The 57,379-nt window shown below is 51.0% G+C and overlaps 1 protein-coding gene across 5 annotated transcripts; it reads left to right on the forward strand.

Annotated features, from left to right (window-relative positions):
• The first annotated feature begins 1,475 nt into the window (after positions 1-1,475).
• Positions 1,476-28,624, forward strand: ARHGEF37 (Rho guanine nucleotide exchange factor 37). 5 transcript variants are annotated; one of them, XM_054038554.1, is made up of 13 exons: positions 1,476-1,555; positions 13,783-14,000; positions 15,122-15,245; positions 16,103-16,250; positions 18,514-18,713; positions 20,312-20,442; positions 21,240-21,344; positions 23,636-23,743; positions 24,591-24,920; positions 25,665-25,793; positions 26,250-26,445; positions 27,232-27,404; positions 28,156-28,624. In XM_054038554.1, exons 2-13 carry the CDS (start codon positions 13,797-13,799, stop codon positions 28,387-28,389), a joined length of 2,082 nt encoding a protein of 693 aa, XP_053894529.1. In that variant the 5' UTR covers positions 1,476-1,555; positions 13,783-13,796; the 3' UTR covers positions 28,390-28,624. The 5 variants fall into 5 exon arrangements, with proteins under 5 accessions (XP_053894529.1, XP_053894527.1, XP_053894528.1 ...); XM_054038552.1 differs by lacking the exon at positions 1,476-1,555 and adding an exon at positions 4,280-4,521 and having other exon boundaries at positions 13,714-14,000; XM_054038553.1 differs by lacking the exon at positions 1,476-1,555 and adding an exon at positions 4,280-4,521.
• The last annotated feature ends 28,755 nt before the right edge of the window (positions 28,625-57,379 follow it).

The following is a 57,379-nucleotide window of genomic DNA, read 5'->3' on the forward strand; positions in this document are numbered from 1 at the left end:
TTTTAATATTTATCTGAAAAGCCTTACAGGTTAGGCTTTGAACAGTTCAGCTGGCTCATGTGCCCTGCTCTGTATAATCAGAAATGACTTACCAGAGTAGCAGCAAAATGCTAAGGTGACAAGCACAGGGGAACTGTCGGCATCATGGCTGAGTTGCTTGTTTTATTCTGTATTGAGTCTTAAACTGTGCAATACCCAATGCCCTCTCTTTAGAGCACTCCTGGATATATGCTGGGCAGCCTGCCTATGTTCATCCCAGGGTCCTTTATGGCCGTGAGTGTGACATATTTGCCCAACTAAGCTGCAAATATCCCTCCCTCTTCGTATGCTATTATTGCAATGCCGATTTTGGTCCACAGCCCAGTGATGTCAATGGAAGCTTTTCCGCTGCCTTCTCTGGGCTTTGGCTCAGACCTTTATTGAGATGGCCAAGCAAGGGGTGCTGCAGGCAGGAGCCGAGCTCGCCAGCCGCTTTTATGCTTTTTTGAAAATATTTCCACTTAGGGTGACCAGACAGCAAGTGTGTAAAATTGGGACGGGGGGTGGGGGGTAATAGCTTCTATATAAGAAAAAGCCTCAAATATCGGGACTGTCCCTATAAAATCGGGACATCTGGTCACCCTGTTTCCACTGGAAATTTCACTGAGCCCCTTTCTCAGGAAACACACACAGAGAAAGGGAAACTTGAAACAACAACAGAAGCAGTAAAGGGAGCTGGCCATGCAAGCCAAAGCCATGAAGTGAGTCAAGGCAGTGTGAGCGAGGAAGGGAGTACAGCTACCATTTTAACATTGCTGCTTGTTCTGATCAACATTCTGGTTCTCGCTCAGCCAAAAAATTAGCAAGGAAAGAATAACACCAATAGCAGCTAGTTCAGGCTTCACACCTTGTGGAGTCCAGGGCCTCTCTGCAAAGCCACACAGAGGCGAAGATGGTCGTGGACACTATTTCCCCCCCGGGAACTTGGAGTTTGGAGTCCCACCAAACTCTCTGTACATAGTCCACCAAAATGGTGGTAGGCCCTGGAAGTGTTGGCTCTAGAAAATCTAGCTGTGTGCAGCTTGGCTTGGGGATGACTAGGGTGGGGCACATATGATAACAGTCCACAAATATTTGAAAGGTGGAAACAGCACACAGGAAGGGAACCACTTAGTTTGGTACGAAGGGAGGGGAAAAATTCACTTAAATATCAAGAAAAATTGGCAGTGAGATGTATTAGGTGGCAAAAGCGACTCCCAAGAGAATAGCAGAAGCCACGTTACTTGGGATTTTTTTTTTTTTTTTTTGAAAACTGGACTGCACAAAGCATTGGCAAATGTACAAGAGGAAACAATCGTGCATTGACCCCCAGTAGGCGGAGTGAGTGACTGCGTGCCTTTCTTTCTCTTCTGTCTATGGCTCCATTATTCCATTCAGTGGTGGGAGAAGTATTGAAAGAAGAAACTGCTGCCTGTCTAAGGCCCTGGGTTCCATTCTCCAATCCAGCCTGTTACACAATAAACTGTGAGGTACAAGATTTTGACAGAAGCGATGACAAAACCAGAGCTACAGCAATGTAAGCAACACAGCACTGATGGGAAATCACTTCACTATCTGACACTGTTTATCCCACACAGTGGCCCGGGCCAAAATAGGGGGCAGGTGAAAAAAGCTGCCAAAGGACACAAAGGCTGGCAGGAAACAGCCCAGGCACCTCAGCAAAGCCAGCCCAAAGGTGCAAGTGAGGGAGACTGCAGCGCCACTGACATTTCCTCCTGTCAGCAGCAATCTAGCGGGGTTAGTTTTGCATATTTATCTCTTAGGACAGTTGAGTGAAGATTGTATTTATTGTGTCCTTCTTTTCCTTTATTTACTCTGAGCGGCTTGAACTGTTGCCACCACCTGTCCCATTACATCTGGGATCATCCTGATTTTGTGGGGTTGGTTCCGCGTCTGGCTAAACTCACTGGAATGGGTAAAAGGGGGCCCAGGATAACTTTTGGGGCCCTTGCAACAAGGCAAAGCAACACTGTGAGTGCCCTGGCATCATGACACTACTTTGCTTACAGAAGAAACTCTCCAAAGAGGGCAGCTCCACTGCCCCTAACGGGGCCTTGCCTGTAGCGGGGAGGAGCACAGGTTGCAGGATGGAAGATTTGGAGGAGGAATCTGGAAGTCAGTGTGTTTGCACAAGGCTTGAGTTGCAAATAGTTCTCTTAATATAGAGCTAGTGTAGGATTAGAGACATGGAGTCCTCTCAGGTTATTATCCAGCATGCAGGATGCTGCCCACACAATGTGGGGTTTCACTGGATAAGTGCAAACCGGTGGTTAGTCACTTGCACAGAATATATCAGATCATAGTAGATACAGGTAGAAAAGGTCTGTTAAGTCACCTAGTCCTGCATTTGCATGGCCACAGAACAGTTACCCAATACAAGAAACTGCAGATAGTAGAGTGATGGTTAGACATTATTGTTTCTGGTTATGGTTGAGTATAGAGGTCTGCCCACAAGAGTGAGTCAGAGAATCACTGGGAATCTGTCCTGACCTGCAGACCCTGCCTGCTATTCCACCCTCCCATTTCTGCTGAGGCCCCTCACTCCTGACCCACAGCAATCCCAGCTATTCTAGTCTTGTGCTTCCCCACCCCACTCTGTTGAGGCCGTTCAGATCTGATCTGCAGCATCTCTTCCTCTTACATCCACGGGGTCTCATTAAGTTGGGGTCAGAACCACACAGGGACTCCAGAGCTGAATACTCCTCCTGAATTGTGGAGGGGCTTGGATCTTGATCCAGATCTGAAGTTTCTGATTCAGATGCACTTGTGGCGAGAACCTGTGTGTCGTTCTCCACATGTCACCTTGTGGACACAGGATTGGCCTCGCATGCCAGCTGAGTTCAAGCTGCCACAGTCATTTCACTAAGGCTAGATTTAGCTGAGGGAGGGATTGTTTGTAAATCAGATGCTGCTTTGTGGATGATTTTCTATACCTTGATACCACAAAGATGTGAGAGCCTAATAAGCCAAAATTAAACATTGAGAAACCATCCGGTGGAATGATTTGTGTAACTACTGTACTTCCTCAAATGGCTTTATCTTCTGTTTTAAGTCAGGGTTATTATGGTAAGAAACCCAGTGCTTGGACGCAGTTCCAGAGGAGGTATGCACCAGGATCCAGTGTCTGTGCCTGTGGGTTTCTTTAGAGAAACCGGTTTGTTCTGTGGCTGTCAGACCGGACTCTCTGCTTGTTGTTGAAAAACAAGTGATGTAGCCAATGCGGGGAGTGGAATCGGTGTGTGTTTGTGGCTGGAATACTGTGGAGAGAGACTTCACTAGAGCCAGCTTATTAAAGCAACTTTAAGGGCTACTGATTAGAGTTGAGGGGCTAACCTGTATTAGAGCTGAGTGACAGGGCCATAAAGAGATGCTGAATAAGCTGGGCCCTGAGAGATGGATCATGTATTTCTTCCAGGCAAGGGCTGTATGCAGCATCCCTGCAGGGCCCTCCGGGCTCCTTCCCCCGCTGGGCTGAGAAAGTCACACAGAGACCTTTAGGTGCAGTGCCCACCTGGTGTTTTTATTTACAGGCTGTGCTCCCAGGACCTTTCCACCATACAAGTAGTCCCCTTCTTGCGGTCCACGGGCTTCTCTCTCTCTACTTCCCCTCACTGCCTTTCCGCTATTGCAGCTTTCCTCTTTCCAGCTTCCCCCTCCCGGGGGCTCTTATCCAGCCCCAGCCTGATGAGGCTTCCCCAGTCAGGGCCAGGTGGGCTACCCAGCTCCAATTCACCTCCCTGAATTGGAGCTGGAATGCCAGAGGGTTGGCTAAGCAGTTTTCTGTCACAACACCAAAGGGCACAGAGTTGATGCGCAACAAATAAACAATCAGAGGCGAGGTGAGCACTAAATGATAGATCGTGTTTTGAGCTGTAAAGATACCACAGCGATGGGCACAGCATTAGAGAAAGAGAGAGAGAGAGAGAGCCCTGTGACCTGTCAGAGCCACAACGGGGCTGCATTGGGCCAAAGCTTGGCAATTGCCTTTGGGGGTCAGCTAATTTTTGTACCCCATAATATTTTGCCCAGACCATTTCCCACTCCCTGACCCACCAGTTCTGCCTGTGTTATTTCCACTCCCCATCTCCCTATCAGGTTTGGTTGGCTTTCCAGGCAGTAAGCAACCTGCTTTCATCCAGCAATCTCCTCAGCTGGCTGGCTGCCAGAGCAGTTTCTGCCATGGCTGTGTCTGCCTGCGCAGGGACAATGTAGCTGGCTCAGCTGATCTGACTCTCTTGGACTCTCTCTCCCTGTCCCTCACTGCTGCCAACAGCCTGGGGAGAGCATGATCATGACCGAGAGGAGCTGGACCCTGCTCCGAAACACGCACACACAGCCGAGTGGGCTGGTCCCTCCTGCCCTTGCAGACTGTGCCACTGCAGCACACAGCCAGTTTATCATTAACTTCCACAGAGGCAGCCTAAGCAGCAGCCCAGCCTGCACCGGGGAAGCTCCCAGAGGCCAGTCCTGACTCACTGGCAGGTAAGGACGACAAAATCGGAAATGACAATTGCTTTGCTGTCACTGGAGTTATGCGCAGACAGGTGGTGGGGCCTTGAAAACGTCTGTGGTGCGTTAGCAGAGTGCGGGCAGTGTGCCCTCTGCTCAGCAGCTGCTGTCTTCTGTGCAGGAGGGTTGTGTAACCACGTCGGAGATCATGTACCTTCCAAGGCCTGCCTCCTTACGGGACGAGATCAGGTGCCCATTGGAGAGGGAGGAATGCAGGCACCTGGGAGGAGGGCTGGAGTTTCAGGTTTAGAGCCAGCCCATCTGTGTCACCACAGCTGAGTCATACCAGCAGCAATGATAACACTTTGAGCTTCTATAGCAGCTTTCACCAAAGTGCTGTGCAGGTAGGTCAATAATGTGTTACCCCACTTTACAGACAGGGAAACTGAAGCACAGAGCAGCGAAGTGACTTGCCCAAAGTCACACAGCTGATCAGTGGTGGAGCTGGGGATGTCTCCTGACTCACAGTCTCCTGCTTTGACCACTAGATGGGCTGGCAGCCAATGAGACTGAACAAAGACAAGCTCTGGTGAGAGGCAAGAGGAGTGTCAAAGCCACATGCTCCGGTTTATTCCCGAGACAAAGCTGTGATTTTTAAAGGCATTCTGATTCAGACCATTGATTGGCAGCTGTCAGTCAGGCTTTTGTAGCCCAGTTAGAAATATTTCACCTGAACCATTCGTTCTGCCCCCTTCATAGATTAGGAAGCTGCAGGGTATTGTGTTCTAGTCACAATTTCACTTCTTTCCCTCCTTTTTGGCTGGGGCCCTGGAAGCAGGTTCTCATGTTTAAGTTGGGGGAGGGAGTTTGCACAGATTTGGAAGAAGCCCTAGCAAGAATGAGCTAATCACTCCCTCCTGCAGGCTGCATTTCCCCCCAACCAGCACCATGCAGGACTAGGACCTCTGGAAATGAAAGCTGTCCAAAGGAGAGGCATTGTGGGTGGCAGGACCGATCCCTATGGAATATTCTTTAGGGAGTTGTCCAGTCACTTTTGAATGATTCCAGGGAGGGGCCTTAACAGGTTATAGTGCAGGTGCTTATAATGTGGTTACTGTTGGGATTATTATGGTTTGTTGAGCAGTGACAATGCACTCAGTGACATGGATTACCCTCAGAGTCCCCTGCTTGGAGTGCCTGGGATTGCCATCACTTGGAGTTTGTAAGAGGACACTGGAGAAGGCACTGAAAGGGTGTGGTAGGGGACAGCTCTTCATTGGCAGGGGGGTGGACTGGGTGAGCTACTATGGTACAATTCTGGGAACCTGTGCTAAGTGCTTTCCAAACATACAAGCAACTTCAGTCTCTTCTGAAGGAAGCTTCCAGTGAGACACAGTTCAGACATGTCTGATGCACAGGTGATGACAGTAGCAGCCTGAGGTGGTGCAGGAATCTAGGTCATTGCCGGGAGACTGTGTGGGAGAAGTGTGATTAAGGAGGGGTGGGAAGACGAGGAAGGGTGTATGATATATGGGCAGATGGAGACAGCTCCAAGCTTGCAGGGTTGCTGGAGAGCCAGGTAGTTGGGAGGCCAGGTATGGCAGCTACCGCTCCAGGTGAAAATTCTACCACCTGGCACAGTGGGGTGAGAGTCACCCATAGAATATAGCCGCAATAAATCACTCCAGGGCATGGCCACAGGGTCTAATATCATAACGTTCCTCCTGCCACAGACACTGCCCTCCCCAAGGCATATCCGGTGGTATCGACCCACGTGTGATACGCCGATGTCATCCCTGAGAGCTTGCCTTCCACTGGCTGAGTCTGGCAGATGCTTCTGTGACTGGACACTGGTGTGAATGAGAACATGGGCAAGGGCTCTCAATCGTCATGAAAGAAAATCCCAGAAGTATAGTGCTGCAAAACTGGCCATGTCCGTTAAGTGTGGGGCGGCTACCTTCTCCTAAAGCATCACAGACAGACAGACATAGATGGGCCGTTCACTACTGAAACTCTGCCAGTCAGATGTGGAAACATTTGAAACACTATGTGCTACAGAGAGTGATGCAGTGCAATCCCATGAGTAGGCTGTAAGCCAGCTCAGAATTCTAGTCCAGTGTCTGTAGAACCTCTCTTTGGATCAGTACCTCCGGGCAAGAAGAGCGCAGATGTTAGTATCACTGCTGACTGATGGGCTCTGGAGAACAGAGGAGAGAGGTAAGCCAGTCCACAGAAGGACTGGACAACCAAACATCTCTCATTCGTCAGAGAACGCACACCAGAAGGCTTTTCTGACAGCTGGACTTTCCTTGGGGAGGCTGCCACATAGAACTGCTGTCTCAAACGGATGGAGAAAGCTCTACGTTGTGGTAGCTTAACCCTTAAACCACTAGGGTTTTCCAGGCTGCTCTTCTAGGGGGACACACGGGAGGATGTGTTTATGTGTCCGTAGTCCACAAAGGGCTATTAATAATTGAGATGAGGATGATATTTGCACCCCAAGATCTCTAAAGGGGGAGCAGTAGTATTATCTTCATTTTATAGATGGGGAAACTGAGTCACAGTGTGGCAGAGTGACTCACCTGAGGTCACACAGTGAGTCAGTAGCAGAAGCAGGAATAAAACAAGCTCAGGAGGTTAAATTATTCATCGGGGATTGAGGGTGGGGCAGACAGATCAGAGAGCAGCACCGAGCGATGACTATCGAGTGAGGCTAGCATGGGACCAAACACCCACTAGTATATTGTACCCCAAAGCAGGATACTCACCCCCGTAGGTGCTGTTACTAGATGTGTGGGGGGTGCTGCAGCACCCCCTAGCTCGAAGTGGTTTCCATTATATAGAAGGTTTACACTTTGGTTCAATGGCTCTCAGCACTCCCACGATACAAATTGTTCCAGCGCCCCTGGGCCAGTTCAGTTTTAGGGATCACCATATTTAGGGTGAGGTGGTAATTCAGCCCCTAGCCAGGCTGGTGAGGACCTTGGTGCAGGAGGGGCTGGTTTCACCTTCCTTTGGAGCCCCAAGCAGAGATCAGTTTATTAGAATCAGGCAGGTTAATTTCCTGGGGTCCCAGTGGGAGCTTGGGGCATTGGTGGACATGTTTCCTCTGGTGTTTCTATTCCTATGGCAGCTGTGCTGCAGGGAGAGACTGGCAAGGGGAAAGATGTTGAAACCTGGTTAGACAGATGAGCTCAAGCAACAAACTGCAGCCAAACCTTAGGGAGCATGACTGAGACCCGGTGAGATACACAAGATAAAACGCATACTTGAAAACAGGTGGGATGAAAGGAATGTGGCGCTAGCAATCGTTCAGGTTTAACTCTTGGTCTTTTCTCTTCCAAATACGGGCTTTGAGCAAGGGCAGAATTCTTTTAAAGCAATTGGGTGGGATTTTAAGTGGCAACAAACTATCTAAATAATTTTGCTTTGGATCTACTATCGGTTGGTTGGCTTGAGAGCACACCCAATAAGAGCATTACATTTCAGTAGCAATCAGTTTCCATTGCACCTCGCTTATCCTGCCATCTGCACTGGCCCTTGTTTTTCACTTCAGCCTCCTATTTTACATCACCTAGCACGCATCTCTCCCTTTGGGGCCAGTGCTTTAATCATTGCTTCAGAGGTCTTAGGCATTTTAGTGAAGGCAAGCTGTAGAGGAGCTGTTTACCCATTCAAGGCTTCCCTCCCTGTAGTGATTTCGCATGTATTGCTTTGCCAGTTCCAGAGCTGTGTCTTCCCCTCTCTACTTCAAAATGAGCAACATACAGAATCCAGGAAGGAAACTATGGCCTTGGCTACACTTGCGAGTTACAGTGCTGTAAAGGCTCCCCCAGCGCTGTAACTCACTCCCCGTCCACAATGGCAAGGCATTTGCAGCGCTGTATCTCCGTGGTTGCGGCACTGCATGTACTCCACCTCTCTGAGAGGAATAGCGAGTATTGCGCTGCCGCTGCAGCGCTGCAGCGCCAGTGTGGCCGCTCAATGCGCTGTGAATGGCCTCCAGAATTATTCGGCAGTATCCCACAATGCCTGTTCTAGCCACTCTGGTCATCAGTTCAAACTCTACTGCCCTGGCCTCAGGTAACCAACCATGTGACCGACCCTTTACATTCCCAGGGAATTGTAAAAATCCCCTTCCTGTTTGCTCAGCCCGGCGTGGTGTGGAGTGCTATCAGCGAATCTTTCCAGGTGACCATGCCTCCACGCGCCAAGCGAGCCCCAGCATGGAGCAATGGCGAGTTGCTGGACCTCATCAGTGTTTGGGGGGAGGAAGCTGTCCAGTCCCAGCTGCACTCCAGCCGTAGGAATTACGATACCTTCGGGAAGGTATCAAAGGACATGATGGAAAGGGGCCATGACCGGGACGCCCTGCAGTGCAGGATTAAAGTGAAGGAGCTGCAGAGTGCCTACCACAAAGCTATTGGGAAACGGCCGCTCGGGTGCTCCCCCCGTGACCTGCCGATTCTACAAACAGCTGGATGCGATACTTGGGGTTAACCCCACCTCCACTCCGAGCACCACCATGGACACTTCAGAGCCGGTGTGGGGAGACGGGGGAGAAGGAAGAGGAGGAGGAGGAGGAAAACGGGAGTGATGGTGGTGGGCCGGATGGAAACACCCCAGAATCCCTGGAGCCATGCAGCCAGGAGCTCTTCTTGAGCCAGGAGGAAGGTAGCCAGTCGCAGCGGCCGGTACTTGGTGGAGGACAAACAGAAGAGCAGGTTCCCGGTAAGCGGTTTTTTTTTCGGGAAGGAATTTTTTCGGTGTGGGCTCTTTGGGAGAGGAGGGTTAGCCATGCATGCCTAGATGTGGAATAGTGCATTGATGTGGTTTATCACATCGCGGTAATCGGCCTCGGTAATCTCCTCAAATGTCTCATCCAGAACGTGTGCAATACGCTTGCGCAGGTTTATCGGGAGAGCCACCGTGGTCCTTGTCCCAGCCAGGCTAACGTGTCCGCGCCACTGTGCTGCGAGGGGCGGGGGGACCATTGCTGCACACAGGCAAGCTGCATATGGGCCAGGGCGGAAGCTGCATTGCAGTAGAAGACCCTCCCTTGCTTCCCAGGTCACCCTCAGCAGCGAGATATCGTCCAGGACGAACTCCTGTGGAAAATGTTGGGACAGTGTTCAGTGTAGGTTCCCCCTGAAGCTGTTGGCTCTCCCTAAGGCACAGAAACCCAGAAGACAGTGCAGCCCTGAAACAATCAGTCCCCCTCACTCACCATTTTGAGGCTCCCGTGGGATATGTGTGCTCTGTTTCGGATGGGAAAATTATGCTATTGTGTAGACCCTGTGTGTTTTCTACTCCTTAAGTGCGGGGGGAATCATTACTCTGTCTGGTATAAACAATGCTGCCCCTGTTAAATGTTGCATTTTGCCTATACAGCTGCATCAGCCTTGAGACCTCAGCCATCCCTCTTATCGCCTGCTCAGAGACTGCAAAGACTCAGGAAGAAACGGCGAAAAAGCAAAGAAGACATGCTGCAAGAAGTGATGTGGCAATCTATTAAAGAGAATGAGAAAGCACAGGACTGGAGGGAGAGAGAAAGCAGGATCCGCCAGGAAAACGCAGCGCACCGGCGGCAAAGCACCGCGCACCGGCAGCAAAGCACTGATAGGCCCATAAGCATCCTGGAGCGCCAAGCAGATGCTATCCAGGAGCTGGTAGCCATGCAGAAAGAGGAGCAGTACCGCAAATGCAAACGCCACCCCCCCTACAGCCCTTGTCCCAAAACTCTTTCCGTTGTGCCCCACTGTCACCTCCAACCCACTTTCCCCAACTTCCATGTTCTTCACGCTACCCACTGCCTCCAACACCAGTATCTTCACCACCCAACCCTGAAAACCATGACCCTTACCCTCTGCACTCAACCCCCATCACCATGCAGTATAGCTGTCCTGAAGTGCAGCACTGACTGCACAGCACACCAGACAGGACATACGCGAATCTGTGATTGTACCGTTCCCCACTCCACCCCCTTGTTTCTTTTCAATAAATGGATTCTTTGGCTTTGAAAACATTCTTTATTATTGCATAAAGTAAAAGCCTCCTTAGCCCAGGAAATAAACAGGCACTGCAAGTCTGCTTGTCTGCTTAGCAGACACTGATTCCTAAAGATTGGAACTACTGCACTTCACTCCTGTGCAGGGCACCAGATATCACTGCTGGTTTTCAGCCTCAAATTGCTCCCTCAAGGCATCCCTAATCCTTGCAGCCCCGTGCTAGGCCCCTGTAATAGCCCTGCTCTCTGGCTGTGCAAATTCAGCCTCCAGGTGTTGAACCTCAGAGGTCCATGCCTGAGTGAAGCTTTCAGCCTTCCCTTCACAAATATTATGGAGGGCACAGCACGCAGATATAACCGTGGGGATGCTGTTTTCGGCCAAGTCCAGCTTCCCGTACAGAGATCGCCAGCGGCCCTTTAAACGACCAAAGGCACACTCCACAGTCATTCGGCACCGGCTCAGCCTGTAGTTGAACCGTTCCTTACTGCTGTCAAGGCTCCCTGTGTAGGGTTTCATGAGCCACGGCATTAACGGGTAAGTGGGATCTCCAAGGATCACAATGGGCATTTGAACTTCCCCTACCCTGATCTTCCGCTCTCGCAAAAAAATCCCGGCCTGCATCTTTCTGAACAGCCAAGTGTTCTGAAAGATGCGTGCGTCATGCACCTTTCTGGGCCAGCCTGTGTTAATGTCAATGAAATGCCCACGGTGATCCACAAGCGCCTGGAGAACCATAGAGAAATACCCCTTCCGATTAACGTACTCGGATCCTAGGTGGGGAGGTGCCAGAATAGGAATGTGCGTCCCATCTATCGCCCCTCCACAGTTAGGGAACCCAATTTGTGCAAAGCCATCCACTATTTCCTGCATGTTACCCAGAGTCACGGTTCTTCTGAGTAGGATGCGATTAATGGCCTTGCAAACTTGCATCAACACGATTCCAACAGTCGATTTTCCCACTCCAAACTGGTTTGCGACCGACCGGTAGCTGTCTGGAGTTGTCAGCTTCCAGATTGCAATAGCCACCCACTTCTCCACTGGCAGGGCAGCTCTCAATCTCGTCTCCTTGCGCCGCACGGTGGGGGCAAGCTCCTCACACAGTCCCATGAAAGTGGCTTTTCTCATCTGAAAGTTCTGCAGCCACTGCTCGTCATCCCAGACTTCCATGATGATGTGATCCCATCACTCGGTGCTTGTTTCCAGAGCCCAAAAGCAGCATTCCACGATGCTGAGCATGTCCGTGAATGCCACAAGCAATTTCGTGTCGTCTGCGTTACATAGCTCAATAGCATCGTCGGACTCCTCACCCTCACTGTCACTTTGGATCTTAAGGAATAGTTTGACAGCCAAACGTGACGTGCTGGTGAGACTCGTCAGCATACGCCTCAGCAGTTCGGACTCCATTTCCCGCAGACAGATCGCGCTGCACAGAAACCGTTGAAAGATGGCACCAAAGGTGGATGGAAACAAAGGGATTTCTGGGATGCGAAGTGATGCATCACGGGGCATTGGGACAGGACCCAGAATCCCCCGCACCCACACCCCCTTCCCACAACCCACGGCGCCAGAATGGGAAGAGGTGCTCTGTGGGATAGCTGCCCATAATGCACCGCTCCCAATAGCGCTGCAATTGCCGCAAATGTGGCCATGACAGTGCTCTGGGCAGCTGTCAGTGTGGACAGACTGCAGCGCTTTCCCTACTCAGCTGCACGAAGTCAGGTTTAACTCACAGCGCTGTACAGCTGCAAGTAGCCAAGGCCTATGTAAGTTAACTCCATTTATTCCTGTTCTCTGCAGGCAGGGAGGAACTCAGATAGGCACATTCTAATGTGAAAGGCCTGTGACGATAACAACGCTCCTCCTCCTTCTAATATCTATAACAAACAAAAGTTATAGTCCCTCCCCCTACCACAGATATGTGTGTCTGAGAGTGTGATCCCAAGCCCAGTCCAGGCAATGGAAATAGAGCTGGGAGGGATTTTTTGACTGAAAATTTTTGGGCAAAAAATGCTGATTCTGTGACACTGAATATTTCACAAATTCATGTCAAATTCCCTGAATTGCTTTGGTCAGAATAAAACTTAAACAAATAATTCAGGAAAAATCAAAAAAGTTGCAAAATTTTCTAAATGAAACACCTTGATTTTTCAATTCAACAAGATTTTTCATTTTGAAATTTCCTTTACTTTTATGTTGAAACATTAAAAATATTAAAATATTCTCTACATCAAAAATATGCTGTAAATGCTTGGCTGACCCAAAACTCCCCTCCCTCACATTTTTAGATTTGCTGAAATTAAAAAAAAAATAGTTTTCCATTTGACCCAAAATATATTTTCCCCTGATTTCTCAGAATTGTCAGTAACCAAAATATCTGTCATTTGCCCATTTCTAAATGGCAAGACTCGCCCTGGACTTTGAGTAAGACTCTTGAGCTGCAGGCAGTATTTCAAATGGTTAGAGTTAACGTGAAGTTAGAAACAGCACTAAGAATCCCAATCCAAAAGGAACATGCAGAAAAGAAGCAAAGAGTAAAAGAAGCACCATTACCTAACACTCATTGAATGGAATAGCCCCAGGTCCCTGCACTTGGGATTTCTGGGCCCAGGTTTTCAGGCAGCTTAGGTGCCCATTTGCAATTGAACATCTAATTTTTTCACACACATCTACTGCAATTGCACATGCAGCTAATTATCTGTTTGAAGGCGCATCTGCCCAATCCATGCATGCAGCCACTGTAATTGTGCACATAAATCTGGTGAATACTTTCCGATATATTTTGTGTCTAACCTAATTGAAAATCCAACCCTTGGGGTCAGTGAAATCAGCCCTTTATGGCCACGTACAACTTACTCCCAACCCTTTTTTAGTCCTCCATCCTGCACTCACTATGTGGGATTGGAATAATGTTGTTCGATTTTCTCCCGTTTTTGCTGCAAAGCCAAACCCTAAAGTGTAACTTCTTTTTAATCCCTGAATTGTAATGGGTTATTGGTATCGTGCCAACGCCTGAGAGATGATCCAAGCATCAATAGCTCTTCACTAGACTGAGACTGCACTGACTGAGACCCCCAAATTTATTGCACGTGGGCCACCAAACAGCCATTGAATGATAATGACTTTGGGTTGCTACCAATTTTGGCTGAATGAAAAGTGGAGATCTAGTGGCAAAAGGTAACTCAACAACGCTGAATCAAAGAATCTGTCTTTATTCTAGTCATGCATAAACCTGCTGAGATGACTCGACTGAAAAATTGCTCTAAACTGAGCTCTCTGCCTCTCTCAGAGCCTGCTGCTGACATGGCGAGCTCCAGCCCAGATGAGCCGCCTGCTAAGGAGACACCAGGAGCTGAGTGCCCCATATATGAAGAGATTATATGCCTTGACAGAGTGGAGCAGAATCAAAGACTGGCAGTGGAAGAGCTGATCAACACAGAGGCCAGTTATGTCCACACCCTCGAGCTGTGTGTGTGTGACATCCGAGCCCACCTCCGGCAAAAGCAGGTGAGAGCTAGACTAAAATCTCCCAATGGAGATGTCAGTTACAACGTGGGGATTGTTCTGTTGGTGTCGGATTGAAATGAGAGCTACTGTGGTTTCTCTCAGTAGGAGCCAAGCCTGTTCCCCTGTACAATGGAAGGGCTCTTTTAACCAGCCTCTTCCATAGGAGAGAAGGTGGGGAGGTGTCTAACCAATCCTGGAAGATTAACATCCAAGCCCAAAAGTGAAGCCTCTTAAATTTGTGGAGGCAGAGCCTTCCTGTCCACAAAGAGTGACAGTTACCCTGGAGGAGTTTTGCCCCATAAAATTACCTGTCACATGAGGCGACAGATCTTCAAAAATAGACACTGAACTTGCACCTTTTTACCCACTGAGATTTTCATGTCTGCTTTTAAATGCATAAACATCCAGAGTGGGGCACGCAAAGTGCATTTGCACAAGCGAACTGAGGGCATGCAGTGCAGTTTGAATGCCTAGCTCTGAACTTCTGCAAGGGTACAACTGGAGATGCGGAAAACTGTGCATGCAGCGGGAGCTGGTCAAAATATTATCAACAAAGCGTTTCCCTGGACAAATGCCATTTCATTGACACTAAAATCTTTTTTTTAGTGGGTGGGAGCTGGAAAGGAAAGAGAAGATGAGAGACTGACTCTGATTCTATAGGCGTGTTTAGGATCCTGGTCTAGGATGTGGGGATCCCAGGTTCAAGTCCCTGATCTCACTCTGGCTCTGTATAGCCTGGCCTGATAATCTCACTCTGTTAAATTTCCAAAGGTCTTATTTACATTCTCCATTAAAATGGTTTGTTTGTTTTTCTCATTTGTGGTCCCCCCACTAATCTTTTGATGCCTGGGTCCAGAGGCTCCTCCCCTTTGACTGGGGGCGGGGTGACTTTAGATGAGGGCGGGCCTGTGCCTGCCCATCCCCAGAGCCTCCATAGGTGGAATGTTACCACATTTTGATACCTCTAAATGTTTTGTGAAGTGGAATTGTTGTTTTCCAGCCAGCCCCATGTGCAACTTCCGAGGGTGGCTTGAAGGATGCGTGTGCTACTGCCTGGAGGCCGGTGTCTAGTGTGGGACTGAATTCATTCTGATTGCTTATGGTTTCCTTGTTCCTTTCAGCTGCCTGACATAGACCTGGAAGGGCTTTTCTCTAACATAGATGACGTCCTCTGTGTCTCCAAACGTTTCCTGAAAGGGCTGGAAGCGACAGTGAGCCAGGAGCCTGAGCAGCTGCTTCTGATCAGTAAGTGTGAAGGTGGCAGCAAGCGAGGCTCTGTGTGCCAGGATGACACTGAACTGATACTGCCGATCCCTGGCAGCAGTAGGGGAAAAGGGCCTGCTTCACCTTAACAGCCGTCACCCTTGTCTTCCTTGGCGCTCTTGATAGCCAAACATTTACAGTAGCAAAGCTGTCTGCGACTCTGGCAAACCCAGCCAGCCTCATGCCCATGGGCAGCAATCCAGGGCAGCATGAGTCGTACTCATGTTCTGCTTCTCACAGGAATCCAGAGCCTGAGGGGAAGGAATTGTTGGGTCTTGTGTGTTAATCTCAGCAGATTGTTTCACTAGCTCTGTGCAATCATGGAGAGCCTAACCCTGCAGGATACACGTTGCATGAGGCACGAGATCAGACCTGCCCATGGAAGGGTTGGGGAGCATCAGAGTCAGGTTAGGATAGGATGCCTGAGGGGCAGTGATGCCCATTGCTGGGTTACATTTGGCTGGGGAAGGGCCTGGTCTTGTTTGCTCTCCATCCCTCGTGTTCCCTGTTCCCCCGTTTCCAGCAGGGTGGAGAAGAGTCTCCTGTGACTTTGAACTTCTCCTGCTCATCTGGTGGGGAGAGTGGAGACCTCCATCTCTGCACCAGCCTTTGAAGGCTTCCTCCACACTGTCCCCTGCCAGTGTTTCTCAGCCACAGCTTGGAGGTATCTCCCTCTAGGGTGTCTCGGCTGCCATGTCCATTCAGTCCTTGGTCTCTCTTTGACCCTGCTGGCCAGGAGGCTAATGACAGTGCTGGCACTGTGTATGCTGAGGATGCCCCTTCCCTGGGAATGGGGCTGGCTCCCCAGCGTGACTCTGTCTGGTAACTTTGCTGTCCAGGTGCCTTGTTCCAGGAGTTCAAGGAGGAGATGGAGAGCGTCTATAAGGTTTACTGTGCCTGCTATGAGCAAGCTCTTCTGCTGGTGGAAAGTTACAAGAAGGACCCGAGGTTGCAGCAGGAGATTGTGGAGACCCTGAATACGACAGTGTACGTACAATACCTGTTCCCCAGCTCTCTTGGTGAAGCTGACTGTGCTTTGGCCTGAATGGCACTCTTTATCCAGGATGGACTGGGCATGCCTTGGAAGCACATTCAGTTTACACAGCTGGCTGGACTAGCTGGATGTCCCTGACCACCTGACCAGAGAAGCTGCTGCTGGGGGCACATGTCCTCAGTCAGCTGTCTGGATCATGTACCCTGAAACAGGGGTTGGTAACCATCTTTACACCACAACCTCCTTCAGCCCTCTGGCAAAATTGTGCATCTCTGAGTCCCAGACTCCTCTGGTCCAGTTGCCATGGTGCTTTGTAGGAAGCACTGTGAGGACTGGCCTGTGGTTTAAGGACATTCCCAAGGTATGGGGAAGCCTCATTTGCAAGGGACTGAGTAATTCTACTTTGGGGGAGATCGGAGATGAGGAATGGCGATGGCTCACAGCCACTCCAGACAGCTACTGATGCTCCCATGGGAAGCTGTGACCTAGGAACTGAAGTGCTGCCTTGACAGCACCATTCCCCATCCCCTTATTCTGGTGCAGGTGGTCACAGTCTCCTCCAGATATGGCTGGATTTTCCTTTCTCCTCTGGGGTATCTGGCTGCTCGGCTGTGGTGTTCAAATTTGGAGGGCGAAATCTCCTTCCAATCTGGGGTCACGGAGAGAGGCTTCCCTCACACCCCAATAATTCACCTTCTGAACAAAAGCAGGGTCAGGGGCCGTGTCAGCAGGGAACATGCCCAGAGACTGAAGAGGATGAAATGAGGTTTGGGGGGCAGCCCTATGGCCCTGAACCACCTTGAGAGGTGGGGACCCTGACTGCATTCTCAGTGCCTCAACCCCTGTCTAACCATGTGCTCAGCTCCTGGTGACAGATCCAGCCTCCCTCAATATCGCCCCCCCACCGCCCCGGGCCAACTGAGAAATAGCCTTAACAAGGTCTGAAGGGAGACCCATCTAGTCATCTAGTCCTACTGGACAAGAAAGGACGTTGGAATTGGAGGGGGAGAAGGAATTATTGGAGGTGTGTGGAGGGGGGCCCTCCAGCATATCAGAATATTACTGCTGTCCCCAACACACGTGACGGATGGAGGATCAGGAATACTAGCCCTTGCTTTGTGCTGCACTTGCCTTGGACCTTGGTTCCTGTCTTGGACCCTTGACTCATCCTTCCAAACCTGGACGATAGGCGAGGCTGATAACTGAGAGCACCTGCAGCTCGCGCCTGCTCCCCTCCCCCAGCCAGCAAATGGGAAAACATCACTCACATGCGGAAAGGGGCCTGCCAGTGGATTGGGAGGTGCCCTCAGCCTGACCTGGGGACATGGGCTTGCTGCTGACTCTCTCACTTCCCTATTAGGCAGGGCACTGATGGCAGGGGAGGGGGTTTCTAGGGTTTCTTACTCTGTGCCTCCATGGATCTCGCCACAAAATCACTAGTGAATAGTGCCTGTCATGCTGCTGGGAGGAAGGCTAGTCAGCCTGCAGCACTCGCTCTGCTAAAGGCAGCTAGTCACTGTCTTTGTCTCCCTTCCCCTCTCTCTGTCCCCAAGACAAGAATCAATCCCAGGACCTGTTCACTAAACAAACGTGGTGTAATAAGGCCAGGAAATCCGTCCGTGGCTGGCAGTGTCCTTCGGGTCTCTCCCTGGCTGGTGCTGGCAGACAGTCATCGCAGTGACTTAGCACAGCTCTGAGGGGTTACAGTTCACGGGTTCTGCCTGCTTCCCTTTGGAAGGCTGAGACAAGGGCTGCATGGCCTGGAAATCCCTGAGCACCTGACAGTGAGCTCCCCAGCACAGGAGGCCTCAGTTAGTGTAAATCAGCAAAGCTCCACCGCAGTAGTTGTAGCAACAGAGAAACTGATTTTCAGCAGCTGGGGATCTGGCCATGAATTTGAAGAGAAAATGGGAGCAACAGTACTGCCCATCTGTGATGTGCACAGAGGATCCTCCCCACTGTGGTGCCATTTGGGGGTGGAGGGGAGGGCTGCTACGCATGTCACATGGATTCATGGGGTGGATGCAATTAGCCTGGACCTTATTGTGAAATGGAGTTTCTTTGAAGGTGATCGCCCTCATTACATCACAGGTGTCTGGTGCCTATTTGCCCCCCTTGCCTCCGCCCTCATGACTGGGTACATCTGAAAGCTGAGGGGTCTCTCACCCAGCTGTGGACAGGAAGGAAGGGCTCAAAGCCCTGCAGGAGTTCAGCTGTACTCAAGATCCTAATCCTCCCCATTCGCCTCCCATGCAGGCCTCACACGGGTGCTTCAGACCTGAGCTTCTTCCTGGTGATGCCCGTGCAGAGGGTCACCAAGTACCCGCTGCTGCTGCAGAAGATCCTGGAGAACACGTCAGCCAGGGACAATGCCTACTCTGCCCTGCAGAGTGCAGCCAGCGCCATGCTCGAGATTAACGCCAACATCAACGAGTACAAGAGGCGCAAGGAAGTAGGTGAGGAGGAACTGGCATGTTAAAGGCCTTGTCAGGACGACGGAGGGTCTGTAAAGCCCGAGATCATCAGAAACATCTCGGCTCATTGTTATTCCATTGAAAACAGTTTTTAGTCTGGCTTTAACCTGCAGTGGAACAATTCTTCCTTTCTCCCACTCTCTGTTTGTCTTGATTGTAAACTCTTCCAAACAGGGACAGTCTCTAGCAGCATCTAGCACAGTGGGGTCCTGATCTCAGTTATGGCCTCCCAGTACTAGAGTAACATTATTACTATACTAATACTACTAATTGCAAAACAAACTGCCCTGTGTAGGAGATCCCTGAAGTGAAACTGACTAGAAACACTGGTGAAACTGACCAATATGTTGTCAGTCTCAGAGCTGAGAAAGGCAAAGAGGAAACAACACCCCCTAATGGTACCAAATAAAAACAGGCTTTTACAATTCTTTCTGATTTCTTTTTCTAAATTATTTGTATTCAGCCAAGCAATTCACCTTGATACATTGCAGTGGTGCCTAGCGACACACAGACTTCTCCAGCCAGTCACTTGTGCCAGCATTCAGTCAGACCTTAAGGCGCCTCTCCCGCGAACCCCCTGGGCCCAGCACAGACCTGTCCCGGACTTGCTATGGCTGGGGGAAAGAGCCCCTCCCTCAGCCCAGCCCAGCCCTGCAGGAGCTGCTGCAGCCGGGGAGAGGTGCATCTCACCCAGCTCCAAGCTGCTACAGTGAGAGAGGGCTGGGGGGAGTCCTCTCTCCCCACTGCAGCCCCGGAGAAGCCTACACCCCAAACCCCTCATCCCCGGACCCACCCCCAACCCTCTGCCCCAACCTGAACCTGCACCCTGAACCCCTCATTCCCACCCCCACCCCAGAGCCTGCACCCCCAGCCAGAGCCGTCACCCCACCCCCACCCCAATGCTCTGCCCCAGTCCTGAGATCCTCCCGCACATCACCTCCATATTGGTGCACATAACAAAATTAATTCCGCACATGGACGTACAAAATGAGAGGGAACACTTCATACCCATAGTGGTTTGTGTATGTGAAACTATGGGCAGTTTTTAAAACATTGGCCTTTCACATCTGAATGTTCTACTCTGTTAATGGTTTGAGTTCTCTCTGCCTTTCCACTAATCAGTCTGATTAGAGTCATGTTACATTTCCTACAATGCTTTCTTTGTGTTTTACTAGTCTTATGACTATTCCTACCTTATTTCTTATTATTTGTATCACAGTAGCACCTGTGGGGATCAGGGCCCCACTGTGCTAGGCACTGCACAAACACTTAGCAAGAGACAGTCCCTGGCTGGAGAGCTTATAGTCTAATTCAAATGAGACATAAGACGTGTGTGTCAAACTATAGGAGGCAAGGAGGAGGGTAGGAGTGTCCAGGGGAGAACTCAGGAACGGATATAGTGGAGTAAGCAGGTAGGTCATTTACAGCTTCAGTTATACTCTCTTCCCTTTATGAGGGGTCAGGGCTGTGCATTTGGGCTCCAAAGAACTGAATGAAATATCATCCCCAGGAGGGATCCAGGCTCAGAGATTTCTTGATCCCTCACCTGTTTATCTTCCTCCCCTTCTGTCCTGAGGCAGCAACCAAATACAGCAAGGTCGAGCACCTGACACTGCGGGAGCGCCTTGGCCGGCTCAACAAGCACTCCATTGCCAAGAAGACCACGCGGCTGAGCCGGCTCTTCATGCACGAAGCGGGCATTGTGCCCAAGGTGAGGCTCCTGCTCACGTCCGGCTCCCAGTAACCATACAGTGTGTATGTGCCGGTGACGTAGGTAGGAGGAAAACAGTTGAACCAAGGGCAGCAAGGGATGGGTGCTGCTTACTGAAAGCACCTGTTGTTTTTCACAGGTGGCCTTTCTGTGGCTTAACACTGGCCAGCCCGTGTATTTGCAAGTGTGATGTGTGAAACATGGGTGAGCCACACAGAGGTCCTATCAACACTGAGATCATGTGATCCATGCTGTTATCATGTGAGACACTTAAGTCGTCATGTGACCTTCCTGTGGTCATTTGTCCCAAATTTAAAGGCTGGCCTAGTGATCTGAGTTCAGGTATCAAATTCACTCTCTTGATCCCCTGATGAGCAAAGTCTTGGAGCATTGTAGAGGCAGCTTGCTCAGCTCCTAAAGGCTTAGATTGGGGGACTCAAACGAGGGATCCTTGAGGACTCCAAGGAAGGGAAACAAATCCAGTGGAGTGGACCCTTCCTGTAGGCTTCTCCCAAGTCCACTGAAGGCCTTTATATGCCCTACCTCTACCCTGCAAGCATCCCTACCACCACGCAAGTCCATTCTGGGAGAAGTTCTGGGCCTGTTGAAGCCAACGGCAGAGCTCCCAGGATTTCACCCTCTGTGTCCCCCAAGAATTGTCTATGTTCCAATCCATTTGGTGTTGCAATCCAGTCCATCCCACAGGACAGCAGGAGCACTGCGCCTGCTGGGACTAGTCAAAGGACCGATCTCCCATCCAGGAGCCCACGGTATATCTTCTCCCCATTGACTTTCAGACAGAGGACAAAGAATTCGACCATCTGGAGGAAAAGTTTCAGTTCCTGGAGTCTGGTGTGACTGAGCTGAAGGAGAACGTAACCTCTTACCTGAACAATTTACAGGTAAAGCCCACTCATCCCATAATGCTTGGGGGTTAGAGACCCACAGAGGCAGCCTGGGCAATCTCCTGTGGATGGCTCAGCACCTTCAACTCCACCTGAAACCAATGAGAGTTGAGAGTGCTCAGCACCTGGCAGGATTGAGGCCTTATTTCTGATGGGTGAAATCCACCCCTGTGCAGAGGGGTCACTTAAGGTCTGTGAATTGCTTAAGTCCCCAGAGCTGAGCTGAGATTGAAACGATGCCTGGGCCTTATACCAATTCTCTGCACGGAGGTGAAGTTCACCCCCTGTGAGAAATAAATAAAATAATAACTGCACCATGCTTAGAAGATGCACGATGTTGTAAATGGTCCCAGGGTTATTCATGCTGTGAAATTCCCGGGCTGCATGAGGAGGACTCTTTCCAACACTAAGGCTGACACATTGGGAACAAGGACGCAGGGTGACATAGTGATCTAGTGCCCTGGCTTTCCTCCTTTGAAGACCCGATTTGCTTGCTTCTCAGCCCTCCCCACAGGTGGCATCTCTCTGTGGGAGATGGTCTGGTTATGGCGGCCACAGCTGGAGGCCTGCCTTCATCTCTAGATGCGGTGTTGCCAGGTAGATCTTGACAAAGTGCAGGGAGCTCAGAGAAGAGGAGCCAAAAGGCCCAGGGGGCTGGAGGGATGGACTCATAAAGAGCAATGAGAAGTGCTAAACGGGCGAGGCTAAGAGAGGAGGAGAAGGGGCCAAATAGCCCTTTATAAATACAGGAAAGGCTTAAAGCCCCATGAAACACAGGAATTCTTTGGGGGCTGGAACTGGGAGGAATGGGATGAAATTAAGGAAAGGAAACATAGTCTGGGATGCCAGTGAGATGCTAGTGGGCAGAATAGTCTCCCAGGGAAATGGCAGAAGCCCCATCCCGTGGGACTTTTGAAACTAGCCTGGAAAAAGCCCTGGAGAACAATCCTGCCTTGGCGCCAGGGTGCTGAGCTGGATGCCCTGAGAGGTCTTTACCATCGCTACCGTTCTCACCAGGAGTCAGGGACTAGGGTTGGGCAGCCGGGACAATAAACTCAGTGGTCTGGCTGGGCAGGGTTGTGATAAGACACAGCTTCCCAGCAGCCTTTAGAAGTGCCTGAGGAAAGGAGTGTGTCCCATCCCTGCCCCAGGGAAATCCTCTGGTAAATATTAATAAAAGCTTGAGATGATGTGATCCCCAGCACGGAAATGACCTGACCTCCTAATGCACCATTTGGCAGGTAGGCAGCTCCTTAATATCTCCAGTCTGATCCTCCTCATTCATCTGCACATGTCAGTCCCTCAGCCACAAGCAGAGAGCCAAATCACTATTTATACAAACCCAGCAAAGCCTGTGGCATTCCCATAGGAGCCTCCACAGGACCCGGGTGCGGCTCAGGGGTCTCAGACACAACAGCCAATCTGTGGTTGAGGGGCCAAAGATCCTTCCCCCCATCGTCTTCACTGCTTCTGGCTTCCACCTTGTCAGTAGCAATGAGGGCCTGAAAGGGGAGCTGCATTCCCTGGGACGTGACCTCCTCCTCCTCCTCTGGCAGAGGGTGGGGGAGAGTAGGAGTGCACCTGGGACAAAGAGTCACTAGCTCAGTCTGAGTCAAGAAAGCACCTTCTGCCAATACTCCACTGGGCTGGTGGGAACGGCACATGGAAGCTCCTTTTGAGTGGCCTGGCGAGTATTTCTCTGAAGAGGCAGAGAACCCATCCAGATGTGAGAGCAGGGAGTTCCAGTCATCTCAGCAGCTGCCCTCAGGCAGGGGTCTGTATTTGGGTTTCTGCAGGGTTTCTTGTGATCACTGGGCTGCGGGCACCTGTTTGTCACTGTAGGGTGGCTCTTGTCATGTGGTTTGTGCACCCTGAGCTGGGGGTCATTCCTGAGCATTGGGCACACAAACTGGTTTGCTACCAGAGAGTTGCTTGGAGCACTGATCTACAAACACTGCTTTGATATTTTAGGATAACTTGGAGATGCCAGGCTGAGTCCATTGGTTTGTTATTGTAGGTAGCTTGGGAGCATCGGCCTGAGTGCACTGGTTGGATACCATAGGATGCAGGACAGCGGCTGTAGTTTTTATTCTCAAAGCAAAGAGGACAGGAGCTTTGGGTGGAAGAGATAACAAGTGCCTCGAGTTTACAAAGGGTTGTAGGAAAAGGAGTAGGTCACATTCTGAACCTGCCTTCAGGGAAGGCTGACACAGCCCTGGGCATCTCCCAGGTTTGAACACACATGAACAATTCTAGGGTTCTCAGCCCCTTCCTCCCCCCCCCCCCAGGTCTTTCTCCTTTCCAAACCACAGGAGTGCGAGCTGGAAATGGAAGGAGCTGCCCAGCAGTATCGTCGCCTGGCGGGAACGCTCCATCGCACCATCTTCCCGGAGTTTGTGAGTGCCACCTCACTTATATCTGTGTGGGCAGGGAGCCTAGCACTGGTCTTGCGGGTCCCACCCCAGGGCTGTTCTCATTAGCTTACAGCAGGCAGTGAGGGTAGGACTGCGTCAGAAGAGAGGACTGTGGGAAAGGCAATTACACTGGCTATTTGACCTGCCTCCTGAATGGTTCTCCGTAGGGAGCTCTATCATGTGCCTGTGCCCCAGCCCTCGCACCACTTCTGGGGGTTCCCTGATCCCTCCCCCCAGTCAGAACTTGGGCACCTCACCCCACTGGATGTTCCCCCACCCCACTAGGACCCTGCCTGTTTCATTCCATGATGCCTGCTTATTGCCTGGGGACTCAACGCCCTCTGAAGTCTGCTCTGTCTGTATTGTGCCCCATGCTGCTCACTGGTGCAGTTTCACTGGCTCAGAACAAGGTGGGTGGGTGGCTCTTAGTGTCCTAATAAACGGCCAGGGAGGGATGCCTGTTGTGTCTGGCTACTGGTGGAGAGGTGCCTGAGAAGATACGAACCATGTATGGAGTCTGGTGGGATCATAATGGGAGCTTCCTGGGGTCTGTTGGTAGAAGGCCTCCTTGGTGAGCCCAGGTGAAGCTCCCCTTACGTCAAGTCAGTAGGAGCCAGACGTTGCTCTCTGCAGACATGACAATTCCCTTCTCTCATGGCCACCAGCAAAGCAGGAGAGTTGGGCGCCGACACTCTCATCTGTGACAGGCCTGGAGAGCATGGATTTCAAGGGTCCCCCATGATGTTCAGGCTGGGGCACTGTGCTGCGCGGCTGGCAGATCTGGGGACATCAGGATTTCACTGGGGTGCTTCTGGGGTCTCTCCAACAGAGGAGACGGCTGGACCGGCTGGTCTACCAGCCACTCTGCAGCCTGTCAGAGACTCTGAAGGGACCGCAGCAGCTGATCAGGAAGCGCCTGGACAAGCTGCTGGACTATGAAGAGATCGAGGAGAAGAAGAGTGAGACGGGCAACGTGACATACGATGAGGAGGCCACCATGAACACCTACCTCGCCATCAACACCCTACTGGTGTCCGAGCTCCCCACCTTCAACCAGGTGGCCATGCAGTGGCTGGGGCAGATATTGCGCTCGCTTGTGGCCCTTCAGAGGGACTTGGCCAAGCAGGTGCTCCAAGAGGCTGAAATAGAGCTGGCCCAGGTAATGGAGACCCCTGGGTGCGTACTGAGCTAGCATAAGTTAGAGGCTCTTGTGCCTGGCCTCAGCGGACAGCCACACACCACTCAGACCCACAGACATGGGGTGGGTGGGGCACCAGGAGAGGTTTCTGCCTGGGTAGCAGCAGGGTGCTTTCCTCCCATCCTGACTCTCCACAGGCAGATGCACTGAGCTGTCCACGCAGGCTGCACTTTTATTTGCATGTGTCTATTTCCCTTCTCCTTTGGGTGGGCTGGAGTTGCTTCTCCTAGCCTGCTTTGGGTGGCCCTATCCCCTCTTGGGGAGTTCCACATGGTGGTTGAGGATTACTATTAGTATTTGGATTGTGCTAGTGCCGAGGGTCCCACTTGTAGACCTGGGCCCCACTGCGCTAGACGCTATACAAATGCAGAAGAAGAAGACAGCTCCTGCCCTGAGGAGATAGCCTGATCCAGCCAGAATATTCCTGATCTCCTAGGAGCCCTCCTCTAAGACCCGACAGTATCACTGACCATTGCACACATGGGGAGGAGCCTTGATTCAAAGTCAGATAGGAGCATTGTTTGTTGACGAGGGAGACCTGATTGATTGTTCAGGTTTCTTGAAATGTAGAAACTCCTGTTCTCTTCTGGTTTCTGATTCCCTTTCCTTCTGTTCCTCCGCTTCCTGATACCCTTCCCATGGATTTATCTCTGCACAGCCCTTCTCCCTCAATGTGATCTCTAATTCCAGTGTCTCTTTCCACAGCTGCCGCATAGCCACGTCCCTCTGCCTACTTTCTGGAAGATGGTGAAGGACACTTTAAGCCAGTCTGGTGCTCAGCTTAACTCCTTCTGTCAGAAATTTGAGACCGTCATGCCGAGCCCTGTGGTACAGGTAGAAACGGGGAGGAGTTGGGCACCTCCTCCCATCAGATGGCCAAGAAGACAGGGACATTTGGGTAGATTCTTAGTGTTTCACAGATGCTGGAGAACCTCCCATTGGGAAGCAAGTGAGGTTGGGGACAGCCAATTGCAATGCCGAGGACTTTGCAGCAGCCATGCTACTGGCTTTGACTCCTTGACAATGGTTGGCTGGTAATTGTGGTGAGCTAGGGAATCCTTCACATCAGGCTACAATGCCCTGGGGTGGGTCCCTTAGCTCTGGAGACCCAGCTTCATACCCTGAAGCTGATCAGATGTTTAACTGCAACTGACAGGAGTTCCTACCCTGGCTGCCACTGATCATGACATAACCCCTAATAATCCAGAAATAAAACACACTCGTGGGGCAAGATCTCACAGTAGGAAACATTTTCTGACACAATTCTCCCTGTGTCTTACTCCCCAATAGCCTCTTAGCCCTGCTGAGGAGCGCAGGGTCCTTTCACTTGTCAATAAACATGGCCCAGAGAAGCTCTACCAGGTGACGAGCAACATCAGTGGCAGCAGAGATCTGGACCTGACCCTGCAGAGGGGACAGATTGTGGCTCTTCTGCACGAAATGGACACCAAAGGCAACACTAACAGATGGCTAGTGGATGCTGGAGGTACTTGCGAGGACTACAGGAACCTTCTCTTTTCCCCTGACCCTAAGGGTCCCTCAGGCCGGCGTGAAAAACAGGAGGAAGAACTATGTTCTGACAAAGTAAAAGTGCTCTGGGTTGGTGAACTGTCCCAAGGGAGGCTTCCATCCGGGAATTTCTGGGGAAGCAGAGACTGCTCGGCATTAGGGTTGTATCTCTTTTCTCTCTGGAGCAACCTCACTGAGATTCATTCTCCTTGACTGCCCGCTTGTGGTGGAATACATCAGAGCTTTGCTGGGGAACTCACAGGGCAGAGCTCGATGCACTGAGAGAGCAGAAGGTTGTGACTTCTGTTCCAAATGTGTATTTTAGAGATAGGCCTGAAGCAGAACCATTTATCTCTAACCAGCCTGAACTTCCTGGGTTTGGATGAAACAGGAGCTAGATGTGACCCTCCCCTGGTTTTGCCAAACCCAGATCCACCCCCATTGTTGCCCAGTTCTATTATGTCTGCAGCCACAGGCCATTACACGTAGTGCTCAGTTTTGCCCCATTGATTCCCCAGGGAGCATTTGTGATGTGCCACGGCCTGGTCTGCTGTTCTCAGCAAGATCTCGGGATCCCTTCATGGTGCTTCACGGTGGGGCCAGTCAGCCAAATAGCAGAGAGGTGCAGCGGTAGAGCTGTGCAGCCTTGCACTATGCCATGGTGTTGCCAGAGTCATCCCTTCCTTCTTCCCCTATGCACAAATCCATCCACAAAAGAACAGGTAACTGGTGCCCAGCCTGACAGAGTCTGTGTGTCCTACAGGTCACCGAGGGTATGTCCTGGCTGGGAAACTACAACCGTATCATCTGGTCCAAAGTCAAAAGCCCAGGATGCAGATGCTGGCCCCGGATGCTGGGGCTGAGAGAAGACGACACTCTTACACCTTACCCGAAACACCCAAGCCACAGGTCCTCATCACCCCTCCGGCTTTCCAGGTGGGTGTGGAGATACCTGCAGGCACCTACGTTTGTTCAGTCATTGCACCCACCTCTGTGCATATAGCTGCCCTGGGCACATCCAGTACCTGCACACACATACAGCACAGGAGGGTGGGAAGCACATACAGCCACATTCACAACACACAACTGAAGACATACTTGGGTAACCACTTCCAGGGGAGCTGGGAAGGGACAGCGCAGACTGGATCCGTGGCCCATCTAGTTTGGTATTTCCTCTCTAACATTAACCAGTGCCTTGCCAGTGCAGAAGAAAGGGATTCCCTCCATGTGCAATTGACTATTGTACAATGCTGTAGCTCGAGGAAAAGGCCTTCCTGAGCCCTGCAATGATCAGAAGATGCTCAGAAAGATGAGATTTGATTAACCCTTTTCACAGACAACTGTAAATATCCTTTTGGCTTGTAACATTACACCGTCCCTTTGTAAATCCTGGGTGCAGCATTTAACTCTGACTGTCTTGTCACTCTGAGAGTGCGGCCCAGGGCAGTCAGGGCTTAAATGATAGTAACTAACTCCTTGAATTCCTCTCAGAAGCAAACAGGTAGCCAATACTTATGAAATTCCACAACCATGGAGCATCCACACCCATGCACACCTCTCTGAATTGATATGGCCTAAATGAGTGGGATTCTTGCATTCATCTTGCACTTTAGCCCCCATGTCCTGCTCCCTTTTGGATCTTCTCTCTAATGGGGGTTTTCTGTACCTATCTCCTTGCCTTTTCCAGGTGGTTGCAGGTTATGCATTCACAGCCAGGAGTCCCCATGAGGTCAGTCTGCAGGCAGGGCAGCCGTTGACAGTGCTGGAACCTCACGATAAGAAGGGAAGCAAGGAGTGGAGCCTGGTGGAAGTCAATGGACAGCGGGGCTACGTACCTTCCAGTTACCTGATGATGGTCCCCACCCAGGAGGTGGGGGGTTGGAGCTTGCCTGCTTGGTCTCTGCCAACTCAGCAAACGTAGCAGCAGAAGCAATGTTCAGGAATGAATGATCCACTCCCCTACCTACCCCGTCTCCCCAGAGAGACTTGGCACATGCAGTAAGTAAAGCTGGAGAATGAGCTGGCAAGGAAATGAAGAGGCCACACTGGACTGAGAACAGGAAGGACAAAAACTACTGACATAGAATTTTTCACAGGGAACTTTGCATACAGGAAAGTGTGTGTGTGTGTGTGTGTGTGTGTGTGTGTGTGTGTGTGTGTGTGTGTGTGTGTGTGTGTGTGTGTGTTACTCTGAGGGTGCCTTTTGTGTTGTCATGCAGTAGGGCATGAAGGTGTGAGGGTGTGTTTGTGTTTGTGTCTGCACCATCTGAGCCATTAGCAATTTTCTTTGAAAAGTCATGGAAGATGGGAGAGATTCCAGAGGACTGGAAAAGGGCAAATACAGTGCCAATCTATAAAAAGGGAAATAAGGACAACCCGGCAAATTACAGACTAGTTAGCTTAACTTCAGTACCCGGAAAGATAATGGAGCAAATAATTAAGCAGTCAATTTGCAAACACCTAGAAGATAATAAGCTGATAAATAATAGTCAGCCTGGATTTGTCAAGAACAAATCATGTCAAACCAACCTAATAGCTTTGTTTGACAGGGTAACAAGCCTTTTAGATGGGGGGAAGGGGTAGATGTAGTATATCTTGACTTTAATAAGGCTTCTGATACTGTCTCGCATGATCTGCTCATAAACAAACTAGGAAAATACAACCTAGATGGAGCTACTATAAGGTGGGTGCATAACTGGTTGGAAAACCGTTCCCAGAGTGTAGTTATCAGTGGTCCACAGCTGGAAGGGCATAATGAGTGGGGTCCCACAGGGATCAGTTCTGGGTCCAGTTCTGTTCAATATCTTCATCAATGATTTAGATAATGGTATAGACAGTACACTTATAAAGTTTGTGGACTATACCAAGCTGGGAGGGGTTGCAAGTGCTTTGGAGGATAGGATTATAATTCAAAATGATCTGGACAAACTGGGGAAATGGTCTGAAGTAAATAGGAAGAAATTAAATAAGGACACAAGCAAAGTACTCCACTTAGGAAGGAACAATCAGTTGTACACATACAAAATGGGAAATGACTGCCTAGGAAGGAGTACTGAGGAAAGGGGTTTGGGGGTCATAGTGGACCACAAGCTAAACAAGAGTCAACAGTGTAACACTGTTGCAAAAAAAGCAAACATCATTCTGGGATGTATTAGCAGGAGTGTTGTAAGCAAGACACAAGAAGGCATTCTGCTGCTCTACTCCACGCTGATTAGGCCTCAACTGGAGTACTGTGTCCAGTTCTGGGTGCCACATTTCAGGAAAGATGTGGATAAATTGGAGAAAGTCCAGAGAAGAGCAACAAGAATGATTAAAGGTCTAGAAAACATGACCTATGAGAAAAGATTGAAAAAATTGGGTTTGTTTAGTCTGGAGAAGAGAAAACTGAGAGGGGACATGATAACGGTTTTCAAGTACATAAAAGGTTGTTACAAGGAGGTGGGAAAAAAATTGTTCTCTTTAACTTCTGAGGATAGGACAAGAAGCAATGGGCTTAAATTGCAGCAAGGGCAGCTTAGGTTGGGTATTAGGAAAAACTTCTTAACTGTCAGAGTAGTTAAGCATTAGAATAAATTGCCTAGGGAGGTTGTGGAATCTCCATCATTGGAGATTTTTAAGAGCAGGTTAGGCAAACACCTGTCAGGGATGGTCTTGATAATACTTAGTTGTGCCTTGAGTGCAAGGGACTGGACTAGATGACCTCTCAAGTTCTATGATTCTTTATTAGAAGCCAGGGAGGTTCGTGGGTGCATGTTTTGCCCCTTTGCTGTGATTCGCTGAAGTTAATAACATTGAGAAGAATGTTCCATTCAGCAGGGAAAAAGAACCTAGCCGGAATCTAAATGAGATCCAGTGCTGACCTCCCCTGACAAATGGAGACCTCCAGACTGAAACGGACAGCTGTTTGGTGGCCTCTTTGAAATGCATCTGGGACATGAGAGCATGATTAGCAAACACGTGTCCACATCCTGAAAGCACCCATCACAACTGGCATGGACTGGTGCTCTTACTAGCTATCTCAACAGAGTGGCCAAGGATCAAATGAGCCCTGGAGACTCAACTATCCTCTTGCCCACGGATGGGGGCCATGCTGTGAGAAGTCTGCTCAGCTGCTGCCCTTTCTCAGTCTCCTGGGCTCAAAGTCCAGCACCTTTGACTCGCACTAAATTCACTTTAAATAAAAAAGCCATGGCAGTGGCTGCTATGTTTAAAAGAGCATTCAAATTAGCAGTGTGGCCTAGTGCATAGAATGCTGGAATGGAACTCAGGAGATCTGGCTTCCATTCCCGCCTCTGCCACTGGCCTGCTGGGTCACCTGGGGCAAGTCACTTCCCCTCCCCTTGCCTCAGTTTGCTCAAATGACCTCCTCTGAGATGTACTGAAGAAAAGCTAACAATGACTACTAATACTATTTAATATTGAATATTATTCTGACATGTCATAGATATATAAAGCTACATACATACAACAAGCTTGCTTGATACTTGGGGATAAGCTACCAAATGCTTCATTCATGCACTGTACTTGGGGAAAAAATACTACCGTGCTGCTAAGTGATAGTTACTGTCGGTGAAGGGGAACCATCATTCTTTGTACTCCAGCAGTGGGTAGGGCAGGCATGTGGGCGGTAGCACTGCTAGCATGGCACAGATGCCCCCAACACATCACCTTCACATTGCCATAACAGGACTCAACTGCCTGGGATGCTTGAGCCAGAGGGCAGCACGACTGTACTGATGGGGATGTGTCAGACTGTTCGTACATTATCATCACAAGGGCTGGAGTACTGGAAGCATGAAGGGTAAGAAATGCTGATGCCATGCTTAGAAAGGGCTGTGGGGCTGTTCCTCTCTGTGGCTGATAACAGGAATGCTTTAGTGGCCTGTGACACACCTGTGTTACAAAGAGGTCCCAGTGCATATTCATAATTTGGCCACTAGATGGCACAGCTGTGCCATCTGGTTGCTGAATTCCTGCGATCTGCCTCAGGTCTGAAAGAGCAGAGCCTCCAGAGCAAACCTTTGGCTTGAGAAGTCAGTGGGGACAGATAGCAGTTTGTAGAGGAGGCTCTGCCATCCTATGTCTGCCTGGGGGGATTGGTGTTCCACTGCGATACCGCATGCTAAGCCAAGGCAGGTCGGTTGGTGCTTGGATGGGAGACACGCAAACGGGCCCTAAGGAGCTGCAGGGACTCAGTTCTCAAGCAGAATTTTGGTGTGGTGCCAGGGCATGGTGCTGCAGCCTTTTCCTTGCATTGTGAAGCTGAGGGCCTGACAGATCCCAGGGCACTCGACGGGACCGATCTTAGATCGGAATCGTGGTCCTTTCCATTATTGTTCAAGCTCTACAGTTGGTGAGCCCCAGCCAAATTCAGCTGAGGGTGGTTACGTGCAGCCTCCCTGCCAGTTCTACTGAGTAAAGGCTTGGTCTTCACTCCTTGTGCCAAGCTGTTGTGTAGAGTTTGGGCTCTGTTAAAGCCACCCAGAGGTGGCTGCATTTCACAGGTGGGTGAATGGATCTTTGTGTCTCCTTATAAATAGGAGATATGACTATTTCCATCATCCGTGTGGCTCATGCCCAGCACTGGCAGAAGCAGGCAGTGCATAGGGGGAAGGGAGTCTTTGTGTCACTTGACAGTGGATGCTCCAGCTAACTAAGTAGCGGTGCTAACTGGTTCCAAAGGTAAGAACCAGCAGGTTCTCCACAACTGGAAGCATGCCAGCCTTAAGGGTAGGATGTGTGGAAGCAATGGGCCCGTGAGTCTCCAAGAGAAAACATCCCTGTTCTTCACCCTTGGATGGGAAGAGCTATTTAGAAACAACACAACTGCCTGTAGCAGCAGCATTTCCAGCCCAAAGAAATGGCCATGGAAGAGAGACAGGGGGATTGTGAGGAGCAGTGGCCACCACAGAGTGCTGCTGAGGGCTAGGCTCCAAATGGACTATAAGGCCTAGGTGGGATCTACAGAGAAAGATGTGGTCTGAGCACAGACCTGGGAGCCAGCGCCTCCTGAGTTCCAATCCTGGCTTTGACACTCCTCCCTCAGCAGCCTCATGCCATCCCCGCAGTGTACCTAGCAAGGGAGGCTGTGAGGAGTAGCTGGTGAGTATTTGTAACATGCTGTGCAGGTGTGAAGGGTTATGATGTGTCAGGCTGGCTCCACGCAGCAGGATGGGCACGGCATTGGGAAGCAAAGCTGAACAATGCAGCAGAGAGATGAACCAGCCTTGTGGGAGGGGAGGAGACGGGATGGGCTGTGGGGCACTACTGGAGCGAGGCTCCAGGCACTCAGAACATGCTGTTTCTATTAAAAAATGCTGGGCTGGAAAAATCGATCCCAAGTTATATATTATAAATGCTGAAAGCCTCGGCTTTCATCCTGTTGTGCATGAAAATAGGCCGAGCTCGTCATCTCAAGCCCCTGCAAAGCAAGTAAAATGCGCAGCCCATGCAAACTTCTCTCCTTTTGCCACCAGCCAGCCTGATGCTCCAGGTCCCTACGCAAGGAAGAGGAAGGCAGAGCTGTCTCTGGGTAAGGCTGCAGCCTGCAGACGTGGCTGCGTTGCCTGCACTGCAAGCATGTGTTTGTGCAGTGGTCTATCAACACAGGCAGCCAGTGTATACCAGCTGTGGGTGTGTGTGCACCCTACATGTATGTTCCTAATTCTTGGGTTCTTTGAGATGCCGGCTGCAGGGCACATAGCAGATAACACCCACACACCCACCAGCTGCAGCCATGGCGCCCGGGGGGAAGCAGTACAGCTGATGGCTGTGAGACAGCTCCAGGAAGGCAGCCCCAGTGCCTGACTCCTACACAGATGTGCACTCTGACAAAAGCACGCACAATATCCAGTTCAGTCCAGTGACAAGCTAGATAAATGCTGCCAGTAAAGTGGTATTTGATATGTCTATATTTATTTTGATGGATAAAACGTAAGCCCCTCTATCTGCGTTCAGGCTGGGCGGGTGGCTGGGTAGATGTGCGCATGGCTTTGTGTGTCTATGTGATGGGTAGCCCTGCAGCTTCGAGGCACAGGGTCCTGGTGGACAGTAGGTTGCCACAGTGTGCTCCTCCTCAGCAAAGGGCATGTCTGTCAGCGATCTCAAATGATCCCCTCTGGCCAACACAGCGACATGGCTGATGGGTGTGATTTGCGCAAGGTGGCAGCCCTGGAGCCTGAAGGCCTCTGGATCCCAAGAACAGGTACCGCTTGGACTGCAGCAGGGCAAGATTCCCCCCTCTCAGGCCCCATCAATGTGTCGAGAGGGAACTCCTCCAGGGCTGAGGGTGCAGCTCACTCTCCAGGGCCTGTTTAACCCACAGCTGCTCTGCTGAGTCTGCCAGTGGTAAAGATGCTGTAGCCAGGGGTTTGGAGGGCTAGCCCTGCAGAGCTCGGTGGCTCAGTAGGGGGCAGCGTTGTGCCCATGGGAGGCCCTGGATTTGTTAACAGATTCCCATGAGGCTATGTGTACACTCATAGATTATAAGCTTTGTAAGGGTACCTTACAAGAGACCTTTTGCATGAAGCATATTCCAGTTACATTATATTCACACTCATTAGCATATTTTTGTAAAATCATATGGTGTGCAATGTCACACCCTTCTCCTGAACTTATTGCCAGAGACTTGGACACTGACCATGGCAGAGGCAGTATACCTAAAATTCCTCTTTGGGCTCACCTCTGGGGCAGACACGCCTGTATCCCCCATAAGGGAAGGTGACCCTGATCCAGCTCTGGGCTCACAGCTACCAGCTATGACAGACCCTTCACTGGCAAGAGCAGTTGCTTTTCACTCCAGAGATGGCTGCATTCCAAGGATGGGTGAGGTACTCTCACCAGAGTAGGTGCTGTATTTACAGACAGTGAGTAGATCCCTTTAGGCATGTCGGGAAGGGAAAGGGAAGAATCCAGTCTGCAGTTAGAGTTCCATTAACATCTGTATACACAACTGGAATCATCATCCCCTCAGCAGGAGTTTAATGGTGTTTGGGTTTCACCCACCTTTGTCAACAGTGCTTCTTTCATCTGCAGCACCATTGATGTGAGTGGGGCGGGGCTGCAATAGGGCTGTGGGGAGGAGTTCCCCTTTATTTGCTGGGAGGGTGGAATACTGCTGTCTCTATCTTGCAGCAGGAGGTTTCATTAGCACTTTAAAGACCCAAGTGAGCCCAGCTCCCAGCCCCACTGCCAGTCCTGTCAATGGAGAGGCCTGACAGGAATTGCATCCCCTTTGGAATGGAATGGCCCAACATTATAAATTGCTCAGGCCAAATTTAAGGCCAAGTTGTTTGCGGTCTCTCACTGGCTGCAGGGTACATGGATGGTGGGTGTATATGGGAATGGAGGCTGGGAATGAGGTGAAGTGCATGGGTGTGGATAGGTATGTGGTGTAACTGTCAGTGGGGGCTGGGTCCAGGAGTGGTCTGGGAGCCGTGAGGGATGAGTGAGAAAGGTCTGAATTTATGGGGCTGTCAGCATGGAGTTGGCCGCATGAGAAGGTGGGCAAGAGCGTGGCGGTATCTGTTGGGGAGTTGGGTGTCTGGGGAGAGAGTAGGGTGACCAGACAGCAAATGTGCAAAATCGGGACGGGGTGGGGGGTAATAGGAGTCTATATAAGATAAAGACCCCAAAATCGGGACTGTCCCTATAAAATCGGGACATCTGGTCACGGTAGGAGAGAGTAGGGCGCAGGGCTGCCGAGTACCAAGGAAGAGTGAGGGTGTACAAAAGTGGGAGTCTCTGAGGAAGATGGGTTGGGGCCATGGGGAGACTGTAGGGGAAGTAGAGTGTGTGTTTAGCCCAGAACACAGGGCCCCAGACTGCCGTGGGCCCTGCTTGAGACTGGTTTACCCTTCGCTTGATGCCCAGGGGAACACAGGGCCTGGGGGAGAACACAGCGAGGTCTGGAGATCACGGTGAAAGTGTCACTCATCTTCCTTCCCCACCAAGCTGCCTGCCATTCCAGCTAATTAACTAGAATGGGCCTGATGCTGCCAGTGGACAGAGCCCCATCCTGCTGGTCTCACCCCAGGGCCTTGTCTCTTAACATGTCCAACCACTGCTATCCCAGGGCAGCTCTACATGATGGTGCTCCCTGCCGTGCTCCTACATCCCCTCTCCTTGGAACAATGCCCCCCATTGCTTGTGCATCAGGACAGCGGGGCTCAGACCTTCAGGGAGCCGATGACGGCTCCTCTGGATTCTTCCGCTTCATTCTAATCAAATCAAATCAGGTTGGATTTCCCTCCCAAGCCGTCTTCCTGCCAACTCGGCAGGGGGCTCAAACACAATCAGCGGAGCAACCAACACAAGCAATTATGAGAAACGCCAATTCAAACAAGTCCTGCTCCCCTGGAACTCAGATTCCTGCGCCCTTTCGGGGAGGGGAAACGCTGTGGAAATGCTGCCCTGCTCTTTGCTCACGGCACCCCAGAGCGAGTTCTGGACCGATTGGGGTGAAAGCTGGGGAGACACGAGGCCTGGCTGCAGAGTTACAACATTTTCTTACTCCACCTTTGCATGAGCTTTTATGAGTGTGAAATGACTGCCCTGTCCCAGCCCAGAAGTGGCTGCATTTTAGCACTGGGTGAAGTGACTCTTGCACGTAGCACAGGGGTTCTCACAACAAATTTTTTGGTGGCCTCGGAGTGTGGCCACCAACTCTTGCTGGGAGCTGCTTTGACAATTATTTCTAAAATGCTTAATTAGATGTAGGAAAAACAAATAAATATGCACATACACAGCTCCAAATCATTGTAATTTATTTAAGTGGTTTTTTTTTTTACAGACTGAATAATCAAAATAATGTACAATTGTCTCTATTCTTTACTGGACCTAACCAGAACAGAAACACAAATAAGGTGCTTTATACATTCTTGTCTTTTTCTCTTGTAGTTTCTTTTGCTTTTTTTGGTTGCCTTTTTTTTTTTTTTTTTCAGACTTTCTAGCTACTAAGTCTGCTGTGAAAAGTGATATTAACAAACCTACAATAACAAACAGCCTCAGCAAGCCCAGGGACAAATTAAGCCCTGATAGGAAGGTGGGTATGGACGCAGCAGGGGCCAGGGGTGATGGGGGGAGGGTGAGTTTGGGGCCAGAGCCTGCCACTGCGCAGCCGGGGAATGGAACTTGAAGCCCCGCAGCTGGAGCTTGCCACGGGTAGGCTGAAGCCCAACCCCACTGTCCCCAGGAAGGGGGAACTCACTGGCTGCCTGCTCCTTCAGCATTTGCATCTCCAGAGGGGGGCAGGGCATCTCCACTGGGGAGGGGCTGCTGCTTTGCTCCCCCCTTCCCCGCCCAGGAGGCTTTGGCCACAAGAGGAGCCCCAGGTGGCCGCATGAGGCCACAGTGGGACCCGCATTTGATCCTAGCATGTAGCGCCTGTGGGGGTCTTCAGGCTGCAAGTCACTGTCTCCTTCGCATAGCCTGGAGGCTGGCAGGATCCCCATCTAGTGCCTGGGCACAGCACTTGCAAGCGGGCTGAGCAGGCCCATGCAGATGGGGTGGAAACAGCCCACTGCAAACCCCAGTAAGCGGTTTATGCTGGCCACATGCTGAGCTGCTGTTCAGGAGATAGCTGCGCCTTGGGCTGGGCTGGGCTAGAACAGACTCGGGAATGTATTTCCCATGCAGAGCAAACGCCGTCTCAGTCGGCCGCCGGCCCCTCTGCCAGACACCGCTCTGGCCCAGCTATCCACACTGAGTACTAGGATGAGACTGGGGGGGGGGGGGGGGGGGAGCTAGATTCCTTTTCTCACGTCAGTGGCATTTCACTCATCCCGGCCCTGGCAGCCACTACTGTATCACCCCAGAATGCTGCCCCCACTACTGGCCAGGGACAACACCCTGCTGCAGTCTGCCCCCCTTCCCCACTCAGCAACAGGGCAGGACAGAGGCCTGCTGCTCCTCATCCCATCCCAGTGGGAAAGGGGCAATGCTCCAAGCAAAGCCTCAGACGATGAGTGGCTGAAGGCCCATGGGTGATGCCCCCAAACAGCTGCTTGCTTGGCATGGGCCTAAGGCTGGTCCAGGGAGTATTGCTCAGCCATATTGTGTGTTGCTTCCTTGGCACCCCCTAGAAGTGTCTAAAAGAAGCTGCAACAGCCCAATCCCCGATGCGTTCTTGGCCAGCAGGGTAATTACTGCACAGCTGGGCAAAGCCGGATGGCTAGGACGTGGCATCTTAGCAAGCAGAGATGGACAGACTGCTTTGATCACTGAATCCGCCCCCTACAAGGACAGGACAGAGCCCCCAGGTGTGAGGCCCAGACCCTACTTGAACGTAAGCAAGGGTTTTGCTGCATTTCCCTGCAGTGCCGTTCATGGGGAGATCTCACTATTACACAGCAGGGGTTGGGCAAATGGGCACTGAACGCCAAACGGACCCCTCATGGCAGGCCTCTCGTGCTGTGCTTGGCACCAGCTCCTCCCAATCAGCACTGCCCTGACCCTGGGGCTGTTTCCTCTCAGCCAGGCGTGTGGTACAGGCCTCTTACAGCATAAGTATGTGGAAGAATAAAGGGCAGCGCGCGTGCCTTTAAATAGCCTGGCAAGGACATACCCTTCCAGCAGGAATGCTCTGGCCCCATGACTGGAACATGTTGTTTGTGGCTGGGAGTGAGCGAAGGGGGAGGGTGCCTGACCCAACCTGTTAGCTCAATAAGTGCACTCAGGACAAGGTTAAGAATCTCCTTCTTCACAGTTAGCGGCATCTGTTGAGACTTTGGCTCTGGAAAGTTTTCCGAGTCTTGCTCGTGTGCAAGGTCACAACAAGGGTGGGTGAACATCCCTCCTCACCCTTTGCTTCCCCCTCTTGTGGCTGGGGTCTTCCACAGACCCCCAGCTCTGCAAGGTCACAGCTAAACACTCATGCTCCACTCAGCCTGGGGTCTCTGTGTCTAGTTCAAGGGCGCAGCAAGGTTGCAGGAACCCCACAAATTCTTTCACCCCTGTCAGAGGAATGACCCAGGTCAGCTCTGCTGAGTCACAGGGTTGCCAATTTTGGCTGGACGTATTCTGGGAGGTTTCTGACATAATCTTTAATTAAAGATTAATCTTTAATCCCTGGAGACTCCAGAACAATCCTGGAGGGTAGTGATCACCTCATCCTGACCTGCAGCCTCCCACTCTGCCCGGCCTGTACGCCAGCTCTGCAGTCCCCTCTCCTGGCTCAGCTAGTCCCATCCCTCTTTAACGCAGAGAGAAGACACAGTCACAGGGGTGTTGGACAGGGGGAAGGAGCATATCACTGTATCCAAGTTTATCTCTCTGTCACACACTGTCGGTCACTCATTCCCTTCCCCCTACCCTCCTTCTCCCCCTCTCTCTGGAGAACCCCTTTGGGTCCCATTCCTGACCACAGGTAAAGGCTGCTCCCATACAGGCCTCAGGTGAGGGCAAGTAGGGGCCAGGCTGGCACCCCACAGCCCAGCCTGCTGCATCAGTGACCGCGTGTGGCTGAAGGCAGAGGCTCTCCTGGGGATTTGGGTGTCAGATCCTCTTTAGGCTACGCTGCCTCCCAGAGTGAAAGCAACATAGGGAGCAGAGCACCTGCCAGTCCCCCTTGCTATAAACGCCTCATGCCAATCCCACACCAGCCAGGCCAGCTGACTTTTCTGGGTCACATTATTACTGCCCAAAGTGACCATCGCCTACAGCGCCTCCTTTAGGTTCCAAGCTGGGGCAGCTTTCAGCAAGGGACCCTCACTAAGGGCATGACGTGTCCACCTGGCAGCCATTGGAAACCCTTATTTGCCTTCAGCACAATTCTAACCGGGGAGAGAAAGGGCAGCTCTCTGGGTAACTCCCCAGCCCCAGGGGGTGGGCAGACAAAAGTCTATCCTGCTTCCCCAGCGGGACCTGGCTGGGCTAGGGTTATTCACCATGCCAATGGCAGAGTGGCACAGCAGGGCCAAGACAGAGCTGGGGAGGAGGAGACGGGCTCCATCTTCCCCACACTCTGCTATGACTGATCCACACCAGCTGGGCTATGAGCAAGGAGCCCAGCTGTGCCAAGCTGTGGGCCCAGAAAAAGGGAACCTGTTGCTAGGATACCATGCAAGTGCCCCCGATGGCGCTGCCCATGTCCGGGGAACAACCAACAGGGGAACCCTTTCGGACAGCAGTGCAGCAAGCAAATCCCAGAATTAGGGCTTGAACTCCCCATGCCTGCCTTAATGGGCTGTAACTTCGGAAAGCCAGACTGACGGTTCCTACCTGAGCCCATATATGAACATTCCCTGCTCCCCAGTGCACCAGCGGCCAGTATAGAGCCCCTCACCCTTCCCATCTTCTTCTGTGAAGAGATGTGTCCAGGCCCATCCCAGACTGAGTCCTCTGCAAGAGGGAGCTCACCAGCCCCAGGAGAATCACCCACCACTTAGCTCCCCCATCTTGGCTGCAACTTTGGGGAGACAGGGTGGGGCAGACCCCCTCAGAGCTTCCCCATTCACCCCCACCCAGAGAAGGCCCTTCCTTGAGGTCCCCATGTCTGCACTACTGGCCGGCTGGCTAGCGAGTCTGGGAGCGTGTCTGTGGGCCAGAGCGCAGCTGTGGTAATTATGGTATTAGGATGCAAGGGAAGCGCTGCGCTCCCAGCACAGACTGTAAATGCTGATGCTCTGGCCCGCGGCCAGGCAGCACATTAACTCAACATTCCCGGCTGATTTGTAAACCAGCAGCTCCCTTCCCGCCTCCCCCTGCATCTCCGTGTCACGCGTGTTCCTCCAGCTCCGATTCCTCTTGTAATGACAACAGACTGCAAAGGAGGAGGAAGGAGCCGAGCAGTTTGCAATGGGGGACACGGAGGCAGTTACAAGTCATGGAACTGTCGTGACACCCTCCCCCAGCTCCTCATCAGCCTGGTGTCCTGAGGGGCATACACAGGGCCAGGGCATGATGGAGACCCCAGTGGGTAAGGCAAGAGAGTGGTGGGGAGTGTTCCCTAGCTCCTTGCACCTAATAATAATATTTGTCATCCTCATTAATGCTGAGAGCCTCTGACAGGTAGGGTAATAAGTATCATCATTCCCAGTTCCCAGATGAGGACAGTGAAATGACTCACCCCAGGCAATGCAGGGGGTCAGTAGCAGAGTCTTGATTAGAAGTCCGGAGTTCCTGTGCTCACAATGCTAGGCCCTCTCCATCTCCTTAACCACGTCATTAGTCCTATTGTAATCTGTGTTGCCATAGTGCCTAGAGATCCTGACAGAGCTCCGGGCCTCCATGCCCTAGACACAGTACAGACCCCAGTAAGAGACAGTCCCTGCCCCAAAGGGTTTACTGTCTGAAGAGACAATTCGCACAAAGCGTAGGAGAGGAAACAGGCACAGAAAGGGGCAGGGACTCGGCCAGATCACATAACGATTCAATGGCAGACCTAGCAATGAAATGGAGGTCTCCTGACTCCCAGTCCAGTGCCCCATCCACTAACCAGGCTGCCTCCCCAACAACCTGGGCTCTAGGGAAACGCAAAAACGTCCCTCCCCTCATTTCCATTTGAATGTGGGAGCAGAGAGAGGGTGAAGAACGTCCCCTCCCCGCCCACATGCAGTGTTCACAGGGAAGCATGGCTCCCCCTTTACAGGTTTCAGAGTAACAGCCGTGTTAGTCTGTATCCGCAAAAAGAAGAACAGGAGTACTTGTGGCACCTTAGAGACTAACAAATTTATTAGAGCATAAGCTTTCGTGGACTACAGCCCACTTCTTCGGATGCATATAGAATGGAACATATATTGAGGAGATATATATACACACATACAGAGAGCATAAACAGGTGGGAGTTGTCTTACCAACTCTGAGAGGCCAATTAATTAAGAGAAAAAAAACTTTTGAAGTGATAATCAAGCTAGCCCAGTACAGACAGTTTGATAATAAGTGTGAGAGTACTTACAAGGGGAGATAGAGTCAATGTTTGTAATGGCTCAGCCATTCCCAGTCCTTATTCAAACCGGAGTTGATTGTGTCTAGTTTGCATATCAATTCTAGCTCAGCAGTCTCTCTTTGGAGTCTGTTTTTGAAGTTTTTCTGTTGTAATATAGCCACCCGCAGGTCTGTCACTGAATGACCAGACAGAAAAACTTCAAAAACAGACTCCAAAGAGAGACTGCTGAGCTAGAATTGATATGCAAACTAGACACAATCAACTCCGGTTTGAATAAGGACTGGGAATGGCTGAGCCATTACAAACATTGACTCTATCTCCCCTTGTAAGTATTCTCACACTTATTATCAAACTGTCTGTACTGGGCTAGCTTGATTATCACTTCAAAAGTTTTTTTTCTCTTAATTAATTGGCCTCTCAGAGTTGGTAAGACAACTCCCACCTGTTTATGCTCTCTGTATGTGTGTATATATATCTCCTCAATATATGTTCCATTCTATATGCATCCGAAGAAGTGGGCTGTAGTCCACGAAAGCTTATGCTCTAATAAATTTGTTAGTCTCTAAGGTGCCACAAGTACTCCTGTTCTTCTTTTTCCCCCTTTACAGTGTGTCAGGGATGCAGTGTATCTGATCTGCACGTGTAAATGCCTCTTTGGGAATTAAATATCAGCGCTCCTTGTGCACAGTGCCTGCTGTCCCTGTTATCGGTGTGCTTGTTCCCACTGACAGAGTTGCTAGGCTGGAGCAGGGCTGACCCAGGGCCTTGCTAATTGCATCTTCCAGCGGAAAAGGCTCTTTGGATTTGTTGTTTGCATCAAGCGAGAGCTAGGATGGACTTGTCTCCTGACTTTCATCTGTCCTGCTGCTTCAGGTCAGGGAGTCCCAAAAGGCATCAGGGAAAGCCCACTGCAGCATCTCTCCTGCAGAGCCTAAATCCAGGCAGCCTTGCTAATCTTCAGATACCAAATCATTGAAAATGGAAGGGAAATATATTTCAAGAAAGTCCAAAGCCTGTTTTTCATTGCTGAAACGGTATCCTCAGCTGCATGCACTCTCCATGGTTGGCTGCTGTCAGTTACTTGGCTTCATTCAAGGGCTAGAGAAGGGTGAGAAGGCATGATGGGACTTTACCCAAACCCCACTCACCATCCTAAACCCTGTCCACAATCCCAGAATAGCTGGGTGTTTTGTTAAAGGAGAGAGCAGGGAAATAATTAATGCTGGCATGTGGGCTGTCATCACTAGACTTCAGAGTCAACACCCAATGCAATTAATAAGGGCAGTGCACAGCTGTCTTGGACTCTTTTTGCTCTTGATATTCGGAAGGTTCTCTCCCAGCTGCCACGATGGCTAGGAACTTAATCATCTTTAGAAATCAAAGCTTAAATCCTGCGGAAGCTGCTGGAGGCTGCCCAGAAAAGTGCTGTGAGCCAGCTTGATCCTGGCCTCTTGGGGTTGAAAGCATGGCCCAGTTTCCAGGGAACTTGGGCGAAGACAGTGTTGCTGGGGGTGATGCCATTGGGGATGATATGGGCATTTGTGAGCACTGTTTCTGGTGGCGACACGTGTCTTCGTGGCAGGGGCGGTGGTGTTGGTGTGGTGCTGCTGTTGATAGGTGGTGCTCTCGCTGTCCCGTTGGTGGCAATGTCGGCATTCATGGGAGGACGTGATGGCTGGCACTGTGCTTTTTAGGCTGGTGTGGATGCTAGCAGTGGGTTTGCAATTGCTGCTGCTGGCTGGTGTGTTTCTACTATTCTTTGGGGGCTGTGTAAATCTGGTTATGGTGCACCACCATGAAGGGTTAAACACTGGCAGGAGATTGTCTAATAAAGTAAATCTGAGACAGGCTGGCATCCAAGTGCTGGTGGGTATGTGCCAAGCGGTGGCATTGCTCTCAGCGGTAGACCAGAAGATGGTATTTTGAAGAGGGAGACCTTACACAGTTATGGGCCAGCCTTCTGGGCCCAGGCAGCACAGAGCTCTGGGACAGTGCTGCCCTGGAGCGGGCCATTCGCGGTAGTGGCAGTACCAGGGAATGTTCTTCATGGCTCTTGGGTTGCTCACAGGCCCTGCTAAGAGCAAAGGAATGTGCTTCCAAGGGGAGGGCTTGGAGCAAGAGGGAAAAGGGAGGGAGGCAGGATCACTCACTTCAGATTTGAGCAATTGACACCTGAATTGGCTAATAAAGTGTGAAATTGGTTTCACGCTCTGCTACCTTTTCCGAGCCGCACCGTCATTATGCCTCCTCCCGTCTTCCCCCACAGCGAGCCGGCTGCTGCTGACGTCCTGGCTGCTGTCACTGTGCCTGCCAGATGAGCAGGTCAGTCTCATGCACGTGCTCAGGCTCAGCTGACCGACTGCGTGGGCTGTTTTGCAAGCCCTGCAAGGAGCCAGGCAGTGCTGAGCCACGGCAGTCCCGTCAGGACATGCACCGGCGTCTGTGTAACCAGGCCACGCGCACCTGAGCTGGGCTGAGCATCTCTTCCCTGCTGCCGGAAGCAGCTTGTGGTGGTGGCCCTGGACACGGGAAGTGCAGTCACATGGGGCACTTGGTGCTGCCAGGCCCATCGGCCTGCCATGACCCAGAATGCCCTAACATCCTCCAGCTGCTTCCCCACAACACCAGCGTCCGAGCATTGGGCTTTGCCACGGGAGTGCGGCACCTCAAGACTTTGACCACAGGGTACTCCTATTACTTGTCACTCCTTGTCACTATTGCCTCCAGGCTGGGTGTGGGTTTCACAGGCAGGGAACCTGCTTCAGGCTTCCCCTTGCCCTGGTGTGAGGAATGGGGCAGGGGGTGACTGGGACGCGTGGGCCTTTGCTGCACTTTAATACATCAGACCAGCTTTCCAGCGCTTCGTCATGGGGGCCTTATTGCAGACAAAATCCTGGCAGCTAGTGTTTTAACCCCCCATCATCTATGCCTGGGATAGACAACTGGTGGTAAAGGCTGGCCTGAGCCCGCCTGCCATTGCTACCTGCAGCAGAGCTGCACTGGTCCTGGGCCAGCAGAGGGGTTATTTAGAAAGTCTAGTGTAGACATGCCTGTGTGGCAAGCACCATCACACCAGTCAGGATGTGCTGGGTGATTTCTAAAGTAAGCCCATTGTAGGTCTATTTGCAGTGGATAGTACCCCTTTAAGAAGGTGGTTGTGTGTTTACTGGCATGGTGCAGACTTGGCTCTGCATGCCCAAAGGTGCAGTTAATGACAAGGGCTGAAGCTCCAAACCAACCCCAACCTAGCATGGCTGTTCTTGGTCAAAACTACCCAGGCCTCTGCCTGTTCTGCTCATTTGTCATCTGTTGGGCTGCTCCAGCCCTTTCCGGGCCTTGGGGCAGGAAGCTCTGTGCCATGCGTCAGATCACGGTTAGCTTGGGGCTAGGACAGGCCCTCTCAAAACTCTGCCACCGCCAAAGAGCTCTGGCCTCTGAAGGGAAGCTCAGCATAAAGCACTGTGCCCAGGAACTTGCCCTGTGAGCAGAACTGCTGCAAAGCCTGGCCACTGGGAGCGATTTAGTGCCAGGTGCAGTGCCAATCAGATAGCCTTGTATGGTTTGGAACAGCACGTGAAGGTTGAAATCAGGTACGTGCCGAGAACACCAGGGGCCATGTCGCTCCCCTTGGGCAAGGTGGGTACCTTGGGAGGCCTATGCTGGTCTGTTTCCATACACAAACTTTACCACTGGTCATCAGCAGCACACAGAAAGGATCTTTGTGGCCTGACACGTATGTTTTGAAACATACGTGTGGGCACAAAAAGAGGAGTCACATATTTCCCTTGTCCAGGGCTCCGATGATGAATGATTATGCCTGGGTAGGCTGGGAGTGCTCAGAAGCCACTCACTGAGTTTAATAACAAGAATTAGTCATTCCCTAGCACTTTTAATTCATGGCTCTTTGAAAAGCTGGGCTGGTATCATCTTGTCCCTTTGCCAGGCAGGAAGCTGAAGCACATGGAGAGAAGTGACTACTGGAGGGTCACAGTGTGGCAGGAGCAGAGCCAGGACTGGAACCCAGGTTTCCTAAGTCCCAGGCCATTGCCTATTGTACTGGACCCTGGTGCCCCCTCAGGGAAGGAGCTAGACCTGTGTCATTGCATGCCCGCTGCTGGGCACTCCAGCCACCTGTATGTGACTAGCCTGGTGTGCATGTGAAAATCAGGCATTTCCCTCAGCATGTGGCCAGGTGGGTGCCTGACCTATGCTGGCACAAATGCCCAGTTAGCGGATGTACACTGGGTATGCATGTAAAATATAGAGGCATTTGTAATCCGACCCTCACACGAATAGCTGCAGCACAGGGGGAGAGAGGGAACTGCATCCATAGGAGAATCAGAACCTGTGATTTCTAGGAAGGGGTGGAGCTGCTGGGCTAAGCACTTGGAGCTTAGAGTAACAGGGCAATGGCAAGTGGGAGATACTTTGCCCCTGGGGAGTGGTTTCATGTTTTAACTGCTGATAAAGTTAAACCCTTGCTCTGGTGAAAGATTCAGACCACAAGGTATGTTTTGCCATTAGCGCTGCATAATTGAGCACATTTGTGCAGGCAGAAGCTGCTGGCTGCTGCCACCTGATCACACCGCGCCCAGGAGCTTGTATAAGATCGGCAAGGTGACAAGGTCCATTTGCATCTGATCAGATGGTCGAGAGACCTCACCAGCTGGGCTGCTCAGGGCTCTTTCCAACCACCCCACATAGGGCACAGCAGGCAGGCAGGTAGCCAAGTGTTTGGAATGGGGGACATGTAGCTGGCCCACTAAGGGTTAATGGAGAGCAGGGCCTGTTCTACCCACCGTGATCCCTAATTCCTGCAGCAGGCTGGGGGGGGGGGGGTGTGGCTGCACATCTCAGAGGAGTGCTGGTCAGATGGGGGGGCTCTAGTATGTGTCAGCCTCTTCCACCCTCACCCCCCGCAGGTTTCCTGAGGTTCTCCCAGGAGCTGGTGATGTTTCCCAAAGGAGCTGCAGGCCCCACTTCCTAGTGTGAAGCAGGCACAACCCTACTGGCTTCCAGGGAGTTTCCCCATTTAGGCCAGGGTGGGCCATGATGCCTGGCTGGCTCCAAGCCTCCAGGGACGACAAGGCTACGACACAACACCAGGTGACACAAGAGCACAGCCCCCCCCAAGGAACCGGGCGATGTCATGAAATATGGCAACAGAAACTAGAGCCGGGGAGGGGCGGCAGAATCAGCTTAGACCAGCCCATTTAAACAAACACCTGGCACAGAGCGGAGCCAGGCGGAAGCTGTGATCAGTGATCAGGCTGGAGTGTACACTGGGCTAGCTGACATAGCCAGCCTCAGGCAGCGATAACAGGAACCTGGCTGATCCGTATCTTACCTAAGAAATAGGGCCATGCCTGTGTCAGCTGAGCAGCCGCCGCCAGGGCTGAGCCCGCGGCAGGGCGGATGGGCCGCATGCGCGGTGGGGAGATGTGTGGTGAGGCTCTTGACCGACAGAATGGGGGTGCTGGTGAGACGCCGAGCAGCGAGGGGGAGCCACGCTGCCCTACCTCATCAGGAGCACTGTCGGCCTCGGGACACGCACCTCGCCTGCCTCTCCCTGGAATGGGGAGCAGGGTGGGGGAGTTGGCAACTACCTGAGCTGCAACTCCGTGGAGGGGCCGCTCTGCGCTACAGAGCTGGCATGTTATTTTGGGGGGTGGTTTCTTACCGGGGGGGTCCGCTTGGCTCACATTGTTTGAAGAGTCACTGGGGGAATCAAGGACTTCCCTGGCCCCTTAGCCCTTTGCGCTGAGCGCTGGACTAGCCTGCTTGGCCACCTGATTGGTGGTTGAGTTGACTGAGTTAAATTCAGGGCCTGGGGGGACCTCCCAGCTGAGGAGGTAGCAGTGGTGGAAAGCAGGAAGGTGGGCAGGCCTGGGCAGGGGGTGTGCAGAGGGGGAAGGGGAGAGGCACTGATTCAGCACATCCCCGAGGGAGCAGCCTCTGGGGGGAGACCAGAGGCACCCTCAGCCAGCATCCCACACGGAGGGCAGATGGGGGCGAATTGTCTCTGGGCCAGCAGGGATTAACTGGAGCAGAGAGGGGAGATTTCTGTCGTCCCTGCACCAGTTTGAACAATTCTGGCCCATTGTGATGGGAGAGGGGGCAGAGAAGAATGTCCGAGCCAGGCTTGGCTTCCTCAGCATCTGGAGCAGGGGACTCAGACAGGGAATTATCTCCCCTTCCTACCAGTGCTCAGAGTGGGGTGGGGGGATCAGGCCTGACCCATGAGTTGTGGATAGGCAAGGCCCCGAGCACTCACTTGTGCTGCTCTTCTCTTAGACCAGCCCTGTATCTTACGCCTCCCCAGACTCACCGCTCAGCCGAGAGCTGCTTTCTGGAGGCAGAGGCTCGATGCCAGTTTGGAGCCAACCTGCCCCCTGGGTTGTTGACCTGAGACAGCTGTGAACACAAGCTAGTTTCAGCAAGCCACTCCTTCCCAGCTCCTGCACAGAGAAGCGGAAGAGAAAGGCCGAGGCAAAACAGGGGAGAGAAGCAAAGCCAGCGGTGCTGCCTGTGGGTCATGAATCTTTTATTGGGGTAGATACTATAGACTGATAGGCACAAGAGCTGACCTGGGAGAACACACAGGTAGGGTCCGTGGAGCAGTCTGTGTGTCTGCCTGGCTCCCACACATGCAAGCCCGGCAGGCAGGGCTGGCTTTAGGAAGTGCGGGGCCCGATTCGAACAGGTTCGACGGGGCCCCGACAGGGATGACTAAAAAAAAAACACGTAAAAAAACCACATGGGGCTTGTACTCACCAGGCCACGCTCCTAGTCTTTGGCAGTGGGTCCTTCACTCGCTCTGGGTCTTCGGCGGCACTGAAGGACCCACCGCCAAAGTGCTGCCAAAGACCTGGAACGAGTGAAGGACCCGCCGCCAAAGACCCGGAGCGCCGACAGGTGAGTAAAAATTAAAAAGGCACCTTTAGCCAGGGAAGGGATTCTCTGCCACTTCGCCCCCACTCTGGGCAGCCCTGCCACTGGGCGCGGGGCCCTCTTGGGCGCGGGGCCCAATTCGGGGGAATTGGTGGAATTGGCCTAAAGCCGGCCCTGCCGGCAGGAGTCCTGTGCCATTTCACAACAGCCCATAACGCTGCTCTCTTGCCTTGCCCAGGTCCATGCTGCCTCCAGCCTGCTCATTCGGGTTTCCAGTCATAAATGCGCCGCCGGCCCCCGCGGTTGGGGTTTCAGGGTGATGGACATTTTCCCTTGGGACCGTCTCGGCTCTGCACAATGAGGTGCTTCATCTACCTGGCAGCTAAAGGCAAATCCCTCAGTGTCTCTCCCTCCCCAAGGTCACTCTCGCTGGGTTAGAGAGACCACAAGAGAGCTAAAGAACAGGAGAGTGACAGCAGAGTCCTAGTTTTCTGGGGTTAGTTTCTGCTGTAGCTGCCGTTCCTCGCTGCCCAGTCTATTAGACTAAGCACCCGCATCACTAAAGCACTTCTCATGCACATCTTGTGTGGCTCATTTGCATATGCATTTACTGCGACTGCACACATGCATTTGATAATTGTGGATGCAAATGCATCCAATTGCCCACTTGTTCATACAGTTGCCTGCTTTGTGCATGCAGTCACAGTAATTGTGCATGCAAATGCATGCCCATTTTGCATACATGATTGTGCGTCTAACTGGTTTGAGAATCTGGCCCCTTGTGTGCTGTTCTATGGTGCATCAACAGGTAGCAGCTCTGAGGCTACTGGGTTGTGCTAGGGATTGTAACTGACTGCATTTTAAGCTGCTTCCCCAGCCACAGTTGGGAGTTGGCCTGTGTCCATGGTTACAAATTGGCCATGTTTACAAATTGGGTCTGCTGCTAGCTTGGACAGGGTGTGGAAGTGTCAGGGAGTGGGGAATGGGACCTCCTCCACATTCCTCCTGTCTAACCAGGACCCAGATGTAGGGGAAGAGGAAAAGGGAAGAGCAGGAAGTTTTAAGCTATGCTAAATATTCCTATGTGCCATGAATGCTATAGGCTCTGCGAGGAACCCAGGGGCATGGCTGGCTCTGGTGCCGCCGGAAGGGCTGAACACCTGTTTCCATGGTGAAGAAGAAATCATTGTTTCCTAGCAAGATGAGCCGTAACATTTTCCATGGGGAAGCAGCCCCAGTTCCCTGCCTCACAGAAAGAACGAGAGGGTGTTAGTTTGCTTTGAGTCCTCGGAAGTTTAACTGCCTGCCCCTGGCCCAAGAGGACTTGAGACATACAGTAGAAATCTAATCAAACCCCCCTGCTCATCCATCTCAGCCAGCCAGTCTGGCAGACGGATGTGATCAAACCCCATGTGCTTTGCTGCTCTCTGTAGGTTTCTCACTCACTCAAACAGGGAAGGCGCATCTCTGCCTGTGGTAAATGTGGGAAGGATGGTGCTTTGTTCCAGGGAACACTTTCCTCTCCACAGCTCTGGGATGTGGCTCCAGGAAGCAGAGTAGACAGACAGCTCTGTGCCTGGCTCTGTGATGTGGCCACCAATAAAGCTGGGTGGAAATGCTCCTGCCATTGGGGGAATCTGACAGGTGCAGCTCTTTTCTGAAGTGAATGTAGTGCTGGTGAAAGGTGCAGGTGGAGAGCCCCAGGCCTCTCTGTATCCACAGAACAGGTGCAGCACAAGCTTCTGTAGGGCAATGTGTCCCTGCCCTGCCCCAGAGGGACCCTCCCTCTAGCAGTAAGAGGAGAGACAGGCCTCTTTGCTGGAACTGACAACAAGGGGTGCATATTAGCCCCTAGCTGTGAGGTGGCCTTTGTGCTGCAGACACCTCCTCTGTCCACCTCTTCATTTCACCAAGAACCTGTATTTCAATCACTTTTTGTCATCTAGAGGAGATTCAGCCCAGTAACGCTGAGGAATCCACTCTGCTAGACAGAGATCAGGCACTCAGAGACTGTGAGGTGGGAGCGGTATAAGAAGTTAAAGAGAATGGAATAGAATAGATTCCTAATGTAGCATTAGACATGGGGCCACTGTTCTCAGCAACTTCCTCATTGGCATTCCTCACATCGGGCCCTGCAGAACCAGTTTCACATGCATGGGTTGCTAACTGAATTACTTTCCCCAGCAATGCTGCAGCTTCAGGGAGTCAAACATCTGCATATTCCACGAGCCCCTTACTGAGAATTCCTGCTGCTAACTCATATGTTACGCACTGCTTTAATCCTGTAGGGAAGAGCCAGATGGACTGTAGAAAAATGGATCAAGTTATGGAAAGTCAAACTTGGTGTTAAGTGGCAAAAGGCCTCCATGAATCACTTGCACTAGCAGTGGAGAGTCAAGAAAATAAATAAATGGAACCGACTTGTAAATCAGAAAGGCGAGGGTGTGTGACTGAGCTGCAGCACTCAGAAGTGCGCTGCCAAGATTTGTAAACATGTGGCAGGCTGTCGAGGGTTTGGAAATGGCCTGCTACAAAAGCCACTGCTCCGTCCATTTCCTGACATCAGTCAACCAAGCTGTCAATCAAAGGTTTTGGAAATCAGGTTGCTAAGTCTCCTTATGCTTTGTGACTCTAAACTTTGTGTCCTTTAAGCTGGTACCGACCAGATTTATAAACTATAGAAATAAATCCAGTTTGTTGTGCTCCTCCTGATCCATAAATAAAACCCTCAATAACATTGACGGGGGGGAAGGGGTATTTTTTCTAACGAAGCCCCATCATCAAATAATTTCCATTTTAATTGTGGAACCAGCAGGCAGATTTCTGCCTCCAGAGAGGACGTGATGGGAACAGTTCAAGGTTGCTCACCTCAATACTTTGGGCAAAATGAAACGGATCAGCACTGGAAAGAAGCTCTCACTCTGCGGTCTCCTTTTAAATGCTGGGGATCCTGCAAGGAGCTGAGCCCCCCACTTCCCAATGAAGAGGAAAACAGTGAACCCCAGAGTGAAAGCAATGGGAGAAAGCCAGTTATAGCATGGTGGACTCCTGCCATGGTTGAACCCACTTTGGTTTTGCAGCCCAGAACCACGCACACCTAAGTAGCTCCAGGGACAAAGGTCTGATAATGTTTGAATTTGGTGCAAAGCCCAAGTGTGTAGCACAGTTTGGGAGTGTGGTTAAAACAGGGGTGTGAAACACAGCACCTAGGAGCCCCCCAGATTAGATCAGACCAGTGGTCCATGTATTCCAGGGTCCCATCTCTCACAGTGGCCAGCACTGGATGCTGCAGAAGAAGATGCAAGAAGCCCTGCAGTGAGCTGTTGTGGGATAACCTGCCTGCCTACAGAGGCAGTTTCTTCCTAACCTCAATTAGTTAGAGGTTGCCATAGCCCTGAAGCAGGAGGGGTTTTATCCCTTCCCAAAGTCATTGCTATCCCATTTGAGAGCTGTGTTTCCTGAGGGCGGGGATGAGTGAATCATAACTGAGTCCCCCACCACTCGATTTTACACTGGAGGCAGGGCCTGTGCGTCATTTCTTGTCTCGGTTTCTCTTTGCTTTTATCTCATGGCTCCATCAGAGTATCTGAAATCCATTTGTAGATTCCACTTACTGTATCATTTTCTAGTACTTGGACTTGGGGAAAACTAGGTCATTTTATATTTATTTTTAATGGTTGAAATTTGTAGCCCTCCAGCTGCAAAATGCTTTGCTCAGATCTCCGTGGAATTTGACAAACTTAGAAGCAAGTGAGCTGCAAGAGGATAAGCCTTCCCCTCACCAAAGAAACTGGCTGTTTTGCCCAGCATCTTGTTCATGCTGTCTGGGGAATTCAACATCCTTACCAAATCTGATATGTTTGCCTGATTTCTCAAGCCGCCTTTTAGTGGCGGATGAAGTGGCTGAGCTTGTGAAGCATTTGGGGAGCCTTTGCTATAAAAATGTAAGTCGCTGCTAATTTAGAAACTAATTGTTATTATTAAGGCAATGCTTCGTTTCAACAAGACACTCCAACCGAGGGGTCTGGGGTTGGGGTTATTTGGTCATTCTAGTGAATCAAGAATGCCTTTGGTTTTGGTTGGGCAGGCGTGTTGTGAGTTTGAACCTGCTGCTTAAACCCATGTCTCCCATCTCACACAGACCTGGACAAGAATGGCTGGCCCAGTGGTTAGGACACTACCCTAGGACTCAGAAGACCAGGGCTCCATTGCCAGCTTTCGGTGAGACCTTGGGCAAGTGGCTTAGTTGTGCTATGTCTCAGTCCCCCCCTCTAAAACGGAGAGAATAGCACTGCCCTGCCTCCCGGGACTGTCAGGAGGATAAATACATTGAAAAAAAGATTACGAGGGACTCAGATACTGTGGTGACTGGGGTCATAGAATCATAGAATATCAGGGTTGGAAGGGAATTCAGGAGGTCATCTAGTCCAACCCCCTGCTCAAAGCAGGACCAATCCCCAATTAAATCATCCCAGCCAGGGCTTTGTCAAGCCTGACCTTAAAAACCTCTAAAAGAAGGAGATTCTACCACCTCCCTAGGTAACCCATTCCACCCTCCTAGTGAAAAAGTGTTTCCTAATATCCAACCTAAACCTCCCCCACTGCAACTTGAGACCATTACTCCTTGTTCTGTCATCTGGTACCATTGAGAACAGTCTAGATCCATCCTCTTTGGAATCCCCTTTCAGGTAGTTGAAAGCAGCTATCGAATCCCCCCTATAAATATCTATAAGTCATATAAGTATCTTAGATAGCAAGATTCTCCAATTCACTACATTCATTTTACAATGCTCTCTTCTCAGTGAGGGAGTGGGTGTGTGAGGGGTTTCAGGCCTAGCCTACAATAGAGGATATTAAAAGTTACTACAGAGAACTTTTTCCAGAGGGTCTGGCTAGAGAATCTTGCCCGCATGCTCGGGGTTCAGCTGATCGCCATATTTGGGGTCGGGAAGGAATTTTCCTCCAGGGTAGATTGGCAGAGGCCCTGGAGGTTTTTCGCCTTCCTCCGCAGCATGGGGCAGGGGTCGCTTGCTGGAGGATTCTCAGCGATTTGAAGTCTTTAAATCATGATTTGGGGACTTCAACAGCTGAGTCAAGGGAGAGAATTCTTCCAGGAGTGGGTGGGTCAGCTTTTGTGGCCCGCATCATGCGGGAGGTCAGACTAGATGATCATAATGGTCTCTTCTGACCTTAGAGTCTATGAGTCTATGAGGTTTGCTGGTATAGTTATTCAGGTATAGCTATATCAGCAAACCCTTCCAGGGAAGACACAGCTTTTGATGGTGTAACTTATACCAATTCACTGAGTAAGCTATACCGACAAAAGCACTCTTATGTGGGGATAACTGCGTCTACACTGGGACTTTTGCCAGTATGGAAATGTCAGGAAAAAAAACGCACTACATGGGGAAACATTTCTAGTGTAAACCTGGCCTTACTCTCAGTACAAAGGGCTGCACCAGGCATGCAACCTAGTTTGCGTCCATGTATAACCTCTGCTGGAGTGCAACGACCTTCTGTGCCCTGCTGTGCATCACACAAGGGCTTGCAAAACCCAGGCCTGTATCAGTGCCTAGTCAGGTAATGTGCCATTTGGTGTCACTTCTGTTCAATGGCATGGAGTATCAGAGATCTACCAGGTGATATATCAGAGATTAGCGATTGGACGGCAGTCCACAAGCTTGGCCGAAACCGATGGACTTACTGAGTTCCTGAAGCAGTTTGAGTGAAGCAAGATGGCAGTATGGAGCCCTGCAATTCAAGAATTTGTGGAAGAGCCAGTGTATATCAGCCATAGGGGGCTACCATGACATGAGGCCTTTACAGGTCACAGAGTGGCGGAGTAAAATGGGGGCTTGCAGAGGGCACCCTGACCTCCCAAATACCCAGCCACTGTTCCAAACAGCAACATACTCTGCCCTTTAAACATCAATGCAATGTATAAAGATAGGTGACCTTAATGATGCTGTTTCTGTGTACTGTGCCTTTAAATCTCTACACACTCTACTGTCCGCAGAGAGATAGGCAGCCTATACACCAGTAAATAGGGAACTTGTCACGCTCCCCTGGTGGAATGCTAGTGTAGACAGGGCTGAGGTAGCTGATATTTTACCCCTCTCCATGTTGTGTACAAGCCCTCTATGCCAGGGGGACTGCATTGGTGGTAGAAGGGGTGGAGAAAGCCAGTCTGGAGTAGACAAAGGCAGGCAGGCTTTTCTTTTGTCTTTTTATGCTGTTTTGTTCTCCCAATCTAAAATAAGAGTCACGCAGACTGAAGGCGTCTGTTTGCTCCTTGCCGTGGAGAAATGTAACAATCAAGGACTGAATTGCTCTATGATTGATTAACTCACACTGTCATTATGCCCTCTGATTCACCACTGCCATCTCAACTGATCACTGCAGCTACCAGCATCTGGCCCCAGGAAGAACTGGGGGAGGAATTCCAGACTATCGGCATGGGGGCCGGTGATGTTACAATACAATAGACTGACAACATGGTAAATGGATGGTGATGGGAGAGCCCTTTGTCTCTTGTTTACCAAACAAGCCATAGAAACTCCCCCAAGAAGCCTATGGTAGCCTGCTGCCCAGGGAACAATTTGGCAGAGTGAAAGGACGGATTTCTGCACAGTGGCCCAGCCCCAAACCTAGAACGAGTGTAACCTGTTTGGCTTTGGGAAAGGGACCCTCTTGGCATAGAGCGGAGTAGGGCGTAGGGGACGGGGAATGTTGAGATAAAAATGTAGGAAACCTTAAAGCCTTTGATATAGGGGCATGAGGCTTACCACACTGGCTTGGACCTATGATAGTTTCCAGCCTCAGGGGAAGGTAAGTCCTGATAACTCCAGATGGCAATATGCAGAAGATCAGCATTTGCTGCTCTGTCTGCGTTATTATCAAGGCACCAAGGAATTTCTTAGGCTCAAAGCCAGGTTGTGGCTCACCCTGCATGGGTGCACAATGGGGTGGGATTAAACAAGGAGCCTTCACCCCACTTGGGTCTCTGCACTGGGCTGGCATTTGGAGCTTATGCTGCCATCCTTCAAAAGGCAATGGAGCTGCCACTCCAGCATGTGCTCCCAGAGCCCAGGAGTGGGGGGAGTGGCAAGTCAGTGAAAGTTTCTGCTGGGGTCCTTCATAATGTGGCCCTTAGGAACCTTCTGCACAAACCACAAAGGCTTTTAAAGGCCTCAGTCCTGATTCCATTGGCGACAATGGGATAACGGTCTTGGCTTTCATTGGAAGCAGGTTGCGTCCTTCAGCATATACTGTATCCTAGGAAACCCCAGTCAAAACCACCATCCATGGGGTTTGGCAGGGTTTCCTTCCTGCCCCTGCAACAATCAGAATATGCCCTGGTGCTTGTGTGTGCTCGTGTTTTAGTGGCACAGCTAGAGATATCAGAACTGGTCATAATGTTATCCAAAAAAAATCCAAAAAAATCCAGCCACAGCGTTGGCCTCACTGGTGGGAAGAGCTAGGCACTGCAGGATATTGCAATGCAACCAGGAGAGAGCGTGCCAAGTCTATAATAGCCAGTGCTCTTGCTACTGCAGCCTCCATAGCCTTAACTGGACATAGCTGATTTGTTATCATGGCATGCTGGTTTGTTTTCACTGGAGTGGAGCCCCTGTATGCCCAGCAAAGAAGCAAATCCTGCACTTATTACTGACAACTGTGTAAATTCTTTGGAAGGGTTCCAGCCTCTGGAGATTCTGCTGGTGAACAGTTACCAGGTCCCCTCCAGCCAGGCCTTTTCATTCTTATCTGCTCTCCACTTTCACGCCTGAGTCATCAGAGACAAGAGCATCATATCAAAAATAAAGTTATTCACTCGCTAAGCAAATGCAGATGACAATCCTCACTTTAGTTATTGAAAACAGAGCACAGGCTGCTCGCCCATGGGCATTTCTGGTGGATGCTTTCTTCCTAGCCCTCTGATCAGCTTTACTAAGCTGGGGTTGTCTGTCTTCACCTGGGGCAAAGGATTTGGTCTGTCTCAGGTTATTAGAATGATGTCAAGGAGAAGAATAAACCAGGCTCATCATCCCATCTGTGATGTTTCCATACAGATTGGACTGTAGGAATTGCCATACCAGATCAGACCATGGTTTATCTCATCCATATTCCTGTCTCTGACAGTGGCCTATCCCAGCTACTTCAGAGGAGGATGCAAGAAACCCTGTCATGGACAATTATGGAATAACCTGCCCATGAATGACATGGTTTATAATCTGAAGCAAACTATGCTAGTCTAGAATGGCTTTCATTTTAGATTCAGGACAACACCACCAAGAAAGAATAACAATAAAGTCCCCTTGGAGAGCGCAGTGTGTATGTTTCCTCTGTAACAGGCTGCAGTAACTGAGAACAAAATGGCTGCTGACCTCTGCACACAGGGAGTGTCCTTAGATTTAAAGGTGCAGAATAGAGACTATAAATGCTATCATAGTTTCAAGCTACATATACCACACAACCCGCTGAACCAGGCAGGTCCAATAATTCATTGTTCAAGGACAATGTCAAGGGTAATTAGGCATAAGATCTAACCTGCATTTTCCCTTATGATGGTTTTGAAGTCCGGGGAACAAAACATGGGTGTCAGGTTCATGCTCCTTCGTCCTGATGTACCAATCCTGCCACCACACATTGCTCTGTCGAAGGCCCTCACTTGTGATATAGAAACCCCATGGCATTCCACCTCTGCCAACATTCCTCAGCACTGACCTGCTGCATGCCCTGCTATGCCAGTCCTGGAAACCCCACACAGCTTTGCCACTACCACACATTCCCCATCTGCAGCGCCTTGTTATTCCAATGTTGCTCCGCCGCATAACTCAGCCAATGAACCTGCATCTCGACCTGCTGCCTCCCTGCTATTTTAGTACGTGCCTCCCACGCAGTTCTGCCAGTGCACCTCAGTTCTGGCCCGCTATCCCAATCCTGGGCCTCTCTGTCTGATTTGTGCCAGTCTAGGCGGGGGGATTTTGATGTGGACAAATGGGAATTAAATTGAGGCCACCGAGCTCATTCTCACTTACAGCCATAATAAGATTTCAGACGACGTCTCACCCATGAGCTCTTCACAACAGCTGCCTGTTTCCACTTGGAAAATGCTACCCACTATCTCCTGCTG

Source organism: Malaclemys terrapin, chromosome 8 (genome assembly GCF_027887155.1).
Source record: "Malaclemys terrapin pileata isolate rMalTer1 chromosome 8, rMalTer1.hap1, whole genome shotgun sequence".
NCBI lineage: Eukaryota > Metazoa > Chordata > Testudines > Emydidae > Malaclemys > Malaclemys terrapin.

Coding starts and splice junctions, on each gene's coding strand:
- ARHGEF37 (XM_054038551.1), top strand. CDS start 6,657: ATGTTAGTATCACTGCTGACTGATGGGCTCTGGAGAACAGAGGAGAGA. Junction 16,251..18,513: donor GAGACCCTGAATACGACAGT/GTACGTACAATA, acceptor CCTCCCATGCAG/GCCTCACACGGGTGCTTCAG. Junction 27,405..28,155: donor TCACCCCTCCGGCTTTCCAG/GTGGGTGTGGAG, acceptor TGCCTTTTCCAG/GTGGTTGCAGGTTATGCATT.